The 72,089-nt window shown below is 43.2% G+C and overlaps 2 protein-coding genes across 2 annotated transcripts; both read left to right on the plus strand.

Annotated features, from left to right (window-relative positions):
• The first annotated feature begins 7,528 nt into the window (after positions 1-7,528).
• LOC309392432 (fetuin-B-like) lies at positions 7,529-41,517 on the plus strand. Its single transcript, XM_081953640.1, has 7 exons — positions 7,529-7,766; positions 28,211-28,318; positions 30,209-30,296; positions 33,535-33,689; positions 35,824-35,937; positions 39,882-39,971; positions 41,098-41,517. Exons 1-7 carry the CDS (start codon positions 7,560-7,562, stop codon positions 41,341-41,343), a joined length of 1,008 nt encoding a protein of 335 aa, XP_081809766.1. The 5' UTR covers positions 7,529-7,559; the 3' UTR covers positions 41,344-41,517.
• Positions 41,518-53,680: 12,163 nt separating this feature from the next.
• On the plus strand, positions 53,681-71,532 carry LOC309392431 (fetuin-B-like). The gene is made up of 7 exons (XM_081953639.1): positions 53,681-53,951; positions 56,140-56,247; positions 62,445-62,532; positions 67,956-68,122; positions 68,594-68,707; positions 69,912-70,001; positions 71,132-71,532. Exons 1-7 carry the CDS (start codon positions 53,745-53,747, stop codon positions 71,384-71,386), a joined length of 1,029 nt encoding a protein of 342 aa, XP_081809765.1. The 5' UTR covers positions 53,681-53,744; the 3' UTR covers positions 71,387-71,532.
• The last annotated feature ends 557 nt before the right edge of the window (positions 71,533-72,089 follow it).

The raw sequence follows: 72,089 nt of genomic DNA on the forward strand, positions 1-72,089 counted from the left end.
AATGATTTTGAAAAAAAAAGGCATTTATTTCCATTTTTCAGCAAAACCTCACTGATAGGGAAGTATTGGTTCGCTCGGTGACCTGAATCTGATTCCTCAAGCATTTCGAAAATGTTTGCAAGCCAGCATTAAGAGGGCATTTTTTTAATGATATACAGGCAATAGCAAGCTATTCTTCTCGTCAACAAAACTATATGGATATTCCTATGAGATTGCAAACAGTTGAATTTGATTTCGCCTCCAAAAAGATAAGATTCAGAGCCACCATTTTCTGATTTTAAGAATATTCCCATCTAAAGTATCGTTTTACCTCCCAGACTTTACCCAGCCCCTGTGGGTAAATTTTAAGACTTATTGTCTAAAATTGTATTAATTGCTTAAGATGCTTAGGTGTTTATTATTCAACAAATGCTTTGCGTTTGTACTCTTCTACTAACTTCCTCCCTAAAGCAAACACGGATATTGCAATCTGGGTGTACATAACAATACAGTATTCTCTAGAAGTCGTTCTCTAGAACAGCTGATGGTTACTTAAGGTGTTTGCTTGATTAATTGACCTTTGATACCCAGAACTCTAAGTCAGGTTGACTAAGGGTCACATCGTTCAGGCAATAAGGTCTTCTGTAACTCAGCTATGACTTTTTCCATGGTGGATTGTTGGTCCTTTCAACTTTGTCTCTATCAAAGATAGAATTCTCCTAAAATCCAGGCAACGTCTGTCATCACTAAGTGTCCTCTGCTACAATATTGCATTACAATATTGCATTGAGTATTCAGGCATCTTATACCAAGTGTGTCATTTAAGTCTAGTACATTTTTCTCCAGAACCAACTAAAATGGAATTGAATAGTTTGGATGAAGCCAGCTCTTATCTCATAGTAATGTAAACCAAGTCATTACATTAGGTACATTAGGCACAGGTACAGTATAGGTGGTACCTTGCTCAGTAGTAGTAACTGTGAGAGGGATCTTGGAGTCCTAGTGGACATCCATTTAAATAGGAGCCAGCAGTGTGCAGCAGCTGCCAAAAAAGCAAACATAGTTCTAGGCTGCATCAACAGAGGGATAGAATCAAGATCACGTGAAGTGTTAATACCACTTTATAAGGCATTGGTAAGGCCACACTTGGAATACTGCATTCAGTACTGGTCGCCACGATGTAAAAAAGATGTGGAGACTCTAGAGAGAGTGCAAAGAAGAGCAACCAAGATGATTAGGGGACTGGAGACCAAAACATATGAAGAACGGTTGCAGGAACTGGGTATGTCTAGCTTAAGAGAAAGAAGGACTAGGGGAGACATGATAGCAGTGTTCCAATATCTCAGGGATTGCCACAAAGAAGAGGGAGTCAAACTATTCTCCAAGGCACCTGAGGGTAGAACAAGAAGCAATGGGTGGAAACTAATCAAGGAGAGAAGCAACTTAGAACTGAGGAGAAATTTCCTGACAGTTAGAACAATTAATCAGTGGAACAGAAGTTGCCTCCAGAAGTTGTGAATGCTCCAACACTGGAAGTCTTTAAGAAGATGTTGGATAGCCATCTCTCTGAAACGGTATAGGGTTTCCTGCCTAGGCAGGGGGTTGGACTAGAAGGCCTCCAAGGTCCCTTCCAACTCTACTATTGCATTGTATTGTATTGTATTATGCCACAATAGAGCACAAGAGTTTGGAATAAGGTCTTATATAAGTATTGTCAGGCCTGCAGCCATATTCCTTTTGGATCTTTGGCCTGCCACACTTTCTATTATTCTATTATGCATTTTCTATTGTGGGAAAATGGAAGGGGGGATTGTAAGGAGTGAGATGATATGGAGCCATAACAAAATTCTTTCTAGAAAGCCAAGGTCATCCTTTGTCTTTGAACCTCTGCACCTGACAGGAATTGGATGTGTGGAATTGCCAGCATGGCAGTGGAAGATTGGACCATGTGATGGACTTGTGGGTGTGGGGACAAGATCTTGAACATTCAACTGGGTGGGGAAAACCGGGAAGCTTTCAGATTCAGGTTTTCCCAGATGTGCCAACATGGCTCTTTTAATAAATTGGAACTTTGAGCAATACTTTGCCTTGGATTCTGATTTACTTTTGGATGCTATTTGGAACCCTGACAAGTATAGGAACTGGTCTTTGTTAGCAGAGGTTGGTTGCTCCTAGTTCAGCCTGGTTCAGCCAAACCGGTAGCGGTATTTAGGCCTGAGTCACAAAACCGGCAGGTAACCAGGTGGCCATGCCCCTGAACCGGTTTCCTGGTCGCTGCTGCCATTGTCAGCATGTTGTTTAGTAGTGCGTGCACATGCACAGTTCACTGCAACTTGTTCTGCATATGTGCAAAGAACAATTTACATTGAACTGTGCATGCAGACACAGCGAACTGGTAGTAAAACTGGGAGCAACCCACCTCTGTTTCTTAGCCTAAGTCCGTGATGGCATACCTATGGCATGCGTGCCACAGGCAGCACGCAGAGCCATTTGTCAGGGCACGCAAGGAGTTGCCCTGTCAGCTGGCCAGCACGCATGCAAACTGGAAGTTCGGGAACGGACTTCCGGTTTGCTTGTACGACCCATTTTCGCCCTCCGGACCCTTCAGGAGGCTTCCCTGAAGGCCCCAGATGACGAAAATGGGCCCTGCACACAACCCGGAAGTCACCATTCCCGAACCTCTGGGTTCCCCATAGGTCCATTTTTTTTGCCCTCCGGAGGCTTCAGGGAAGCTCCTGAGTCCTCCGGAGGGTGTGCGGGAGAGGCTGTTTTCACCCTCCCCAGGCTCCTAGAAAGCCTCTGGAGCCTGGAGATGTGAAAAAACCACGTCAAAAGTGGTGAGGGGTGCTGGTAGCGCACGCATGCACGCGCGGGTGTGTGTGGTTGCACACATGGCATTATGGGTGTGGCATACCGGTACACGACCCCCCCCTGTGTTTCCCACACACACACACACACTTTTGGCACGGGAGCCAAAAAAGCTTCGCCATCACTGACCTAGGTTTAGGATTTAATAGGTTGTAGGAACCCAGCCATTTTTTAAAAGCAGATTTTTTAATTGTTTTTTCCCCTCTATAACATCTTACAATCATCATATTAACACTGTTATGTAATCATACCTATATATATCAATCTTATATTGCTTCTGTATTTATATACATTCATCTACAGTTCTATACATTTCTCTATTGTTTCTTGGCTGAATTAACTTTATTCCTGTTATGCAACCATTTATACCAGTTATCCAAATTTCATAGTATTCAGACTCTTCTTTGTCCTTTAATCTTAATGTTAACTTATCCATTTCTGCACAAACTAAAATTTTCTGAATTACTAATTCATCTGGGGGAATATTACTTTGTTTCCAGCATTGGGCAAATGTTATTCTAGCTGTAGTCAACAGGTGTATTAGTATGTATTTAATTTTTTTTCTATATTTCCCCTTGGCTATTCCCAGCAGAAAGAGTTCCAGTTTGTATTCTATTTGTTCATTTGTAATTTGTTGTATCCATTTCCAAATTTTCATCCAATATTTTGGAGTTTCCGGACAGGTCCACCATATATGACAGAAAGTCCCTTTTGGTTTTTTTGCACTTTCAGCAGGTTGGATTCATGTTTGGGTACATTTTGGCAATCTCATTGATAGTAAATGCCAACGATAGAACATTTGGTACATGTTTTCTTTGAATGCTACTGATGATGTGAGTTTATAATTCGTGTTCCAAATTCTTTCCCAATCCACTAGATATATATTATGTCAAAAAGTTTGGCCCACGCTATCATGCAATCTTAACTACTTCTTCCATTGTTGCTTCTACTAAATATTTGTACATTTTTGTTATGAATTTATCTTCCGGGGCTTGTTAAAATTTGTGTTCCAAATTCTTTCCCAATCCACTAGATCAATATTGTAACCAAAGTTTTTGGCCCACGCTATCATGCAACCTTTAACTTTTTCTTCTTCTAATGTTACTTCTAATTAATATTTGTAAAGTTTTGTTATGAATTTATTTTCTGGGCCAATTAAAATTTTATCTATTTGTTGAAATTCTGTGTAGATTCCATATTATTTCACATCTTTTTTGTACCTTGATTGAAGTTGAAGATATGTCCGCCAATCTATATTTATATTTTGCTCCTTTAATTCCTGATTTGTTTTCAGATTCCCCTGAATGTCTAAAATTTCACTATATCTAACCATTTTTGATAGATCTAGTGTATTGGGATGTGTCATGGCTTCCATAGTGGAAAGCCATGTCGGTATTTTCATGTAGTGTTTTTCCCTAATTTTATTCCAGACTTGTATCAGTGCATCTCTAATATTGTGTCTATGAAAATATTTTTGTTTCTTTTTTCCCTCTTCCAATAAGAAGAAATGCCATCCAGATTGCAAATCGTGCCCCTCTAGTGTTAATACTCTTTTATTTTTTTTAAATTTATCCAATCCCTGATCCATGCTACTGCTGCTGCTTTATAATAAAGCTCCCAGTCAGGGAGTCCCATACCACCTCTGCTTCTGCCATCCTGTAACGCTTTCAATTTTATCCTGGCTTTCTTCCCTTGACATATACATTTTAATATAATCTTATTCAGTTCAATAAAAAATGTTCTAATTTTATGGGGATTGTTTGAAATAAGTATAGAAGTCTTGGTAATACATTCATTTTTATTGCTGCTATTTTCCCTAATAATGATAGTTGTAGCTTCCCCCATAATTCTAGTTCTTTTTTTATTTGTTGCACTAAGTTTGTATAATTATTTTCTTTTATACTTGAGCACTTTGCAGTTAGCCATATTCCAAGATATTTAACTTTCTTTGTCACTTGCAATCCTATCACCCTTTCTAATTCTTTATTTTGTTCTTCCTTCAAATTTTTAGTTATCATTTTTGTATTTTCTCTATTGATCTTTAACCCTGCTATATCTCCATATTTTTCTAATTCTCGAATTAAACTACTTCCTGTTTCTAGCAGATCTTCTATAATGAGTACCAAATCATCTGCAAAGACCTGAATTTTATACTCCTCTCTTTTAATTTTAGTTCCTTTTATCTCTGAATTTCGTCTAATTCTTATTAGCAGACTTTCAAGTGTCAGGATAAAGGGCAGAGGTGATAGTAAGCCCGCCTTACTCCTTTCCTTTCATTATTTTGAAGGTCTCTGTACTTTCCCCATTTAATAATATATTTACCCTTTGGGTAGAGTATATCGTTTCTATTAGTCTTTCAAATTGCTCCCCGAATTTCATATTTTTAATTTATTGTATCATGACTTCCCAATTTAAATTATCGGCTGCCTTCTGTGCATCCAGAAAAACAAGTGCCACTTGTTTCTCTGGATGCGCCTCGTAGTACCCTAAGATATTTCCTATTATTCTGGTATTATTCCTAATTTGCCTTGCTGGGAGAAATCCATTTTGGTCTGGATGTATATAGTCATTTAATATATTTTTTCCGTCTCTCCGCTATTATTGTTGTGAATATTTTATAGTTGGCATTTAACAATGAGATTGGCCTATAATTTGGAATCTGTTTTTTATCTGCACCTTCTTTAAATACCAATGTAATGTGTGCTTCTTTCCATGAATCTGGTATTTTTACTTTCATCAGTACCTCATTATACATCTCCAACATCAAGGCTCCTATCAGTTCATTCAATTCATCTAATATTTTATACCATTCTGCTGAAAATCCATCTGGGCCTGGCGCTTTATTATTTTTCTGTTTTTGGATCTCCTGTATCAATTCTAGTCTCATCATTTATTTTGATAACATTTCTTTCATGTCCTGTTATTGACGAGTTTTCTTCTCCATTCAACTATTCCTTTATTTGTTTTTCATCTTTTTTCTCTCTCTTTTCTCAATCTATATGACAACCACCTCCCCAGTTTATTTGCTTGCTCGAAGGCGTTTTGTTTTGTTAGTTTTAGGCCCCTTACCATTTCTTCCTGGTCTAATATATTTAATTTGTGTTTCACTAAGATCCAGTTCTTTCTTATTTTGTCATTCTGTGGTTTATTTTGTAGTTCTATTTCTAAATTTTTAATTTCCTCCTCTAGTATCTTCTGTTGTGCCCATTTCTCTTTGTTTCTTTTTGCTGAATACGCTATAATAATTCCGTGGGAATAAGCTTTCATGGTGTTCCATAGATTCTGTATAGATGTCTGTAGTTTTGTATTTTCCTTAAGGAATAACTCCAATTTATTTCTACATTTTGGAATAAATTCTTTTTCTTTTAGTATTTGCAAATTTAACATGGGGAAATTGGGGAAGAAATACATACAACTGAAATATTACCAAATATGTGGGCAGATCACAACGCCATTAAAATAATATGGAAAGGTTAAAAAAAATTAGACAGATGGAACCCAGTCATTTTACATGACGGACTACTACTGTATATTACTAATATAGCTCTAATAAATCTTTTTGAAAAGAAATGGAAGGAACAGTAATAATTCTACAATGAATCAGCAGGTTAAATCTAAAATTACTTTCTGAACAGACAACTAGATAGCAACAGCATTAGCAATAGCACCAGGGGTAGGATTCAGCTGGTTCAGACTGGTTTGGGTGAACCAGTAGGTCCGACGATCAGCTGAGAGTGAACCGGTTCGCTCCAACACTCGTGTGAGCCCGCCTGCTCTCCCCTGCGCTATACTGAACTATATTTCATTTGTTTGAAGCCCAACTGATAGGAATGGAAGAGAAGATTGCCACACCTCAGCTGGTTTACTCACCAGGGCTGCAGTAGAAGGTAAGTTTTTGGACTGTTTTAAAACGCACTGTTTGTGCAGTAGGTAAAAATATTGCTTCTGCGCATGCTCAGAAGCAAAAAACAAGATGGTGTCACTGTAGACACCACCGATAAAACTGGTCCGGATGTGTGGGCAGCCGAGTTAATACCTATTCAGCCAAACTGGTCCTAACTGGTAGGAACCCACCTCTGATCAGAGCGTGTTAATAATAATATAAGAAATACTAATGATCTGATGGTCATTTCAAAAAATCCTTTCTTAGCGAGCACCTAGAACCCAAGAGGAACATACCTGCCCAATTTCAAGTTTATAGGCTTTACAGTTCTGGAGATTTCATGATGATGCGTGAGTGGTATTTTGCGTTTGTGTGTGTGTGTGTGTGTGCATGTATGCGTATTGGGGCATGACACACACTCATATGTCAGATATTTTATAGTGAACATATGAGCCATTTTCTGACCAGCCACTCCCACAAGGTTATTTTATCAGCAACAACACTCACACTATAAATTATTATACAATAATCACACTCATAACTTTTAAGCATTTAACTTTTCCAAGGAAAGAAGGAAGGGTTCTTTCTATAGTGAAACTGGTTTGAATCCAAGAATAAGACCACAGATGAAAATTCCCCTGCCAAGTTATACATTATAAATAAACAGGATGAAGTTTAAAGGTGTGGTCCACCCTATGTTTATAGTAGAAGAACAAATATTAGCTATTGATTTCAAAGCATATATAGAGAGAGATGGACAAGGCTGTTTCAACACCTGTCTCTTCTCAGTGTAGTTTCTGCCTTCTCTGATTCTGCAATAATTTCCAAAATGTTTCTTTTTATTTCATTCTTAATTGGGATACAGATCGTTTATACGTTGGCTGCCTCGACAGCTCCTTCCTTTGTTTACCCATCATCCAATTCTTTGGTGGTAAAGGCTGCTGCGGAAGTGGCCCTTGATAATATCAATTCAAATCGGAAAGAAGGCTACGTTCTTGGCCTCCAGCGTATTTCTGATGTCCGCGAACTACCCCAGGTAAGACCTCCTTTTTCTGATGAATTTTTCCTTTCCTTCCATTCAACACTGGCTATTCTGCTGTCACATTATGAAAGTTCTTATGTATCTACCCAATTTCCCTGAAAATAAGACCTCCCCAGATAATAAGCCCAATTGGATTTTTGAGGACATGCGCTAAAATGAACCCTCCCCTGAAAATAAGCCCTCTTCGAAAAGATTGCAACACAGCAATAGCCATGAGGTGACCACGCTCACCGCCTCCTGGACCTCAAAAATAATAAGACCGCCCCAAAAATAAGGCCAAGTGCTTATTTTGGGAGTCGAAAGAAAATAGGACCCTGGCTTATTTTCGGGGAAACACAGTAGGCAGGAAAACCCACCCACCCACCCCTGCAAAAATCACTTGATGGCATCCAAGAGATATAGTCTAGATTTGGTACTACGATAAATTGAGAGTAAGTGGGAAGTTACTGTTTGTCCTACATACTAGATGCAGGGCCAACTTCACCATAATACTGAGAGAAGAGCAACAAAGATGAATGGGGGCTAAAACATATGAACAACAGTTGCAGGAATTGGATACGTCTAGTAATCTAATGAAGAGAAGGACTAGGAGTGACAGGATAGCAGTGTTCCAATATCTGAAGGGCTGCCACAGAAAAGAGGAAGTCAAGCTATTCTCCAAAGCACCTGAAGGCAGAACAAGAAGCAATGAATGGAAACTAATCAAGGAGAGAAGCAACCTAGATCTTAGAACAATTAATCAGCAGAATGACTTGCCTCCAGAAGTTGTGGGCGCTCCAATATAGGATGTTTTAAGAAGAGATTGCACAACCATTTGTGTAAAATGGTATAGGGTTTCTTGCTTAAGCAGGGGATTGGACTAGAAGACCTCCAAGGTCCCTTCCAACTCAATTTCTCTGTTATTCTATTCTGTTATTAATGCACATTTTGTGGCAGATCTTGATATCCCTGGTTGCACATCCCTTCCCTTTTTTAAAAAGGGACAAGGCAATGCCTTTCTAAGACTTTCTAATCCTTTGAGATCAGGTTTGGTGATAATGGATACTCACCTATTACTAGGATTAAAATAAATATTTTGCATCATGTGGCAAACTACCTGGAGTAAACCCTGACTCTGTGGACACTTAGCCTTTCTAAATGTCTTTGCATATAAAGTTCCAACATGCTATAGTCTTTTTCTGTCCAACTGTCCAACTGCACAGGGCTTAGGGCTTATATATCATTTAAAAATTCTCAAAGATGTGATTGGTGTTCTAAATTCAGAGAAGGAAATTTAAACAAGGGACAATGAAGAGAAAAAGCTTGAGAGGACCAAGGCATCTACATTATATGACCTGCTCTTTGCACACACCAAAGTAACCAGTTTATTCTTGATGTAGGAGTTGGTATCCATCAGTGACGTGCGGTGAGGTTTATGACTGGTGAGGCACTGACAGAGTGCTGGGTTTCAAATATTTTTAGACTTGTGGACTTCAACTCCCAGAATTCCACAGCCAGGCATTCTCAGTTCCAATTTAAAGCGGCAGCATTTGTTTTTCTCCTTTGCTCCTTCTTTCTTTTTCTTTTTCTTCTCCTTCCCCTCCTTCCTCCCTCTCTCCCTTCCTCCCCCTCTCTCAAACACACACACACACACACACACATACACAGAAGTTGGATTGGACTATCTCTCCTACCCCTTCCCTCTCTCACTCACTCTCAAACAAACCCACACACACACAAAAGTTGGATTGGATATCTTTTCCAGTGGCTTGAAAGCAGCTCCTCTGCCATCCCCTCCATTCCCCTGCTACCTTTCCCAAACACCTCCACCATTGCAAATGCAGCCTGCTGTCTGGGTGGGAAATGCCTGGAACACAATAAAGCCCACCCACCACCTCCTGCTGGCAGGCTGGGGTGAGAGGAGAGGCAGAGAAGCCGGAGGGGAGCCGATCTGAGCCTTCCAAAAGAAAGAGGCTGGGGGGAAGTGTGTGTACTACAGCATGGCTCTTTGCCTGGCTTCCTGCCTCCTCCTGTGGTCTCCTCAGTGCTCACTTGTGCTCTCCCTCCCCAAGTGTAGTTTGATTGCGGGCGGAGCCACGTTGCCTTTTCAAACTTGTAATCAGTGAAGCTGGGCTACATTTTTATATAGTTTTATCCAGCTGTGTGTGTGTGAGAGAGAAATGAATGGGGGCCTGGGGAGGAAGTCACTACACTTGGGGAGGGAGAGCACCAGTGAGGAGACCACAGAAGGAGGCAGGAAGCCAGGCAAAGAGCCATGCTGTAGCACACACACTGGCCCCACAACGTGGCTCTGCCTGCAATCAAACTACTCTTGGGGAGGGAGAACACAAGCGAGCCAGGGTCCTTCCCTCCAGCCTTTGCCCAAAGCCCTGCACAGCACCAGGAGGATAAAGTTTGAATTCCTCCCCCTCCCTCCAACCCACACGTACCCTTTCCAGCTTTTTTTAACAGTTAAGCAGAGTCATCCATGGTGAGGCAGTAACTAGCTCAGCTTTTTCCTTTTACTTTTTTTTTTCATGATGAGAGTGGTGAGGCTGTGCCTCACTTGCCTCACCTGACTGCACGTCACTGGTATCCATTGTGATATTAAAATACTGGGAGATTCACCCTGAGGTCCAGAAGTTCTCTTCCCCTTCATCAAAGATTAAGCGGCAACATTGCAGCATCCCAGCAGAAGTGCAAACCTTTTTGGCATGTGCACAAGATAGCTAAACAGGGCTTTAAAAAAAAAACATTAGTCTTGGATCGTGAAGCCTGCATTACTTGAAAACTAAGATGGATGCCACATCGATTGAATAAATAAATAATTAAAATGACTTGGACCCCCTTGCCCTTTTCAAGGAATCTTCTGGACTTAGGAGTCGGTTCTAGCCAGCGCTACTGCCGGTTCACTCATGCGTGCACAATTCAATGGAAATTGTTGTGCACATGCGCAGAAGTCCCCCCCAAAAAGATGGTGGTGACCAGAGAACTGGTTCGAGGGCATGGGCAGCCTGGGTTGCTGCCGGTTCTGCAACCAAGGCCAGCATACCACTACCTGTTCAGCTGAACCAAGCCAAACCGGTAGAAACTCACCTCTGGCTAGCACAGTTGGCTTCTTGACATCAAGTGAAAATTCAGCTGACCTCCTGTCTTTTCTTTTTTCTAATGGTGATTTGAATGTTAATTTATTCCACCTAATGTGTTTAAGGTGATTGACACCCTGATTCGCCTTTTCAGGAGGGTTTTTTTTTTTTTTTGTCTCTCCATAGAAAAATGGTGATTCACTTTTCTACCTCACCTTGGATGTGTTAGAAACCGACTGCCACATCCTGAGTGGGAAAAAGTGGAAAGAATGCAAGTTTACAAAGAAACAGGGAAGAGTAAGTAATCAATCTATTTACTTAAAGAACTACCGATGGGGTTTGGAAGGAAGTTGAATCTGGGTTTCAAACTGGTTTACAAAAGAGGCAGAAGGAGTCACTCTACTCACTTGCCCTGTTGTAATAAATCTCTCTCTTCAGAATAGCCCTCACCACTTCTCCCATCTTGCCACTGGCTCCTTGGCATGTCTGTGTTGATGATAATTCCCTGCACTGAAGTGCCATTTCAAATCAATGGCATGGTACAAATGAAATATAGCATTGGAAGCAGTGGTGGGATTCAATTTTTTTTTACTACCGGGCGTGGCTTGGTGGGCATGGCTTGGTGGGCGTGGCAGGGGAAGGATACTGAAATCCCCATTTCCTCCCCACCCCACTAACCTGCTTTCCAGCTCTGTTCTCCTGTTCAGGGCAACAGAAGAAGATCAGCTGGGAGGCTGGAAGGCAGCGGGGGCGAGGCCAGCCTGTTTGCCGCTTCTCCGAACTACTCAAAATTCCCACTAGTGGTTCTCCAGAACCTGTCAAAACTGCCTGAATACCACCTCTGATTGGAAGGGAGGGTGATGAATGGATCCACTCACTGCAGGAGCTCAAGGGAAAGCCTTCCTGATCAAGGGCTCTCAGAGCACCTGGTGGTAAACCTATTCAGGGACAGAGATATCTCGTAATTACTCTTGGCTGTCCCACTGGGAAGGTCCTTTGAATATTCAATGTGAATCTCACTCCTGCAACGTAAACTGGTTCTTCCATGTCCGCATCCTGGAAGAAGAGGAAGCAGTTCTTGGCCATCTTCTAAGTGACCCCATTTTTGGTATTGAAGGTGGTCCTTCACCCTCCCTTTCCCCAGTTCTTTGTCAATTTTCAAGGGCTTTGGTCTTACCTGATACGCCTTTTCTCATTGAAGTGGAGATAGCATCCAGGAATGGGTTGACCTCGTCTGCTTAGCTGATTGGACTCAGCTAAGCCGACGAGGTCAACCCATTCCTGGATGCTATCAACACCACAATGGAGAACATTCACATCTCCTTCAAGGCAGCAGAGGGATTCAAATAATTTAACAATTGGTTCTCTGCCCTAATGATGTCTTCCAACAACTACTTCACCAAACTGCTCAGAAAGTTAACAACTGGTTCTCCCAAACTGGCTGAATCCCACCATTGCTTCAAGGTCTTAATTTGAGATGACTCCACCATTCAGGAAATAATTGGGTGGTGTTAACACTAACTATTTTATCTTGTTCCAGTTCTATGGCCAATGCAAAGCAGTAATTCAGTACAACGGGAAGTCGAAGAGTTCGTTCTTGTACAGATATGGCTGCTCTTTCCGCACTTGTATGTATCTTGCATGTTTGCTGCATGTAGATTTACAGGAAATATCGATCCGAGCACATATCTCCCAATCACCGTTTTACTGGTTTCCCTACAGAAATCAAATAGATGCAAAAGTCCCACAATTGTATTTTAAAGCCTTGTCCCATTCTTCAGGGTATCTTAAGACTACATCTGTAGTTTCATTTTGCTCTGTTTCTCAACCACAGGTGCTGTTTGATCCAATTCCCTTTTCTACTGTATATATTTTTGTTGCAAGTTTATTCATTTTTACACAGGTTTTTCTGAGTGCATTTTTCTTATATGTATAAATATATTGATCTTCGTTTGACAGGATAACATTAAGATCACCAAGAGTTTGATACGACTGAATGGTTAAAACCACTACTATATTGATCAATTACACAATCTTAATGCCTGCATTTCTGAGCAAACCTTTGCATTGCTATAAAATGAATTCACTATAAAATTTAAAAAACAGAATTCAGATTCTGCCCCACCCCCACCCCCCCAGACCCAAATGACATATTTTGTTCATGATGCACTTGTGACTATCAGCATAGAGGGGAGGGTTCAACCCCTGCTGACCTCTAAAACCCAGCAAGGGCCGTTATTAAAATGTATATTAACTCTGATGCATCATTTTTCACTGAAAATTAGTTTGCTTTATAATGTCATATTATAACCTCCTAAAGCTGACTTTTCATGATAAATTTTTCAGTACCAATGTTTGGAAGAAGTATAAACTTTGAGAAATGAGGAAAAATTGCTAAGCAAGTACTACATGCTCTTGTTGCTTGGTTAGGTTAAAGAACAGTTACTACAGGTAGTCCTCGATTTACAACAGTTCATTTAGTGACCGTTCAAAGTTACAAGAGCACTGAAAAAAGTGACTTATGATTGTTTTTCACTGCTGTGACTTTTGCAGTCTCCCCATGATCATGTGACCAAAATTCAGATGCTTGGCAACTGGTTCATACTTATGACTGTTGCTATGTCTCAAGGTCATATTATTCCCTTTTTCAACCTTCTGACAAGCAAAGTCAATCGGGAAGACAGACTCACTTAACAACCCTGTGACTAATTAACTAACTAACCAGGTGTTCTGACCGAGGCTTCCCAAGAGCATGAAACAAACTCCTTGTCCCGCCAAAACCCCCTTTTATTAATTTACTGTGAATTCTGCTCATTCACATCCAGCAAAGTCTTTTGAGGGAGGATTTATAGTCACAGACCTTATCTGGCTTGGAGAGCTGCCAGGCCGATGTCTGCAAAACTTGGCAAGGAGTCTCGGAGAGTCACAAATCAATGAAGAGAACTAATAGTCTCCTGCAAACTCCACTCCCCTTTCGCTCCTCTTTTATTTCCTGGTGGAACGCCCCCCTAGCCACGGCTGCCACATGATCATCCAGCGACAGCTGGGAATCTAGGAGGACTCCCAAATTGCGTGCCCTATCCACCGGGGGCAGTTGTTCCCCCCCGATGGCCAGAGATGGAACACATTGGCTAAAGCGGGGCGCCGGTAGCCACAGCCACTCCGTCTTGGAAGGGTTGAGCTTGAGTCTGTTGTCACCCATCCAGACCCGCACGGCTTCCAGACACCGGGACATCACTTCGACGGCTTCGTTGGGGTGGTTCGGGGTAGAGATGTATAGCTGAGTGTCATCTGCATACAGATGGCACTCAACCCCGAATCCTCAAATGATCTCGCCCAGCGGTTTCATGTATGTGTTGAACAGGAGAGGTGAGAGGACCGACCCCTGTGGCACTCCGCACGTGAGCGGCCTCAGGGGCGACCTCTGCTCCCCCGCCAACACACGTTGCGTCCGACCGGAGAGGAAGGAGGAGAACCACCGCAAAACGGTGCCCCTCACCCCCATCCCCTCCAGTCGACGCAATAGGATACCATGGTCGATGGTATCGAAAGCCGCTGAGAGATCTAACAGGACTAGGATGGAGGAACAACCCCCATCCTTTGCCCTCCAGAGATCATCCACCAACACGACCAAAGCCATCTCAGTGCTGTGGCCGGGTCGAAAACCGGACTGGCGCGGGTCTAGATAAGTAAGGTTAAGATGTGGTTTGATTAAGGAGGCAGATGAAGTTCTGCTGAATAGGTTTTTTGTGAGTTACTATTATTTCAGTAATTATTTTTATTATATTACAATTTTAGATTCTGTCTAAAGCCCCTGCGGGGGGGGCAGCTTATAACTCTTAAAATACAGTAATGAAATGAAATTGAACACCATCCCCCCCACCCAATTAAATAGGTAGAGAAAGACATTCATAGATAATTGTAATATTATAAGGGAAAGACTTTGGGAGATGGCTCAAAGAGATGCTTCTTAAAGAATAGATAGCCAGCAGCTGCATAATGGGTGGAGAAAGAGATTTAGATGGGACCTTCACTAGTTTCTTGAGCTATAAAGGGGATGTGAGATTTGGGAGATCTGTATTTTCAGATTAGCACATTTATCTTAATGCAGCTTTAGAGCAAAGTAGAATTAGCTCATCTGGACGTGGTTCCTGTCCATCCACCTGGTAAGACTGACAATGGATAGAATAGAATAGAATAGAATAGAATAGAATAGAATAGAATAGAATAGAATAGAATAGAATAGAATAGAATAGAATAGAATAGAATAGAATAGAATAGAATAGAATACTTTTTTTACTTTACTTTTATTTAGACTTTTATACCTCCCCCTCTCCCCAAAGGGACTTGGGGCGGTGTACAGACAGATAAAACACATCAATAGATAGAACATACAAACATAAATACAAACATAAAAGAGGAGGCAATAAGAAACTGTACAAAAAGCAAAGCAGTTAAAAACAATATTTAAATAACCCTAAAAATACCCAAGTAAAATATCTGCCAGGAGGTAGAATAAACTATGAATGGGCCAGGCCGGCTAAACGGAACAGGTGAGTCTTCAGTTTTTGTCAGAAGGAGCGGAAGTCGGTGGTGGTTCTGATATCGGGGGGGAGGTCATTCCAGAAGGTTGGGCCCATCACAGAGAAGGCTCTACTCCTAGGCGCCGCCCGTTGGCATTGCTTCGTGGACGGCACCCGGAGGAGTCCTTCCCTGTGAGAGCGAATCGCTTGCAGGGAAGTATGTGGTAGGATGCGATCCCGCAAGTACCTAGGTCCTGAGCCATGGAGCGCTTTAAAGATGGTAATTAACACCTTGAAACGCACCCGAAAGACCACAGGCAGCCAGTGCAGCTCGCGCAGGAGCGGTGTTACGTGGGAGTACCTAGTACTCCCCATAATAGCCCGCGCGGCTGCGTTCTGGACTAGCTGCAGTCCTCGAGCACGTCCCAAGGGAAGCCCCATGTAGAGGGCATTGCAGTAGTCCAGCCGAGACGTCACCAGTGCATGAGTGACCGTGCGTAGGGCATCCCGGTCCAGTAGGGGGCGCAATTGGCGCACCAGGCGAGCCTGGTGGAACGCCCCCCTTGCCACGGCTGCCACATGGTCATCCATTGACAGCCGGGCATCTAGGAGGATGCCCAAATTACGCGCCCGTTCCACAGGAGGCAATTGCTCGCCCCCTATGGTCAGTGATGGAATCAACTGACTGAACCGGGGTGCTGGTAGCCTCAGCCACTCAGTCTTGGAGGGGTTGAGCTTGAGTCTGTTGTCCCCCATCCAGACCCCGACGGCTTCCAAACACCGGGTCATCACCTCGACAGCCTCGTTGGGGTGGTCTGGGGTGGAAATGTACAGCTGCGTATCATCAGCGTACAGATGATACTCCACCCCAAAACCACGGATGATCTCCCCCAGTGGCTTCACATATGCGTTGAACAGAAGGGGCGAGAGGACCGACCCCTGAGGCACCCCACAAGTGAGTGGCCTCAGGGTCGACCTCTGCCCCCCTGCCAACACACATTGCGTCCGGTCGGAGAGGTAGGAGCCGAACCACCGCAGAACGGTGCCTCCAACTCCCATCCTCCCCAGCCGGCGCAATAGGATACCATGGTCGATGGTATCAAAAGCCGCCGAGAGATCTAATAGGACCAGGATAGAGGAACAACCCCTATCTCTGGCCCTCCAGAGATCATCGACCAACGTGACCAAGGCCGTCTCCGTGCTATGTCCAGGCCGGAAGCCGGACTGGCGTAGGTCTAGATATTCGGATTCCTCAAGGTGTCGTGGAAACTGCTGCGCCACCACATTCTCTACAACCTTCGCTAAAAAGGGAAGGTTGGAGACTGGACGATAATTAGCTAGCTCCGATGGGTCAAGGGAAGGCTTCTTGAGTAAGGGCCTCACCACCGCCTCTTTCAAGGCGGCAGGTAAGGACCCCTCGCTCAAAGAGGCGTTCACCAAGCCCAGTAGCCAGCCTCGTGTCACTTCCCAGGATGCCAGTACCAACCAGGAGGGACACGGGTCCATTAAACATGTTGTCGGTCGCAGCCGTCCACGCAACCTATCCAAATCCTCGGGGGCAACAGAATCAAACTCCTCCCAGAATGGTCTCACAAGACTCACTGTTGACGGCTCCTCTGGTCCACTGAAGGGGGCCCATCCGCTCCGGATCTGAGCGATTTTGTCCTGCAGATATTCCCCAAACTCCTCTGCTTTGCCCTGTAAAGGGGCTTCCCGCGTCCTCTGTGATAAGAGAGAGCGGGTCACCTGAAACAGGGCGGCAGGGCGGTTATCGGCAGACGCAATAAGAGTGGCACAATGTCTGTGTTTGGCCACTCTTAATGCCACAAGGTAAGTCCGTGAATAGGCTCTTACCTGTGTTCGGTCAGATTCGGAGCGTGAGGACCTCCACCTGCCCTCTAGGCGTCTCCTATGGCGCTTCATCACCCTCAGGTCCTCGGTAAACCAAGGAGCCTGGGTGGGTCGTCGCCGCAGGAGAGGCCGCAAAGGCGCAACTCGGTCCAGGGCCCCAGCGGCCGCCCTATTCCAGGCGGCCACTAGGTTCTCGGAGCGAGAGCGGGTCAGGGCTACAGGGAATGGCCCAAGCTCCGTCTGGAACCTATCCGGTTCCATCAGGCGCCTGGGGCAGTACCAACTTGGACAGTTTGGTTCCGCCTCCTCACGGTGGGGGGTAGTGCCAGGGAAGTCCAGCCGGAGACATGAGTGATCTGACCATGACAGGGGAGTGATGGTTACATCCCCTCTTCCCAGATCACTCGTCCACTGTTCAGATACGAAAACAAGGTCCAGAGTGTGGCCACCTTCGTGTGTGGGGCCCTGAATTAATTGGGTCAGGTCCATGGCTGTCATGGAAGCCATGAACTCCCGAGCTACCTCGGATGCTTCCCCCATCGACGGCAAGTTGAAATCCCCCATAACCAAGCTTGGGGGTCTCAACTGCCGTCTCTGAGATCAGCTCGAGGAGCTCGGGCAGGGCTGCTGACGCATAGCGAGGAGCCAAGTATACGATCAGCAAGCCCCACTGCCTCCCTGGGCCCCATTTCACACCAAGGGACTCACATCCGGGTATCTGAGGTACAGTGAACTCCCTCGGCTCTAGACATTCCCGTATAACTACCGCCACCCCACCACCCTTACCCAGGGCCCGAGGCTGATGGAATGCACGGAAACCCGGTGGGCACATTTCCACAAGGGGTAAACCACCCTCGTGGCCCAACCAGGTCTCCGTTATCCCTGCAAGGTAGATAATAGAATAGAATAGAATAGAATAGAATTCTTTATTGGCCAAGTGTGATTGGACACACAATGGATTTGTCTTTGATGCATACGCTTTCAGTGTACCTAAAGAAAAAATAAAATATATTCATCAAGAATCATAAGATTCAACACTTAGTAATAGTCGTAGAATACTAATAAGCAATCAACAAATACTAGGAAACAATAAAACAATATAAATTGTAAAGATACAAACAACATGGTTTTAGCCATAAGTGGGAGGAGATAGGTATTAGGAAGGATGAGAAGAAGAATAGTAATACAGTAAATAGTTCGATAGTGTTGTGGGAATTACTTGTTTAGCAGAGTGTTGGCATTCAGGGAAAAATTGTCCTTGTGTCTAACTGTTCTCGTGTGCAGAGTCCTATAGCGTCATTTTGAGGGTAGAAGTTGAAACAATTTATGTCCAGGATGTGAGGGGTATGTAAATATTTTCACAGCCCTCTTTTTGGCTCTTGCAGTATACAGGTCTTCGATGGAAGGCAGGTTGGTAGCAATTGTTTTTTTTTTCTGCAGTCCTAATTATCCTCTGAAGTCTGTGTCTGTCTTGTTGGGTTGCAGAGCCAAATCAGACAGTTATAGAGGAGCAGATGACAGACTCAATAATTCCTCTGTAGAACAGAATCAGCAGCTCCTTGAGTGGTTTGAGCTTTCTGAGTTGGTGCAGAAAGTTGGAACAAACATGTTTGTTGTGTTCTTTTGATGCTGCTTTTTATGTTAGGTGTCCATTTTAAAACTCGAGATATGATAGAACCTAGAAAATTGAAGGACTCTACTGTTGTAGATTAAGATCCTACTGTGAGGAAGTACAGTTGGAAAGGTCCACTTATTGCATCCAGAGAGCAGAAGTTATGAACACCAGCTGCCTTGAACATTTCATGAAATACATAAGCATAATCTATAATCCAGTTATGGTCAACCGGCTAAGCAACTTTTCTGTATCTTTTGCCTTATTAGACACGCGAGTCTCCTAACTCAGTCATGCAAATCGTGGAAAGCATTCCTCCCTTCCCCGAAGGGTTTTCAGGATCGTCTAAATGCCCAGGAGACGTTGTAGCAGATGTCTACGGCCTTCAACTACCCTCCCCACCAAAGGCTTAAAACCTCTTGAACAAAGAGTGATGTATAACACTGAAAGCTTAATTCAGAGGAAACCTCCCCCTCCTTCCCTCTCTCCATCCTTCTCTCTTTCCTTCCTTTCCTCCCTCATCAGAAATTACAGCAACTACTTTCCTGCTCAAGCAAATATTAAAAATATTCAATAAAAGAAACTATCTTTGCAGTGGTTATTTTAGAAATCACAGGTTTTTCTTTTTCCATTTTCACTTTTGAGGCAGAGGTATGGCCCAGGCACAGTATCCTGTAGCAATGACAGGCTTTTTTCCTGTTGTAAGGAGCAGAAAAATTAAGATCACCAGTACTTTTGAACATTTCCAAATAAATAAATAAATAAATAAGAACATACAAGGTGGTTATGGACACGTGATTTTCCCTGGATGTTTCAAACTTAGAGCTTGGAAAAATGCTCTTTCAAATTGACTAGTAGAAGTTGATATATAGAAATCCAAACATTTCTATACTCCTTGTATGATACATATTGCTATTTTCTTGCTCCACATTGCGCCATCTCCTTATTTGTGTGTGTCCCCCCAAATACAGCAAGAGTGCACAACGTTACAAAATTGTAAGTGGTTATTTAGACCAGAATTTGCATAATGGCTGGGGAATTCTAACATTGAGGTCTACACATAGTGGCATTACCAAGGTGGTAAAAATACTTAGGCCACAAGTCTAACTCATGTGTTGGTGTGGAAATCCCATTTAATGCATCCCAGAAAAAGAGTCTTCTAGATTCTACCTGAATACATGCAATGAAGGAGACCCTAACTATGCCACAAACACTCTCCATTAAGTATTACGTTGCAGATTTGAACTTTGGTTATTCAGAAAGGTTGGCATTTTCCCAATTTGCTTGTCATCAATAAATGTTTAGCGACCGGCCACCACCTCCAAGGGCGGCCATTTTGTAGCAAATGTCACCCACAGAATCAGCCATTTTCTGACTAAATATTTACAGACCCCTCACATCCTGGACATAAATTGTTTCAACTCCTACCCTCAAAATGACGCTGTAGGGCACTGAACATCAGAACAACTAAGACACAAGAACAGTATTTTCCCGAATGTCATCACTCTGCTAAACAAATAATTCACTCAACACTGTCAAACTATTTAATAAATCTGCATTATTATTACTATTAATCTTCTCATCGTTCCTATCACCCATCTCCTCCCACTTATGACTGTATGACTGTAACTGTTGCTTGTATCCTTACAATTTATATTGATTGTTTCCTAGTATAATTTGATTGCCTACTTGTACCCTATGACCAGGGATGTGTGGTCAGGGGAAGCAGGGGAGGCAGAGCCTCACCGCTCTCATCATGAAAAAAAAAGGGAAAAGGCGCTGAGGAGCCTTCTGTACACGTGGTCCGGGAATGGGACCACGTGTGCAGGAGGCTCCTCTAGCCTCAGCCTCCCTCCTGCACACGTGGTCCCATTCCCCGCCTTCCTGAGTCAACATGAAGGGGATCGCGGAGCACGAGCCACAGTCCCCTTCATGTTGACTCAGGAAGGCGGGGAATGGGACCACGTGTGCAGGAGGCTGAGCCTCCTGCACACGTGGTCCCATTCCCCTCCTTCCTGAGTCAACATGAAGGGGACTGCGGCTCGCGCTGATGATGTCACCAGCCTCACCAGCCATAAACATCACCACATGTCACTGCCTATGACTATAATTAATGTTGTACCATATGTTTCATGACAAATGTATCTTTTCTTTTATGTACACTGAGAGCACATGTACCAAAGACTAGCCACACTCTAAACCTTACTCTAGGCAACAAGGCCAGCGTATCAGACAATTTCTAACTTACCACATCAGTTTCTATGCTGTCAGTGCTGGCCACCAACTATCATGATAGCAAGCTGAATGACTGGCACAGCATTGAGTCCATGTCTGTGATAATACTCTGAATTAATGCAAATACCAGATAATTATTTGATTTCATTGTGTGATCATGTTGTAAACGCTTGTTCTTTTAAAAATGTGCCAGCTATTTTTTTTTTGTTTATATGCCACTTTTGGGAAACAAATAATTAACTTGGTGAGTTCCTTAGAGTACTTGAGCGGTTTTATTTCAAAGTATGCTTAATTTAGAATTATAAAGAGGAACTTAACTATTTGTATGAGGGACCTAGAATTTATTCTTTTCCACCAGTTTGTGAGGGGGAAAAACAATAGAGATGCAAAAACAAGAAACAGAAGCATTTGAAACAAAAGAACTAAAGATAAGATGAACTAAAGATAATTAAAATTATTGTGCATCCTTCCAGCCAATGTTCTTTCTATTTTATTGCTAAACTATTCAAATCAAACAATAATAATTTTAGCATGTAAAATAACTTGGGAGTCCATGATGTTCTCTGTGTTTGGTGAGGTTGTTTTTTCCCTCAGGAATTTCATTATCCAATTAGGTAACTTCAATGCTAATAGTCAACCCAACCAGGCTGAGTCAAGCAAATAATATATTATTTAGTGGCAGATTTTGATATGTCTGGTCATTTCCACCACCCTTTTTCACACGAGACAGTTTAGTATTTATCCAAGACATTTTAAGTTAATCATTTCAGATCAGGTTTCATGATCATAGATACTCACCCTTGCTAGGATTAAAATAAATATTTTGATGCATGTAACAAAACATCTGGAATAAACTGTGTTCCTGTGGACACGGGTTCTCTCTAAATTTGTTAGCGTACCAAATTCCAATATACTACAACTTTGAGTCTTTTGCTGCCCAACTCTCCAGCAGAACTGGGCCGGTGTCATATAAAGATTGTCAAAGAAGCAGGTGATTGCTGTTCCAAATACAGAGGGGGTAATATAAGCAAGGAAGAAAAAAGTTGAAAGTGATTAACGATCAACCTGTCCTATGCTCCTCTAAGTAACCAGTTTCTATAGATGCATTGAAGATGTAATGATCCATTTCAACATTAAAATACCGGGAGATTCATCTAGTGGTCTACAGGTTGTCTTCCCCAGAGAGTAAACGGAAGCATTGCATCACCCCACCAGAATTGCAAACTTTTTTGACATATGCACAATATAGTCAAGCAGATAAAAAAAGATATCACAAGACCACCAACAATGCTTGCATTACTTCAAAATCAAGATGGGTGGCATATATATTGTGTATACACGATACACAAACATATTCAGTAATCAAATTGAATATCACATTGTAAAAAGACCAGAATCAAACCCATGTGGGAAACAGGATGTCCCTGGGAATCTGTCTGGCAGATTAAAATTAAAATCAGATCTCTACAGGCTTTGAGAATCTGTCTCTACACTTTTTTGGGTAGTAATGTAGAAATCAACTGAATATGTTTGTGTCTTCTTCTTGATAACAACATTTTGATAATGTCCTACCACTTCTCCAGTTCTCCTAGTGCTACGAATCATGCGGACACTCTGGAGAGCTTCAGGTTATTAAAGAGTGATACAACACCCAAGATTATGGGGAACATTTTCTGCAGACAATGTGACCTACTCTAAATGTTTATGACTTTCTACAGGTGGTAGAAAGGGACACGGTGGCTCAGTGGCTAAGACGCTGAGCTTGTCAATCAGAAAGGTCGGCAGTTTGGTGGTTCAAATCCCTAGCGCTGCACAACGGAGTGAGCTCCTGTTACTTGTCCCAGCTTCTGCCAACCTAGCAGTTTGAAAGCATGCAAAAATGAAAGTAGAAAAAAATAAGAACCACCTTTGGTGGGAAGGTAACAGCATTCTGTGGGCCTTTGGCATTTAGTCATGTCGGCCACATGACCATGGAGATCTCTTTAGACAGCGCTGGCTCTTCAGCTTTGAAATGAAAATTAGCACTGCCCCTTAGAGTCGGGAACGACTAGCACATGTATGCGAGGGGAAGCTTTACCTTTACCTTTACAGGTGGTTGATAGTATTTCCAACTCTGTAGAATTCACCATCCAGGAGACTTCTTGTCATAAAAGTACACCTGTATCTGACATCAGTACCCTCTCCTCCCATCTGAAACTGCAGTAAATATTCACACACCTCGCAAAAATCTAATGAGGCCCTCAATGAAATTGAGTTTGACACCCCTGCTATACACCAATATAGAATAGAATAGACTTCTTTATTGGCCAGGTGTGATTGGACACACAAGGAATTTGTCTTTGGTGCATATGCTCTCAGTGTACGTAAAAAGACAAGATACATTCGTCAAGAATCATACAACACAACATTATTATTAACACTATCATGAAGTGTTGTATGGCATACAACACTTAATGATAGAGTTAAGAATAATAATGATTATAGTTATAGTAATGATAATAATATCATTACTCTTGGCAATGCTGGAGTTTCACCTTATTTTACCTTTTGATTCAGCTATGAGTCCCTCAGTCTGGATCCTCTTTCCCTCCTGTTTAGTCCATTAAATTTTCTATTTATTTTTCCATAACCAGGGGTCAAACAACTGGCTCAGGAACTTAGAAGCCATACCTATAGAGAAACAAATAATCCTTTGAATTTTTGGAATTTACTCTCTAATATCAGAAGATCTGTGCATTGCACAGGGCATGAAATTGCTAGCAGCACTCTGTTTATCGTGGCATGGACCCAGCCATTTCCTGATAGTCCCTGATGATTTCAACAGTGGAAGAGTAGAGGGGTGTGTGAAGGAGGAGGTGGCCCTCGATCAATAAACATTGCAAAGTAGGCTACCTTTTGCCCTGTTTCGTGTTTTTGATTCTCAGGTTCAACATCCGGCAAAAACCACATCTGTGGTTGGCTTCATCACTGATTGCAGCATGGTTACAGCTTTTAGTGATTGTATGTCACGATACTCTGATTTAACCAGAGGTGGGTTGCTCCAGGTTCAGCCTAGATCAGCTGAACCGGTAGTAGCAGCGGGAGGCACCCGAACCGGTAGTTTAAAAAAATTGGCAACCCACCATTGGATTTAACCCAGATTCTTATTCGACTATATCGTGTGATCTTTTTGGAACTCAGTGTTTGCATCATTTGGGAGCTGCTTTGGTTTTTTTTTTAAATGTAACTTTCAACATAAAAATCATTTTCAAAGCATTACTGGTTCATTTAGTGAGCTCATAAACATACGAAGGTCCTGTCCGGCAGCAGCCCTTTTATAGGCCAAAAAGATTTAAATGAGTTCCCGCTTGGTGGAAACTACATGCATTCAAGGTACTTAACATATTCAAAGTACTTAACAATAGCTGAGATAGTTTATTTTGAAACGTGCTTAATTGTAATGTACAAAAAAAAATATCTATAAGCCACTGAACACTGAGGAACCTAGAATCTCTCCTTTTCCACCAATCTGGAAAAAGAAACATACAAAAGAGAAGTAAGAGCACTAAAATTATCCTGCCTCCTGGTCGTCCGCTCTTCTTTCTCTTTTATTGCTGAATTGTTCAGACTGAATAGTAATAATTTTAGCATGTGACTGGGAATCCTTGATGCTCTGAGCATGATTGCTCTCTTGCAGACATTTCCCTACCCAACTAGGTAACTTTGGTGCTATGCACAAAAGATGTTACGTACTAGTTGGGTTATCTCAAAAGTGCTTTTTCAAAAGGCCTCAGTTGCCATCAAGTATGACCTGGATGACTGAGAATCTCCACAGACATGTAGTTGGGTTATAAAACATCTGCAAGTAAACAGCTATACCCTGAGAACACCAAGGACTCCACTGTTCAACACTGAGGTACATATATTCTTTTCTCTTGAAACAAACTTGACGTGGCCAGTCTCTCTTATATAACCTCCCAAAATTCAGTCTCCCTATTCCTGCTGCTTGCAGTTCTGGACTCCACCGCACAAGGACTTCTTCTCAGTTCTGCTGTGGTCTCCAGTCTTCCCTTTATTTTCAAAATGGCGTGTGAGACTCAGCTGAATTCATTCCATATTTTGAAGTCCCAGGTATCTTTTTAAAACAAAAGTGTCCCTTTCCCTCAAAACCCCTTCCTCTTATTGCAGCTTTTCAGGACATCATAGGGTTCCCCAGAGGGATGTTGAGCAGCTCCTGACTGCCTAATTTCAGAAAACAATTCAGAAAACGAAACCATCAATGTAAGGTGTCCTGCGTTGCCATATGTGAGTAAGCTGGCAATATAAATTTTATTAAATTAATTAATTTAATTAATACATTGAAGATGTTTTGTCCTACATCTCCTTCCTTCCTTCCTGTTTTCCTTCCTTCCTCTCTTCCTCCCTCTCTCCCTCCCCTCCCTTCCCTTCCCTCCCCCTCCTCCCCCTCCTCTCCCCTCCCCCCTTAATTCCTTCCTAATATGAACGTTGTCTTAAATTTTATATCTGCTCTTTGAAGGTTTGTTGTGTTATTGGAAGGGTTTTATTAAACTAATGTTTTTTCCTCATAAACCACTGAAATGAAAGATCTTATAGAAATAAAAGAAAATATGTTCAGAAGTCTTCTTCCCTTTAGGGATGGTTCTCTAAAGGATATGTCAAGAAAAAAAAGGCAAATTTGGGACTTTTTATTTAAAGACATTAACAATGGTGAAGATCTTGTGATAAAAAGGAAGACCTATAAGTCTTTGGTAAAACTTCCAGACAATAAAAAGATTTTATTTCATGAAGATAAGCTGGAAGGAGTGACTTAAACTTAATGAGTCAACTGAATTTTCCTATGCTTGATACGTGTAACTGAAGAAAAGTTAGCCCAAAATTTGAAAATGTAACTTTTTTTACATATATATAATGCTTAAGTAATTTTTAAAGTAGGAAAAAGATATTGTAAATGTATTTGAGAGGACCTGTATGAAGAGAAAGTTAAAGAAAATCATGTACCAGGTTAAAGAAAAACTGTATATTAAAATGGATATTTGTAAAAGAAAAAAATATTATTCTATAAGAGCAGTTTGGAGGGAGGGATCTAAATGTAATATTGAAGTTTAAAGCTTTTATGTTAAGAAGTCAAAGGAAAAGACATATTACAAAGTTTTGATTTAAAGAGAGAAAAGAAAAAAGAGGGTTTTTTCTTTTTTAAAAAAAAGTTTAGTACTTTGAAGAGGGAGGGATGGAGGGAGGGAGGGAGGGAGGGAGGAAGGAAGGAAGGAAGGAAGGAAGGAAGGAAGGAAGGAAGGAAGGAAGGAAGGAAGGAAGGAAAGCATAGCAAAACTGGCTTAAATTCAAGGATATGTGTGGCTCTGTGGCTATGTTGGACAAGGCTCAATTAGTGATTAATGATCACAACTAGGTTGCATATATCCATATAACATGGGAATGGGAAAAACTAATTTGCAGTTTAGTGATGGTCAACTCTACTGGGTCCTAGGTCTCTCAAGGGAGGGAGGGAGGAGAGAAGGAAAGAAGAAAGAAAAGCATAGTAAAACTGGCTTAAATTCAAGGATATGACCATTGGTAAGAATTAACCTGCCAAAGTATACACATCTAATCATAGCCTCAGAGCTTAAAGGTGAGGGACGCCATACAGTAGAAGAACAAATATTAGCTATTGTTTTCAAAGTATATATAGATAGACAAAGCTCTACCAGAACCTGCCTCTCTCAGCTTAGCTCTAGTTGCTGTCTTCTTTGATTCTGCAAAATGGCCCTTTTAATTTCATTCTTAATTGGGATACAGCTGTTTTATGCAGTGGTTTCCATTCCTCTTCCTCTCTTCCTTTCCCCATCATGCAACTCTTTGGGGGTAAGGACTGCTGCAGAAGTGGCCCTCAATAAACTCAATGAAAATCGGAAAGAAGGCTACATTCTTGGTCTCCAGCGCATTTTTGATGTCCTAGAAACTACTGAGGTAAGATCTCTTCCTTCTCTTGATTTTTTCTTTTTTTCTTTCCACTGAACACCAGGCATTCTGGTTTCCAATCATGGTAGCACTAGTGTTTTTGAGCAGGAAAATAATCTACAAAATCATTTGATGGCACCCAAGTGATATAGCCTAGATTTGGTAGACCTAATTAAAAAGCCATACCTCAAAGTAGGGCCAGCTCTACTATTAGACTGAGTCAAGCAACTAATATATATTTCCTGGCAGATCTTGTTATCACTGGTGACTCCCACCCGCTTTTTAAAAATGGGACAGGGTACTATCAGTCCAAGACATTCTAGGTTAATCATTTGAGATCAGGTTTTGTGATAATATATTCACTATTGCTAGGATTAAAAATAAATGTTTTGCTGCACAGATGAATGGATGAATGGAAGATGCAGTGATCCATTGCAATATTAAAATACTGAGAGATTCATCTAGTCATGTAGTGTCCCATCAGAGCTGCAAACCTTTTTGGCACGTGCGCAATATTGTCAAGCAGATAAAAAAACATATGAGTCTTGCATCACAAGATCACCACAACTATGCTTCCATTACTTTGAAAGTAAGATGGGGGACATCAGTGATGGATTCCAGATCACGTTGCAACCGGTACAGTGCAACGGGCCCCGGCATCCACCACATGAATGCGCACAGCACACGTGCAAACACAAGCAGCATGAGCATGTGTCCTTACCTCCTGCAACACTCTGCGATGCCTCCGTGATGCTCCAGCTGCTTGGCGGAGCATCGCGCAGGCGCCGTAGGCTCCATGCGTAGAAGCACCAAAGAGCTCAAATACAAGTAAGGAGGGCAGGTGGGTGGGTGGGCCCTCCAGAGCACTGTACCGGAACGGTACCCAGTGCTCCCGGTAGGAACCAGTATGCCCGTACTGGGGCGTACTGCCTGCCACCCACCACTGGGGGGCATGTATATATATAGTAAGTAAATAATTGAAATGCACTGGACATCCTTGTCCCTTTTAAGGAAGCTGCTGGATTTATCTGTGAGCGCAATTGGTTTCTTCATATCAAGTGAAAATTAGATTATCTCCTGTTGTTGTTGTTGTTTTTTTGAATGTTGATTTGAAGATTAATTTATTTTCATCTAACGTGTTCAAGTTGATTAACGACCTATCTTGCCCTTTTAAGAGTTTTCCTTTGTCCATAATAGGGTGATGAGTCTGCTTTCGATCTTATTTTGGATGTGCTAGAAACCAAATGCCATGTGCGGAGCAGGAAACCATGGAGAGAATGCGAATTTAGAAAGCCACATGAGACAGTAAGTAATTGATCTAATTTAAAGGACTCCCAATAAGGTTCAGAAAGAAATCAGATCTGGGTTTTCAACTGGTTTGCACAGGTGGCCGAGGGAGTAACTCCACTCACTTGCCATGTGGTAACAAACCTTCTCTTCACAATAGCCTTCACCACTTCTCCCATGTTGACATTTCTTCCTTGGCATCTTTGTGTCCATGATAGTTCCCACTTAACCAACTTAAACTGGTTGTTCCATGTCTGCACAATTGAAGGAGAGGAACCACGTCTTGGCCTTCTTCTACAGAAAATGTCCCCCTTTTAGGTACCAAAGTGATCCTTGCCCCCTCCCCTCCAGTCCTTTGTCAAACAAAACATTCACATCACCTTCAATTTCTTAATTTAGGACTTATGAGCATTCTTCTTAGCCTTTTCTGCTGCTTTTCCACCTCTCTGAAGCCTCCTAACAGTGACGTGCAGTCAGGGGAAGCAGGGGAGGCAGAAAATTTTTTAAAAATTTTTAAAAAATACTCCGGGAAGCCACGAAAGTGGCTGGGAGAGGCGCGCGGCTTGGTTTAGCCTCCCTGGACATCTCAGCAGCAGCCCCAAGTATGCCGATCTCGCCATTTTTTGCATCGGGTGAGCCTGGGATCCTTGCAAGGGGAATGGGACAATGTGTGCAGGCGGCTCCTCAGCGCACAGCCTCAGATTAGCACAGCCGCGATCCCCTTCCCCTGCACACGTGGTCCCATTCTCCTCCTTCGTAAACCAACATGAAGGGGACTGCGACTGCGCTTATTGAGGCTGTGTGCTGAGGAGCCGCCTGCACACGTTTTCCCATTCTCCTTGCAAGGAGCCCGGGCTCGCCCGATGCAAAAAATGCCTAGGTAACGTCAGTGCTAGAAGGGGGGGGGGAAGGAGGAGAAAGGAGAAGTTTCTCTTCTCAGAAAAGTCTTTTCAGTGGAGCTGCGGCAGCCTGCCTGCCTCTTTCTGACATTTCTGAGAAGAGAAACTTCTTTCTCCTCCTTCTCCCTGCCCATTCCCTTCTAGCACTGATGATTTTACCTAGGCACTTTTTGCATCTGGTGAGACCACGATCCTTGCAAGGGGAATGGGACCACGCGTGCAGGTGGCTCCTCAGTTCCAGCCTCAATCAGCGCAGCCGCGGTCCCCTTCATGTTGATTTAGGAAGGAGGAGAATGGGACCACGTGTGCAGGGGAAGGGAATCATGGCTGCGCTAATCTGAGGCTGTGCGCTGCTGAGGAGCCGCCTGCACACATTTTCCCATTCCCCTTGCAAGGATCCTGGGCTCGCCCGATGCAAAAAATGCCTAGGTAACAACGTCAGTGCTAGAAGGGGGGGAAGGAAGAGAAAGGAGAAGTTTCTCTTCTCAGAAATGTCTTTTCAGTGGAGCTGCGGCAGCCTGTCTGTCCCTTTCTGACATTTCTGAGAAAAGAAACTTCTCCGTTTGGGCTGCGCCCGTGCGATCGGAGCAACCATGCGGTTTAATGATGTCACCAGCCTCACCAGTCATAAACATCACCGCACGTCACTGCCTCCTAAAAGTATACTAACTTTCTGAGCGAATACCTTTGGCCTTTGGCCTTTCAAGTTTGGTCTAAAGCAGGAAGTAGATCAGGTGGAACCGAGATCACGTCTGCTGGATCGATCATCTGTGCTGCACAAATGAGCACTTCCTAGTAACTCCTAATATATTCTGCAGTACAAAAAAACAGACAGTGGTGTTATACAAAATCACAAGAAGAAATGTAGGAGCTGTAGAGACGTGGAAAACATGGAAGGAAAGTAAACCTGTGCCTAAGAGGTGGGAAAGATTCAGCTTTTGATTATATGTCATGGAATCATTGGTAAAAGAAATGGGTAGCACTAACACACTATTTCATTTTGTTCCAGGTCTTTGGCCATTGCGAAATAATAATGAAATTCAACAGGAAAACAAATGATTCAGTCTTATACAGTGATAACTGCGTTTTACGCCCTCGTAAGTATTTTCCATGTTTGCTGCATTGAGGTTTACTCAATATATCTATCTGAGCACATATACAGTATCATACAATTGCAGTTTTACAGATCTTCTCAAAGTCATGTAAAATTTTGATAGATACAGAAGCACCAACATTAAACTTTAAAGCCTTGTCCCATTCTTCAAAGTATCTTAGACTACACCTGTAGTCTAAGTTTGCTCTATTTCTCAACCACGAATGCAGTTTGTCCCAATTTCATTTTCTGTATATTTTGGTTGCTCATTTGTACATTTTTCACAAACTTTTTTTTCTGTGTTCATTTTCTGCCAGCATTTTGATTAGTACAGAATATTATTTTCTACTCCCTACCTCTGAATTTCTCAGCAAATTTTTATTTGCAGCTATAAAATTAAAAAATACAGAGTTCAGATTTTTTTCCTGCCACTCAGACCCAAATGATACCAATTCATGATGCATTTTGTGATTGTCAGCATAGAAGAGGTGCAGCCGCTGCTGATATCTCAAGGGCTATTGTTGAAATGTACATTATGACAAGTTATTTCTCACTGAAGGTTATTTTGGTCTCTTGTGTCATATTGTAGCTTCCTAAACTGACCTTCCATGATAAATTTATGAGTACAAATGTTTGGAAGAAGAATAAACCTTGAGAAACAAGGAAAAATTGCTAAGCAACTATATTATATGCTCTTATTGCTTAGTTAGGTTAAAGAACCGTTACTAGTTTGTGCCTCAGTCTGTTCCCTAAAATACCCCACTTGATTCGTTCGCAGTTCAGTAACGAGAACGACGACAGGCAATTGGTGAATGGTTCAAGCTTTAGCAACGTTGCTGACTGTGCCAAGTTAGAGAGTGGGTTGTGTGAGCTGGAAGTTGTTGCAAATGTGGTTTGAACTTTGGATGAAGAGGCATCTCCTTCATCAGGCCTTAATGAATAAAAGTTACTTCAGTCTTGACCAGTGGTGGGTTCCGACCGGTCCGGACTGGTTCCGACCGGTTCGAGAGAACTTGTAGTAGTTTGGCAGCCTGGATTGCTGGAACCGGCAGTGACCCAGGCCTTCCATGCCTCCGAACCAATTCTCCTATGGATCCACCATCTTGATTTTTGATTCTGCGCATGCGCAGAAGAATTTTAATTGCACATTTTTAAAACTTTTTTAACGTTTTGCGCTTGGCCAGACCTATTTATGTGCAAATGCACACGTGCGCAGAGCAAAATGTTTGCACGCACCAAATTGGCAGTAATGCCGGCAGCAACCCATCCCTGGTCTTGACATATTCATTCATCGGATGTTACTACATCGTAGACTCCGATTCTACCATGAAAGAAAAAGTAATCCAGATTAAGAGCTAGTTTGATGTAGTGAATCAGGCTAGAAACTGGGAGCCCATGATTTCTAGTCCCCTTTGGGGCACGAACCCAGCAGTGACCATGGGCAAGTCATTTTTTCTCGAAACCTAGGAAGGAGGCCATGGCTAACTACTTCTGAAAAATCTTGCCAAATAAATTGCATGGAGTTGTCCAGGCTGTCTCCAAAAACCAGGCATGAATGAATGAAAGAAAAAAGATCCAACTTGAGATCATGCCAGACTAATCTTATTGCATTCTTTGATAATGTGACAAAATTAGTGGACCAGAGGAATGCCGTCGATATAGTTTACTTGGACTTCAGTAAGGCTTTTGATAAGGTAGACCATAACCTACTACTAGATAAAGTTGAAGAATGTGAGTTAGACAGCATCACCACCAGATGGATTCGTAACTGGCTGACCAACCGCACTCAATGTGTAGTCCTCAATGGAACTACATCTACATGGAGGGAGGGATGCAGTGGAGTACCCCAAGGCTCTGTTTTAGGCCCAGTACTCTTCAACATCTTCATCAATGATTTGGATGAGGGAATAAATGGGGAACTCATCAAATTTGCAGATGACACCAAGCTGGCAGGAATAGCCAACACTCCAGAAGACAGGCTTAAGATACAGAAGGATCTTGACAAACTTGAACATTGGGCACTATCTAATAAAATGAAATTCAATGGTGAAAAGAGTAAGGTTCTACATTTAGGCAACAAAAATGGAATGCACAGGTACAGTATAGGTGATACCTTCCTCAGTAGTAGTAACTGTGAAAGGGATCTTGGAGTCCTAGTGGACAACCATTTAAATAGGAGCCAGACGTGTGCAGCAGCTGCCAAAAAGCCAACACAGTTCTAGGCTGAATCAACAGAGGGATAGAATCAAGATCACATGAAGTGTTGATACCACTTTATAATGCCTTGGTAAAGCCACACTTGGAATACTGCATTCAGTTTTGGTCACCATGATGTAAAAAAGATGTTGAGACTCTAGAAAGAATGCAGAGAAGAGCAACAAAGATGATTAGGGGACTGGAGACTAAAACATATGAAGAATGGTTGCAGGAACTGGGTATGTCTAGCTTAAGAGAAAGAAGGACTAGGGGAGACATGATAGCAGTGTTCCAATATCTCAGGGGTTGCCACAAAGAAGAGGGAGTCAAACTATTCTCCAAGGCATCTGAGGGCAGAACAAGAAGCAATGGGTAGAAACTAATCAAGGAGAGAAGCAACTTAGAACCGAGGGGAAACTTCCTGACAGTTAGAACAATTAATCAGTGGAACAGAAATTGTCTCCAGAAGTTGTGAATGCCCCAACACTGGAAGTCTTTAAGAAGATGTTGGATAGCCATTTGTCTGAAATGGTATAGGGTTTCCTGCCTAGGCAGGGGGTTGGACTAGAAGACCTCCAAGGTCCCTTCCAACTCTACTATTGTATTGTATTGTATTGTATTGTATTGTATTGTATTGTATTGTATTGTATTGTATTGTATTGTATTGTATTGTATTGTATATTATTTGGGGATTCTAGTGTGATGCTGGTTGGTACAATGAGCCAGAGGAGGTTTTGGGTAATGAATCATCTACAAGCAAAACTATCAAAGCTCAGAGAGCACCAAGGACTCCTGAGCTATAGATATTCTCTTCTACTGCTTTCTGCCTTCAGATTTGTTCCCACTCACAATGACAGACTTCACAGGTTCCCTGCTGTTGACTGCATTGTCAGGTGGCTAAACTACTATGACCCTGAGGAGATACAGGTTTGAGAGGGAAGCTCAATTTTCAAGCTGATCGAAGCTTCTTGATTTAAATGTACAAGCTCGTATTCAAACTCCTTGTCTCACCTTTTCAAATGATATTCTCTCCCCTCCCCCCCAAGATTCTCGTCCTCCTTGCCCTGGCTGTCCAGTTCGCCAAGATCCTTCTGAAGATGATATTCAGCAAGCAGCAAAGGACACCCTGGCCAAATTCAATGCGGAAACAAATCACATTCATTATTTTGCCATCATTGAGGTCACCAAAGCAAGTTCACAGGTAAAGCTGAGATGAAATATTTTTGAGCAAGAAAGTTGATGCTGTTCCACCTTAGGCCCAGTACTCTTCAATGCCTTCATAAATGACTCAGATGAGGGACCCAAAGGGGGGCTCATCAAATTTGCAGGTGACCCAGAAGACAAGCTCAGGATCCAAAAAGATCATGAGGGACTTGAGCAATGGGCCCTATCCAACAAAATGAAATTTAATTGGGAGGGAGAGGGGAAGCAAGGTTTTTACACCCGGGCAAGGAAAACCAAAGGTATAAATACAGATCAGGTGAAGCCTGGCTCAAAAACCGTAACTGAGAGAGGGACCTTGGAGTCCTATTGAATGATCACTTAAACAGCCAAAAAAGCTAATACAATCCTTGTTTACATAAACAAAGGCATAGAATCAAAATCACATGAAGTATTAGTATCACTTTATAAAGCCTTAATAAGACCATCTAGTTACTGCATACCGCTTCCAGTTTTGGTCACCACATTAGAAAAAAGATGTTAAGACTTTGGAAAAAGTGCAAAGAAGAGCAATTAAGAAGATTAAAGAATTTGAGATTAAAACATATGACTAAATCATATAAAAACATGCAGAATTTGGGTTTGGCTGGTTTAGACAAAAGAAGGAGTAGTGGGAACATAGGATAGGATAGGATAGGATAGGATAGGATAGGATAGGATAGGATAGGATAGGATAGGATAGGATAGGATAGGATAGGATAGGATAGGATAGGATAGGATAGGATAGGATAGAATTCTTTATTGGCCAAGTGTGATTGGACACACAAGGAATTTGTCTTTGGTGCAGATGCTCTCAGTGTACATAAAAAGACAAGATTCATTCATCAAGAATCATAAGGTACAACACTTAAGGATAGTCACAGGGTACAAATAAGCAATCAGAAAACAATCAATATCAATATAAATCATAAGGATACAAGCAACAAAGTTACAGTCCTGCAGTTATAAGTGGGAGGAAATGGGTGATGGATGGGGGATGGGTGATATGGTAGCAGTATTCCAGTATTTGAGGGGCTGCCACAAAGAGGAAAGGGTCAACACATTTTCCAAAGCACCAGAGGGCAGGACAAGAAACAACGGATGGAAACTAATCAAGGAGAGGAGCAACCCGGAATTAGGGAGAAACTTCCTAAACATGGAACAGCTTGCCATCAGAGGTTGTGGATGCTTCATCACTGGAGGTTTTTAAGAAGAGACTGGACAATCACTTGTCTGAAATGCTATAAGGACTCCTGCTTGAGCAGGGGGTTGGACTAGAGGACATCCAAGGTTCCTTCCAGTTCTATTTTGATCTATGCTGTATCCTTGATTTGTATAGAAACTGCTGTAAAACCCAGGGTTTAGGTGAAATGTAGACATTGAAAATAATAACAGGAATAATTCCAGAAAAGGCTAGTTCAGTGATGGCAAACCTATGGCACGCATGCCACAGATGGCACTTGGAGCCATTTGTCAGGGCACGCACTGGCCACCTGAGTTCACCCTTTTTTAAAGCCATTTTTCACCCTCCCCATGCTCCTATAAAGCCTCTGGAGCCTGGGGAGGGGAAAAAGCATGCAAAAATGGGCGGGAGTTGCACTTGTAGTGCGCGCATGCGCACTGGGGGGGTTGAATATTGCATTTTGCGCTCCCCCACTTATGGCACGTGACCCAAAAAAAGGTTCGCCATTGCTGGGCTAGTTGATTTCTACATTATTGCCAAAGAAAGTGTAGAGACAGATTCTCAAACTCCGCAGAAATCGAATTAAAGAAGACTTTAATTTTTATCAGCCAGAGGGTTTCCAACATAGGATTGATTTTGACCTTTCTATGATGTTATATTCAATTTGATTACTGAATATGTTTGTGTCCTCTTCTTGAGAACATCAGACAATGCCCTACCAGTACTCCAATTCTCCTGGTGCTAAGAATCATGGGGACTCTCTGGAGGGCTTCTAGCGGGGTGGTATTCAGCAGATTCTGACCAGTTCTGGAGAACCAGTAGCGGAAATTTTGGGTAGTTCGGAGAACTGGTAAATACCACCTCTGACTGGCCCCACCCCATCTATTCTCTGCCTCCCGAGTCCCAGCTGATCAGGAGGAAATGGGGATTTTACGGTATCCTTCCTCTACAGGTGGTTTCTGGTATTTCTAAGACTGTGGAATTCATCATCCAGGAGACTTCTTGTCATAAAGGTACACCTGTGTCTGACATCACTCAATGCCCTCTCCTCCCATCTGAAACTGCAGTAAGTATTCACAGTCTTGAAAAAAAAAAACTAAATTGATATCTGTCTCAAAGTGTCTCTTCTGAAGAACATTTTCTACTGCTCGTATTTTGTCCCTTATTCATCAGTGTCTGCTAGATTCAGTGGTTGTATTAAGACAACATTTAGACTGGCCTAAAATGGGATGAGATAACCTGTGAGAATCCAGCAATTATTATCTTCGTTTCTTCCATAAATCAAACCATCGCATTATGCCATGCAATAGTTATTAATTTGGCCATTGCACTGTGGAATGCTGAATTCATTCATTGATTGATTCATTCATTCACTCAGTTATTTATTTGTTAAATTTATTGGCCACCTATTTTACCACAGGGTAACTTTGGGTGGCTCACAATATTAAAAGGACGAAAAGTAAAAACAAACAAACATGTAGACAGAACAAATAAAATATTATGAAGATATAAATACCTTAACTAAAAGATGGGCAGGGAGGGAGTAGATGAACAGGGGGGGGGAGATGCGATCTCTCAACCACCTCCAATGCGAAGCCCCAATGCTGTGTATATTAATTATACAAACAATGCATCCCTAATATATGAAGTGCATAATATGCAAATTGAAACACCTATAGATGTGTTATGCTAAATTTATAAGTGATAAGGATATCATTTATAGTACTCCACAAGATTACAAATTTCACCATTCTGTGGTGTTCTTAATCACCCACCTTCCTTAGCAGTCAAGATAGCACCATTCTTTCTCTTTCTCCTTTAGCAGGGGTGGGTTCCTGCCAGTTCTAAACTCTTCTATAGAAGAGGTTCCACAAATCTACAGTGCCCTTTAGAACCGGTTCCAGCTCCCTCCCCTCACCCGTCCACACATCATCAAGATGAAGAGCGAGAGGAGGAATTCTGGGAGCTGAAGTCCACAAAGCTTAAAGCTGTCAAGTTTGAACACCCCTGGGGTTTTTTTTCTAAAAGGTTAGGCGTGCAAGGGTCTTATAACTTGACAGCTTTAAGACTTGCACACTTCAATGCCAGAGTTCCTGAGCCAACATTTCGGTTGCTAAGCGCCAAACCACTCCCACCCGGTCACATGGCTGACAAGCCACTCCCACCCAGTCACATGGCCTGCAAGCCACTCCCACCCAGTCACATGGCCAGCAAGCCACTCCCACAAAGCAGGCCACACCTACAGAAGAGGTTCTAAAAATTTTTGAAACCCACCACTGTCCTTTAGGGATTTCAAATACCATTCTTTACATAGGACTTAATTTTCTTTCAAGCTACACTTGGTTCTATATTATTCCCACCCACTCCCCACAATACAGGGGTGAGATTCTACCAGTTCAGACTGGTTCGCCCGAACCGGTAGCTCCAACGATCAGCTAGGAGTGATACAGTTGACTCCCACAAGGAAGTGGGCCCGCCCCTCCGCTTTGCCTACCTTTATCTTCTCAGCTGAGTCGTATGGCAGACTGTATTGACACTCAGCTGTTTTCCTTCCCAAGAAGCAATCCAGAAGGCGAGTATTCCCTGAACTGCGCACACACGTGCAGCACACACAACGAACTGGTTGTTAAACTGATAGGATCCCACCCCTGCCCCAATATCAATAAGGTGCTATTATAGGCAAGGGTGGGCTGCTGGGGGTTTTCAAGGGTTAGGAAGAACCTCTAGCTAAGATTCTGTGCAGTTCAGAGGACCCCCAAATCCCACTCCTGCTTGGCCCTACCCACCCACCCCCTCCCTCCCAAGAGTCCCCACGGGGCCCGTTTTGGATGCAGGTAAGTGCAGGATGCGCACGGAGGCTCGGAGAAGGCAAAAGATAGGCCTACCGGAAGTTCAGGAAGGCCAGAAACGGAGCCGTTGCCAGCCTCCAGAGGGCCTCCGAAGCCTGGAGAGGCTGTTTCACCCTTCCGGAGGCTCAAGGAAATCCTCCAGAGCCCATGGAGGGTAAAAATGCCCCCCCCTGCCATGATGCAGGAGGCCGACTAGGCCATGCCCACCCAGAAATCAGGCAGAGAACCCCTTGCTAAAATTTTTGAAGCCCACCCCTGACTATCGGGTGCCATTGCTGTTGTTTGCTGTCTTATTCTTATTTCCTTCTTCATCTGTCAGTCTTTCTCAATTTTTTCCATACACCACTGGCTTCTCCTTCAGCTCTCAAATTCAACTCCCTTCCTCTTTCCACCAACATTCAGCTCCTGTACCTTCCAGTTGCTTTCTCTGTCTCTCTCTCTGCACTCCAGTAGTGGCCTCTACGTTCTTAAAACCTCAGAGGACACAAAATGGTAAGAAAGGAAAACACCCACAAAAACTCATGAGTTTGGACATAAATTCTTCTGTGAACATACAGTAGGCACTGTTTTTTTTTTTTTACCTGTTTCTAGCATTCTGAATGAAGCAAACTATTTTCAATGAGGAACAAGTGGGAGGCAGATGCTAACATTAGATATAATGAATCCATTTAAATGTAAAAAGTGGAAATATTGGGGGCATGGAGTGAGAGGCAAAATTCCACCCTTGTATCTTACTTACTTTTACTTTACTTTATTTAGATTTATAAACCGCTCCCTCTCCCCAAGGGGACTCGAGGCGGTATCACTGGTGCTTTTGGTTTAACTATTATTTCATTGTTGCTAATCTTGATTATAAAGTTTTTAATGTTTTTATACCTATGGTTTTTTTTTCTATTGTATGCCAACAGAGTCATTGGGGACACTGAGATGGGCAGCAAATGAATAAAATAAATAAACAAACAAGCAAGCAAATAATAAAGATCAATACTGAAGCCCTAGAAGAGGCCAATGTCTAAACCTACTTTTAGACCATGCTTTTATCATTCAATCTGAGAACATAGTCTATATATCCATCTTCCAGAAATGGAGAGGTAGCATAAAATCAGAAGTGGGTTGCTACTAGTTTGCACCGGTTCAGGCGAACCGGTAGTGGAAATTGCAACCGGGTCACCAAACCGGTAGGGACAGCAGGCTGGCCATGCCCCCGAACCGGTTCCCTGAAGGCTGTTCCCATTAGAATTCAAGCTTAGTAATTCATTATTTTCCAAGCCAACCCATCAACCATAAGGTTAGTTTTCACTTTCCAGAGAAAATACCATATTTTTCGGAATATAAGACGCACTGGAGTATGAGATGCACCAAGATTTTGAAGAGGCAAATTTTTTAAAAAAAGTTTTTTGCACTCTGCAGACCTTCCAAAAATGGCCCATTTTTTGCAAAAATGGGGGCAGCATAGCCTTTAGGAGGCTTGTAGAGTGTTCCTGGGGGCTGGGTAAGGGCAAAAATGAGCAAAGAATGGGCCCGTTTTTTGTAAAAAAAAAGGGGGGGGAGGGCATGCATAGCCTTTAGGAGGCTTATAGAGTGCCCCTGGGGCCTGTTTTTCACTACTGTTTGCCCTCCCCAGACCCCAGGGGCACTCTGGAAGCCTCCTAAAGGCTATGCACAGTCATTTTTGCAAAGGGGGCGGGGTTTCAGGAGGCCAATGCTGTATTCAGTATATAAGATGCACCCAGATTTTCACCTTCTTTTTTGAGGGGAAAATGGTATGTCTTATACTCTGAAAAATACAGTAATTATAGGAATATAATCACTAAGATAGCAAAATTAATACCTAGAACACCAAACTACATTTCCTATTATGGGAAAATTTGCTTCAAGTAATCCATAGAATAATTGGATGACTCTGAAAAAAAAGAATTCAAAATTCTAAGAAGCATAGCAGAGGAATACAGCTTTCCCCTGGAGGCTCCATCAATTCTAATGGGACCGCAGAAATTCTCATTCTGAGGAGGAGAAATGGCATGCCAACCACAGGGAGCAATGGGGAAGGCCCTTTGACACAGAACATCTGATAAACCACATCTACTGCTATCCCATTGTATGCTCCAAACTCTGAGGAGGTTAATTTTTTTGTTGATGAAACCTTTCTCTTTTGTTTTAGGCGGCAGGCCTATGCAAGGGTTCTGTGATAGACAGAGGGGTAAAACTTCTCAAAGATATCTCTGTAGAATGTGATTTTTTTCCACATCTGGTAAGTTCCTCGGACAGCTATCATCTGCAGAAAATATTTATTTCTGGGTGGTTGAACATAGTTTACTTTTTAAAACACATGGCTGGACTTCACCCAGCAAACCAATAGATTTCTTAGTAAAATAATAATTCAATAAATGACTACCTGGCTTGATTAAGCAGGCAGGTGATGATCTGCTTATAAGGTTTTTGTTAGATGCTATTATTTTAATAATGACGCCTATTATATTTTGATTTAAAATTCTGCCTGAAGCCTCTGGAATGATGTAGTTTGGGTTCCACTATTGGATAACTCTTTGGGTATTTGTTATCCTATATATATATATTTATAGATGATACATAGATAGATAGATAGATAGATAGATAGATAGATAGATAGATAGATAGATAGATAGATAGATAGATAGATAGATAGATAGATAGAGATCCCCGTTCCCAATTAAATAAGCAGAGAAAGAAGTTTATAGATAATTTTAAATGTATCTGCAAAACACCTTGAGAAACAGCAATTTAGGCTTATATTTCATCCCATCTTGCTTGCCATCATCTCTGGGCAGTTTACAGTGAAAACATAATTTGTATATTTTCCCCAGTTACTTGGCTCCTTATTTTACCAGTCTCGGAAGGATGGAAGGCTGAGTCAACCTTGAGCTCCATCAGAGTTGAACTCCAGGCTGTGATCAGAATTTGCCTGCAATTTTGGACCTTAACCATTACACCACCAGGACTCCTTCTTAGGGAAGAAGAGATGCTTCTTAGGGAATGGTCAGATAGCCAGCAGTTACATAATGGATGGAGAAATAGGCTCAAAAGAAACCCTCCCTAGTTTCTTTTGCTGTAAAGGAGTGGGGCAATTTGTACCTTCATGTTTGCATGATTTTCTTCATCTAACCATACAACAAAATAGAATTATCTTTCCTGGACATGTTTCCTGTCCACCTACCTACTAAGACTGACAAAAGCTAAGCTCTACCTGGGAGGAAGTACAGCTGGAATGGTTTCCCCTTGTTGCATCCAGAAAGCAGAATTTATGAACATCAACTGTCTTGAACATTTCACCAAATAACTAAGCATAATTTACAAGCCAGATATGGGCTATTCATTTTCTTTATCTTTTGTCTTATTAGCCATCAGCTAATGTCACAGAAACTCCACCAAAGCAGAAGGAAGCAGTGGTACAGGTGACCAATCGTCCTTCGAGCAGCCATGAAGTTAGCCCCACTTTTCCTTCTCCACAAGAGGAAGCCAAGACAACCATTTCTCCCTACCGCAAAGGCTATTCCAAATCAGCTGAATGCCCAGGAAATGTTGCAAAAGAGATCCCTGGCCTTCAACTGCCTTCACGTTTACAGGAACTGGCTGAAACCTCCTAAACAAAGAGGGATGTGTGATACTGAAAGCTTAATTGAGAGGAAATCCCCCTGCCTCTCTCCTTTCTCCTTCTTTCCTTCCTTCCCCCCTTCCTCCCTCCCTCCTTCCCTTCCTTCCTTCCCAAGTAACTACTTTTCTGCTCGAGGAAATATTAAAAAATGTTGTTTCAAAAATCAGCTTTGTTTTTTTTTCATTTATTCTTTTGAAACAAACACCCAGCCTATGCATCCTGTCAGTCAATTCTCAAGTTGTAAGGAGAAGAAAGGAAGGAAGGAAGGAAGGAAGGAAGGAAGGAAGGAAGGAAGGAAGGAAGGAAGGAAGGAAGGAAGGAAGGAAGGAAACACACAAAATGTAATTTTTACTATGTAAGCTTAATCTTATAGTTTAAAGGGGAAGATTCAATCATTGCTTGATTTATTCAGTTCTTTTTACGGATTAATAAGTGCTAAAAAATGAACGAGGAAAACCAGTTAATAAACTAATTTAGAATACTATATATATTGTTGCTGAACGTTTCATATTTTGTAGTCTACTGTCCATGGGCTTTAACTCTTGGAAATGCATTTTCTCTCCTTCAAGTAGCAACAATGTGTGTTTTTTTCCTTCGCCATTGAAATCCAGAGCAGATTTTCCTTCCCACATTAGGAAGGGCTCACCATGATCAAGAACTTAAAAGATGCAGCAGGCAGTTTGTCCTTTCAGACTTGAAATATTCTATGAATGTAGCCTTACAATAAAGCAGAATTAGTTCATCTTGTCCTGTTTCCTGTCTGGTTCATTCCGAAGGGTTGACACTTTCCCAATTTGTCTTTTCATCTATGGATGTTTAGCGAACAGCCACATTTCCAACGGTGGCCATTTTGTAGCAAATGCACCCATAGAATCAGCCATTTTCTGAACTAATCTGCCTCACAACCCCGGTCATTTTTCAGATAACAATATCTATACTATCATATAATATATAATATTGAAGGTCTCAGGTTGGAATTAGAGAAGTTTTTTAAAGGATTTTCTGAAACAAAAAGTTGCAGCTGCGATGAGTGCAACATGACCGGTAACCCATGTTTGGGCAATACTGCTTAGCAACAGGAAAGTGACGGGAAAGTAATAAGTTATAAGTGTTAGATACTAAATACAGTTATTATGGTTTCCACCAAGGTCCTCTGTTCCGGTGGGAATAGAGGTTTAATCTCATTAGTCGAAGGGTCTGACAGCTCCCTATAAAAGGGCTGCTGTCAGACTCAACCTTCACTGGATTGTACATACTTGTTCTGTTACAATAAAGAGCTATTGTTGCCGTTAGCCTTGTGTGCCTTTCCATTACCTGATCTAACACTGGTGATGAAGGTGGGATTGGAAGGCAACTAGGTGAACCAAAAAGAGCGTAGAAATCCAGCAAGTAAATCCAGCCCAGAGCTCAGCACAGCTTCAAGCAGCCATTTTTGAGCGGCAAACTCATAACTCCCTCAGAACACAAAATGGCCATGCATGCCCCAACGATTCTGTATGACCCAGTCACCAAGCACTGGGACTTGTATATGCTGAGGTTCGACTGCTTCCTTGAAGCCAACAATCTCATGGGACTTTCTGAAGGCCGCAAGAAAAACATGTTCCTCGGTTACTGTGGACAGGAAGTGTTCGAAACTGCCAAAGACCTATCAGAGCCAATGCCGCTACAATCATTTGCTTGGTCAGTGCTCCAACAGATGCTGAGGACTCACTATGCTCCCAAGCCGTCTAAGCATGTCTGCCGGCACGAATTTAATATTCGCAACCAAAAGGAAGGTGAATCAATCAACAAGTATGTTGTGGCGCTCACAATTACTAGGGGAACCGGGTCCCCATTGTGGGCCAGGGCACTTTCTAGGTACAATTCAAGAACTACAGCAGCCAGCTCCCAGTGCCAGTGGTTAGTGGTGACCTACAGAGCCTCCTGGGGCTTGACTGGTTCGAAGCCCTGGGCCTAGAAGTGACCGATATCAACTCTTTGAAAGTCTAGAACGTTGAAGCAATTTTTAAGGAGTTCGAGGACATTTTCGCACCGGTCTGGGTAAGTAAGTGGGGACTCCAATCTCTTTTAATTTGGACCCCAACATAATAATAATAATAATAATAATAATAATAATAATAATAATAATAATAATAATAAATATTTATTTCTTAGCCGCACCCTCTCCCGAAGGACTCGGGGCGGCGTACAATGAAACATATGAAATAAATATGTGGACAAAACAAACATATAACAGAGACATATATCGAGACATACACAAGGAGGAGGTCAGCTGATAAATAAAACAATTAAAATACAGTATTTAAAAACCCCTAGATAATTAAATATAATTAAAATACCCAGTAAAAACCCGTCAGGAGCGATATGGTTAGATCAAAGTTGAGCCAGGCCAGCTGCTTGGAATAGGTGGGTCTTAAGCTTAATACGAAAGGAGCGGAGGTCAGAGGTATTCCTAATATCCGGAGGGAGGTCATTCCACAGGGCTGGGCCCGCCACAGAGAAGGCTCTACTCCTAGGCGCCGCCCCCCGACACTGTCTAGTGGACGGCACCTGGAGGAGGCCCTCTCTGTGCGAGCGGATTGGTCGCAGGGATGTATGGGGCAGAATACGATCCCGCAAGTAACATAGAGCCCATAAGGCTAAAACCCAGGAGAGTACCTTTTGCTCTCTGACCAAAAATTGATCTGGAAATTGACAAGCTTGTACGCCAGGGAATCCTAGAGCCGGTTGATCATGCACGCTGGGAGACCCCTATAGTGACACCTGTCAAATCTGATGGGTCTGTCCGCATCTGCGCAGACTACAATGCACAATCAATAAAGTGTTACAACAAAATGCTTACCCTGTACCCATTGTACAGCATTTATTACATTCTTTAGGCCCTGGCAAAGTATTCGCTAAATTGGACATGGCGCAGGCATACCAGCAATTGCTTGTAGATGGCACTACGGCAGAGGCCCAGACCATTGTGACGCACAGGTGTGCATTCAAATGTCACCGCCTGCAATATGGAGTTAGTATTGCCCCTGGACTGTTCCAAAGCGTCATGGAACGGCTTTTGCAGGGGATTCCAGGAGTCGTCTCCTATTTTGACAACATCTTGGTATCGGCTGCAAATGAGGCGCAACTTTTCAAACGTTTGCGAACTGTTTTGACCAGAATTCGAGACAAAGGCCTCCGTCTCAAAAAAGAAAAATGCCAAATTAACATGCAAAGGGTTGAATTCTTAGGGTACCTAATTGATGGCTCTGGGATTCACCCGACCACTAAAAAAATGCAAGCAATCCAGGACGCCCCTACACCTCGCAATCAAACCAAGCTGCATGTGTTCCTCGGGCTCCTTAATTTCTACAGTGTCTTTCTTAAACAGAAAGCCACCGTTGATGAGCCCTTACATCATCTCCTGGCAAAGAATGCAAAGTGGTCCTGGGGCAGAGCCAAGGCTGCCGCATTTGCCGCAGTAAAAAGACTTCTTTCAGCAGACACATTCCTGGTACAGTACAGCCAGACTCTGCCACTGGTGTTGACTTGCGACATTTCCCCATTTGGTATCGGAGCTGTCCTCAGCCACCGCATGTCCAATGGAACTGAGGCTCCCATAGCCTATTACTCAAGGACCTTGTCCGCTGCCGAGCGAAGCTACAGCCAGCTGGACCGTGAGGCTTTGGCTGCAGTGACCAGTGTAAAAAGGTTCCATGAGTACCTCTATGGCTGTGATTTTGAACTAATTACAGACCACAAACTGCTTCTGGGCTTGCTGGCTGGGGACCAACCTATTCCTGTGTCATTATCACTGCGGATGACCAGATGGACTATTTTCCTAGCAGCCTACACCTATTGTATCATCCACCGACCTGGCTCTACTTTAGGGCACGCCGATGCTTTGAGTCGCTGCCCGCTGCCAGAGCTTCTTGCAGACCCTACTGCCAAGATGCCAGTCCTTCTGATTGACTGCTTAGAGACTGGCCCCATCTCGTCTAGTGATGTTGCCCACCACTCTGCAAAAGACTCCACCATCAAACAAATTTTGAACTGGGTGTGGAGGGGGTGGCCCAAGGGGCCTGTTGGATCTGATTTCAAAATGTACTATTGTAAGAGAGATGAATTGTCTGTTATTAATGGCTGTTTGCTGTGGGGGGACCGGTCGTTGTTCCACCCAAACTGTGAGTTGCAGTATTAGAGGCTTTACACTTAGGGCATCCTGGAATTGTCAGGATGAAGTCTTTGACCAGGAGTTACATGTGGTGGCCTAACATGGACAGGGAGATCGAAGAATGGGTGGATACCTGCACACCGTGCCAGGAGTCCAGCTCCCCCAGAGGCACCCGCTAAGGAGTGGGAGAGACCTCAAGCACCATGGTCTAGGATGCACATTGATTTTGCTGGCCCAGTTCATGGCCAGACATTCCTAGTAGTTGTGGACGCCTACTCGAAATGGCTAGAGCTAGTCCTGATGACCTCCACTATGGCAGAAGTGATCATCAAAGTACTACAGAAACGTTTCTCCACACACAGCCTGCCCGATGTCCTGGTCTCTGACAACGGGCCCCAATTCATGGCCATGCAATTCAAGACCTTCTTAGCAGCTCAGGGAATCAGACATACTCTGGTCGCGCCATTCCATCCAGCCTCCAGTGGTCAGGCGGAGAGAACGGTACGATCTGCAAAAGAGGCCCTATCCAAGATGGGCCCGTGAGATTGACCATGGGTTGACCATTATCTCTTAATTCCGAGATTCTCATGGGGCGCCGGCTAAGGTCCCACTTAGACTGGCTACACCCAAACTATTCTGCTGCTTCTCCCCCAGACTCCACAAGCAAAATTCGGAATTTTAGCGTAGGGGATTCAGTATACGCCCACAACTATGCTGGTGGAACTCTGTGGATTCCTGCCACAGTGATAGGCATCACCGGGCCTCGCTCTTGTCTTGTAGAGCTCGAGGACGGTTGGAATTGGAGAAGGCACATTGACCAACTCCATGGCCGCCTCTCCAATTCCACTTTTAGGCAGCCAGAGGTAACTCCTGCACGAGTTAGCAAAAGCCCTACCCAAAAGGAGCAAGGTCACTCCTTCCACAGGCAGCTCAAGCCTGAGGGTACCGGGAAACTTATCTGGCTGTGTTGCAGGCCCGCAGTGAGCTCCGAGCGAACCGGCTCTAGCCAATATGCCCCATGGTTGTGTGGACCGTGTTGTCCCTCCTGGAAGGCTACACCACGTTTCTAAACACAATGGGGAGCTGTGCATGAACTATGTGTAAACTATAAAAGGAAAGGAAAGTTTTAATTACTGTGTGCCTTGTGTCTCTCTACCTTGCTTTGTCTGAGGCAGGAACTTGAGGGTGCCCAGCTTTGTTTTTGATCATCAGTAAAGCAGAATTTCAGTAGCCTCGTGTCCAGAGTCTCTTTGGAATTTATTTAGAGTCTGAGCTACAAACATGACAAGAGAAATGGTTCAATGGTGGGTTTCTAACTTTTTTCCTACCGATTCGCTTGTGCGCACACGATACCACTGCACATGTGCAGAAGAGCCTGGGCAGGTGGGCGGAGCCTCTGATCGCCCGATCCAGGCTGGACTGGCAGAAACCCACCTCTGAAATGGTTGTCTGAATAAAACCAGCAGGGGGGAAGGCGAAAATCTATAGGGCAGATGATATAAGGTAGCCATCAAAATCTACCATCCTGCAGGCATTGATCTTCCGCCAGAGATCCTAATGGCAATACTCCACAAATGAGAGGTCTCACACAGCACACACAAAAAGCATGGAATAGGGTCTCAACGTTAACATATTAAGCCAGAAAGAAACAAGTCACACTTTTGTCAGTATGTGAATTTAGTTATTCCCTTGGTGGTCTCATGTGTGAATTCACTGGTGTGCAAGTGTTTAGGGCCACTGAACTGAAAGGAATTTAATCTGGTCTCTCCCCATTTGCAGCAGGGATGAGAAACCTTCATTTCTTTTAAAAGCATCAGAATTCAATGTACTGAGATCCACCCCTAAATTTATGCAAGATGTCCCTTACTACCTGTCATTATCCTTACCTTTTGTGATGCTGGAGTTTCACCCTATTTTACCCCTTGATTCAGATAAGAGTCTCTCATTTTGGATCATCTTTCTCACCTATTTTCTCCATTAATCATTCGTTTTCCTTCAGCGGGAATCAAGACAATTGATTCAAAATGCTAGACCTACAACAAAACAAATATCCCTTTGAACTTCTGGAATTTACTTTTTATATCACAGGATCTGTAGTTGCACAAACCATGTCAGCACTCTGTTTATCGTGGCATGCACCCAGCCAAGGCATGAAGTCCCTGAAGTGGTGTTGAGCAGCTCCTAAGGTTACCTTATTTAAAAAAAAAACAATAAAAAGGTGAAGATATCTTTGTCCTATGTCCCCTTCCTTCCTTCCTCTGTCCCATCCAGGATAGTGAAACAAATAATAACAAGCAAACAAATAATAACGATCCCAACTGAAGCTGCAAAAAAAATATCTAAACCTACTTTCAGACCATGCGCTTTTATCATTCAAACTGAGGATCATCTTCTAGAAATGGAGAAGAGACCACAGAAATTCTCATTCTAAGGAGGAGAAACGGCATGCCAAGCACAGGGAGCAATGGAGAAGGCTCTTCGATGCAGAACATTTGATCAACCATTTCCACTGCACATTTGAAATTTTGAGCAGGTTAAACATTTTGGTTTTTGTTGATGAAACCTTTCTCTTTTGCTCTAGGAGGCAGGCTTATGCCGAGGCTCTGTGACAGACAGAGGGGTAAAAATACTGAAAACTGTCCTAATGGTATTGAAAGTACAGAAGATGGGAAGTTCCAAGTTGGAGAAATTAGCAGTTGTTGATATTGGTGGAAGCGGGGTTCTCATGGGGCCAACCAGCACCATGGTTGTGTGGGCCTGTTCTGACCGAGGCTTCCCAAGAGCATGAAGCAAACTTCTGGTCCCAACAAAAACCCCTTTTATGAATTTCCTGTGAATTCTGCTCATTCACATCCAACAAAGTCTTTCAAGGGAGGATTTACAGTCACAGACCTCATCTGGCTTGGAGAGCTGACAGGCCGATCTCTGCAAAACTTGGCAAGGAGTCTCGGAGAATCACAAACCAATTAAGCGAACTAATCGTCTCCTGCAAACTCCACTCCCCTTGTCAGAATTCAATGTATGGATATCCACCCCTGAATTTATGCAAGGTGTTCCTTTCTACCTGCCATTATCATTACCCTTTGCGATGCTGGCATTTCACCCTATTTTACCCCTTGATTCAGATACGAATCCCTCATTTTGGATGATCTTTCTCAGCTATTTTCTCCATTAAGCATTCATTTCCTACTTGCTTTTCTTCACCAGGAATCAAGACAACTGGTTCAAAACCCGAGACCTACTGAGCTGTTTTTATAAATACCTAAAACTTTTGCTCTTCTCCCTGCGGAAAGGCGGAGTCAAAATGGCTCCCCTCCGCTCTCGTTTTCGTACTTACAAATGAAGTCTGCTTTTTGAAACCACCCTGGGGAAAAAAGAAATTATTTCTGGCATCTTTTAATACCTCCCCCGAGGGTGCTCCGGACCTCTTCTGCTTCGTGGACCTTCTGGATTGGATTTATTTGGTTTTCCCCTGCTTGCTGTACCTCTGTGTCTTGCAACAGTGAAGGAGAACTGACTCTTTACTTTCGGATTTGCCTGTTGCCCTGGACCAGCCCGGCTGCACGCCCTGGCGATGCCATTTTCTTTGCATAAGATTTACCATCTCTGAACTTAGACAATAGGACCTAAGAAACCCCTAACGGGCAAGTCACTTTCGGCCCTGGCTTCAGCGGCTTCCAGTCCAAGTACCCAGCAGCCGAAGATTACTTCATTGTTTCAAACAGAAGCTGCTGGAAAGAGTTCAAAAGAACTATCTGTCAACCAAATGTTTCAGGAAATTATGAGAGGTCAAAACGAACTGAAGAAGGAAGTGGCAGACCTCAAAAATGAACTCAGAGGGGTACAATATAACACAGCAGAGAATAAACAGAGAATTGTAGTACTTGAGGAAAGCGCAGCTGGGATGGAAAAAAGGGTTAAGGAGGTCCGAAAGGGAAATTTAGAACTGGAAAATTCTATGGCCAAAATAGAATTGGAAAGAATGTCTTTTTTTTTTCTCAGATTCCAGAACCTACCAGAGTCAGAAAATGAAGATCTTAAAGATATTATGAGCACAATTTTAGCAGAATACCTTAAGAGAAACAAAGAGCAGATCTGGGGGGATATGGACCTGGTCTATAGAATCAATTCAGCATATGCCAGAATTCATAATGTTCCAAGAGAGGTACACGTTAAATTTCTCAGGAGGGCCACAAGAGATGAGGTACTAGGGGCCCAAAGGGAGGGACCTTTAAAATACCAAGACAAAGAAATTACCATTCCAAAACAAATTCCAAAAAAGATCAGAGAAAAAAGGAGGAAGTACGCTTCCTTATCAAAGAAACTATATAATAGAGGAATTTGGTTCAGATGGTTATTGCCAGAAGGAATGTTGATTTTCTGGGAGGGAAGTCGAGTTAGAATTAAGACAGTGGACGAGGCAGAGGCCTTTATTAAAAAACATCTTTCCCTCCCAGAGGACGAAGATAGCAGAGGTGGGGGGAAAAGCAGCAATGTACAAGATATGGAGAAGCGGGGGGCACGGCTCCACCCGGGAGCAGAGAGGAGGAAGCAATATCGAAAAGGCTCAGGTCACAAAAATAAAAACATCTGAAATATTATTGCAATTGTTGATATACTAGAAAGTGACAAAAAAAGAGATGATTGAACATGTTGTTGACATAAAGTAAGAATTCTCTTTATGCTATCCTTTACATGTTATTTTTAAAATTGTAAAAGTGTGAGATTGGGGGGGGGGATTTCTACTGCCAACATGGAAGCTACTAAAATTTTCTATGTACCCTACTACCTTTTTCCCCATAAATGTTTTTAAAACCAATAAAACTTTTTACAAAAACAAAAAACAAAACTGAGACCTACAACAAAACAAATATTCCTTTGGACTTCTGGAATTTACTTTTTATATCACAGGATCTGTAGTTGCACAGACCATGTAGGCACTCTGTTTATTGTGGCATGCACCCAGCCAAGGCATGAAGTCCCTGAAGATCGCAACAGTGCAAGAAGAGAGGAGGATGAGGGAGTAGCACTCAATCTACAGTACTTTTCGGAGTATAAGACGCACCTTTTTCCCTTCAAAAAAGAGGCTGAAAATCTGGGTGCGTCTTATACACTGAATACAGCATTTTTTTGCCTCCCAAAACCCTGCCCCCTTCACCAAAATGGCTGTGCATAGCCTCTAGGAGGCTTTTTTTATTTTTGTTTTTATTAAAGTTTTAATGAGTTTTACAATTGTTTTCTCCCTCCCCTTCCTCTCCCCCCAACCCTACCCCGTCTCCATCCCTCCCTCCCCCTGACCTCCCAGAGCAAAGTTCATTTGACAAACATATGCTAACATAAGCTAACTAATTTTAACATTCAACCATTCTTGTGCTTTAACTCCCCCTTTCTCCAGCTAACTTTGAATAATTTGTAATATTGCTTATGCCTTCATTCATAAGCTAATTGAAGCTTTTTAGTCTGGTATTTCTTTTGAATATAATCAATCCATTTTTTCCAGTCCAGCTTCTATTTCTCATCTGAGTGGTCCTTCAAATACGCTGATATTTTGGCCATCTCGGCTAGGTTTACTACTTTTAATGTCCATTCTTGTATAGTTGGCAACTCTTCCTTCTTCTAATATTGCGCCACCAACAATCTTGCTGCCGTCGTTAGATTCAAAATCAAGTTAGTTTCTATAACAGTAGAATCTGGAACTATACCTAACAAGAACAACTGGGGCAGGAATTTTATCCTCTTTTTCAAAATATTTTGAATGATCCACCATATTTTTATCCAGAATAACTTTTTTACAGGTCCACCAAATATGGTAATACGTGGCATCAGCACTATCACATCTCCAACACTTGGATTGTAAGTTTGGGTACATACACGCTAGTTTTTTTGGATCAAGGTGCCATCTATAAAACATCTTATAAAAATTTTCTCTCAAATTCTGAGCTTGTGTGAATTTTACATTTTTTACCCAGATCTTTTCCCATGTTTCCATCATTATTGGTTCCTCAAAGTTTTGTGCCCACTTTATCATGCAATCTTTGACTAACTCTGTTTCGGAGTCTATTTCTATTAATACATTATACAACCTTTTTATGTGCATTGGACCCTGGTCCCTAATTTGCTTTAGGAGGCTTTTAGAGAGCCCCTGGGGGCAGAGGACGGCAGAAATGATTGAAAAACTGGCTGGCTTTTGCTCAATTTTGCCCCCCCCCCCAGCCCCAGGAGTACTCTATAAGCCTCCTAAAGGCTATGCATGCAATTTTTTTGACAAAAAACAGGCCTGTTTTCACAAAAAATTGACAATTTCTTGCTCATTTAGTGGGGAAACACCCCCCCCCCCCGATCACTCTACAAGCCTCCTAAAGGCCATTCATGCCCTTTTTTGGGGGGGAAACCAGGCCAGTTTTCACGAAAACAGAGTGCAAAAACTTTTTTTTTAATTTGCCTCTTCAAAACCTTGGTGCGTCTTATACACCGAAAAATAGGGTAATCAATAAGCATCCCAAAGAAGGCTACGTTTCTTTACTGTTTCACATCCCCTCCCTGTTCACTTGCCTTTGCAGGCACGCTCAGTAGCAGGCTCCGCCCGCCCACCCAGACGTCATTTTAATTCTCTCCGTATGCACGAAAGGTCCTGTGAATGCGTGGAGGTGGCGCATGTAAGCGAAGTGAGCTCACTTTGCTAACGAACCAGTAGCAAAGCTGATCAGGATTTCACCCCTGATCACAGCCCACCCAAACAAGAAGAATAAATACTAACTCAGTAGGATGGTGAAATACTCGTTACAATTAAAATGAGTAATTAAAATCATATTTTTTTTTTTTTGGTTTTAATGATTGCCAATGAATTTCCTCAAAGTGTTAATTTGAAAGACCTGGTAATGAAAACGATGCTTTTCATGGTGTCGTAGAAGGATAAAGTATCTATGGATGTCTGGTGATTCACCACACTCACACAGTCTCAGGCATTTTAAAGGGAACATATGAACCATTTTCTGATCAGTCACAACCAGTGTGTCATTTTCATGCTAATAATATGCATAGTATCAACAATTATGTGTTTATCCTACCTGCAATATATAAGCATAGTTCAGCTCCTTTAATAATTTGCTAGTATTTATGCTAAGCCTAGGACTTCAGTAGAGCAACCAATAAATTTAAATAAACAACTCTTGATGAAACGTAAGCGAGTCAATTTAGATATAAAGTGGAAGTTAATGTCTATTTTTGTAGAATTTGAGCAAAGCTAGTTCTTTCCCACTTTTTTCTTCAACAAAACCCATTTTATCTGATCCTCTGGGGCTATGTTGGACAAGGCTTAACTAATTTATAATGCCTTGGTGAGGCCACACTTGGAATACTGCATTCAGTTTTGGTCACCACGATGTAGAAAAGATGCGGAGACTCTAGAAAGAGTGCAGAGAAGAACAACAAAGATGATTAGGGGACTGGAGACTAAAACATATGAAGAACGGTTGCAGGAACTGGGTATGTCTAGTTTAATAGAAAGAAGGACTAGGGGAGACATGATAGCAGCCTTCCAATATCGCAGGGTTTGCCACAAAGAAGAGGGAGTCAAACTATTTTCCAAGGCACCTGAGGGTAGAACAAGAAGCAATGGGTGGAAACTGATCAAGGAGAGAAGCAACTTAGAACTGAGGAGAAACTTCCTGACCGTTAGAACAATTAATCAGTGGAACAGCTTGTCTCCAGAAGTTGTGATTGCCCCAACACTGGAAGTCTTTAAGAGGTTGTTGAATAGCCATTTGTCTGAAACGGTATAGGGTTTCCTGCCTAGGCAGGGGGTTGGACTAGAAGACCTCCAAGGTCCCTTCCAGCTCTGCTATTGTATTGTATTGTATTGTATAAATTGTGATTAATGATCACAACTAGGTTGCATATATCCATATAACATGGGAATTGGAAAAACTAATTTGCAGTTTAGTGATGGTCAACTCTACTGGGTCCTAGGTCTCTCAAGGGAGGGAGGGAGGAGAGAAGGAAAGAAGAAAGAAAAGCATAGCAAAACTAGCTTAAATTTAAGGATATGACCATTGGTAAGAATTAACCTGCCAAAGTATACACATCTAATCATTGCCTCAGAGCTTAAAGGTGAGGGACGCCATACAGTAGAAGAACAAATATTAGCTGTTGTTTTCAAAGTATATATAGATAGACAAAGCTCTACCAGAACCTGGCTCTCTCAGCTTAGCTCTAGTTGCTGTCTTCTTTGATTCCGCAAAATGGCCCTTTTAATTTCCTTCTTAATTGGGATACAGCTGCTTTATGCAGTGGTTTCCGTTCCTCTTCCTCTCTTCCTTTCCCCATCATGCAACTCTTTGGGGGTAAGGACTGCTGCAGAAGTGGCCCTCAACAAACTCAATGAAAATCGGAAAGTAGGCTACATTCTTGGTCTCCAGCGCATTTTTGATGCCCTAGAAACTATTGAGGTAAGATCTCTTCCTTCTCTTGATTTTTTCTTTTTTTCTTTCCACTGGTTTCCAATCATGGTAGCACTAATGTTTTTGAGCAGGAAAATAATCTACAAAATCATTTGATGGCACCCAAGTGATGTAGCCTAGATTTGATAGGCCTAATAAAAGACATACTCAAAGTAGGGCCAGCTTTACCATTAGACTGAGTCAAGCAACTAATATATATTTCCTGGCAGATCTTGTTATCACTGGTGACTCCCACCCTCTTTTTAAAAATGGGACAGGGTACTATCAGTCCAAGACATTCTAAATTAATGGTTTGAGATCAGGTTTCGTGATAATGTATTCACCATTGCTAGGATAAAAAATAAATGTTTTGCCGCATGTAACAAACCATCTGGAGTAACCCGTGGTTCTGTGGACACGGGCTCTGTGATGACCCAGGGCATGGCATGAAAGCAACACAGCCAGAGAACAGGTCTATCTCCCCTTTATTGCTCCAACTTTGCCCCCAAACATCCCCACATTTACTACAAGTCCTGGAGCAAAGTTCTCACAAGTACCTTCAGCAACCTTTGGCTGCGAGTAGTCCAGTAAACCAGATTAGCCAAAGAGTAACCAGGGCCAGCAGTCCAGTAAGCCAGGTTAACCAAACAGTAACCAGAGGAAGAAGTTTAGCAAGGCAGGCAAACCTGGCAAGTCCCACAAGAGAGCACAGTAATCTCCAGGCATCAGCTAGTGCACACGAGGCTCCACAGATTCAATGCTTGTTCTCGACAAATGCCTCTCCCTGTGATACCTTCTTACATCTTAGTCCCCAGGTATGCCTTGTGAAAGGGGGCGGGTTTCACCCTAACTCGGCCTGCATTGTTCTTGCCTTCTCTCTTCTCTCCATACTCTAGGATCAGGAGGGGGTGGTCCTTGCTCTTCACCTGAGCTCTGTCCCTCCTGCTCCTCCCTGTCTGCAAGCCTTTCTAATCCTGAAAAGCCTTGCCTGGACTGACACTGCCCTTCCCCAGTTTCCTCCAAGGCCAATGGAGCCACCCACTTGATCTCTGTGGCGAATAGAATAGAACAGAACAGAACAGAACAGAACAGAACAGAACAGAACAGAACAGAACAGAACAGAACAGAACAGAACAGAATAGAATAGAATAGAATAGAATAGAATAGAATAGAATAGAATAACAAAGTTGGAAAGGACCTTGGAGGTCTTCTAGTCCAACTCCCAACTTAGGTAGAAAACCCTACACCACTTCAGACAAATGGTTATCCAACATCTTCTTTAAAACTTCCAGTGTTGGAGCATTCACAATTTCAGAAAGCAAGTTGTTCCACTTATTAATTGTTCTAACTGTCAGGAAATTTCTCCTCAGTTCTAAGTTGCTTCTCTCCTTGATTAGTTTCCACCCATTGCTTCTTGTCCTGCCCTCGGGTGCTTTGGAGAATAGCTTGACTCCCTCTTCTTTGTTGCAGCCCCTGAGATATTGGAACACTGCTATCATGTCTCCCCTAGTCTTTCTTGTTCCAGCTCATCTTCCACCACAGATTCAGACTCCGACGGGGGCACAACAAGTTCCCTTTAACTTTCTTGGCATGCAAAGTTCCAATATGCTACCCTCTTTTGCTGCCTAAATCCCCAACAGAACTGGTCTCTTGTCATTTGAGGTTCTCAAAGAAGTAGGTGATTGTAAATGCAAAGAAGTAAATTAAAACAAGGAAGAAAAGAGTTGAACCAGTTTTCCCAAGATGCATTGAAGATGCAGTGATCCATAGAGCATTAAAATATTGAGCGATTCACCTAGTAACTGCAGGTTCTCTTCCCCCGTTCATCGGAGACTAAGGAGCAGCCTTGCAATATCCCACCAGAGCTGCAAACCTTTTGGGCATGTGCGCAATATCGTCAAGTAGCTGGAAAAGATATTAGTCTTGCATCACAAGACAAACACAACTATGCCTGCATTACTTCAAAAGCAAGATGGGCTGCATATAATTTAAATTAATTGGACATCCTTGCCCAGCTCAAGGAAGTTTCTGGGTTTATCTGAGAATGGAGTAGGTTTCTTGACATCAAGTGAAAATCAGATGATGTCCTGTCTTTTTCTGAATTTTGATTTGAAGGTTAATTCATTTTCATCTAATGTGTTCAAGTGTATTAATAACCTCGCTTGCCTTTTTAACAGTTTTACTTTGTCCATAACAGGGTGATGAGTCTGTTTTCAACCTTGTTTTGGATGTGCTAGAAACCAAATGCCACGTCCGGAGCAGGAAACTGTGGACAGAATGCGAGTTTAGAAGTCCACATGAGACAGTAAGTAGTTGATCTAATTTAAAGAACTCCCGATGGGGTTCAGAAAGAAATCAAATCTGGAGTTTGATTCTAGATTTTCTTTTTTAAAAAATATTTTTTTTAATTTTCAAACAAACACAAAGACACAAAACATATAACATAAAAACCTCTTCAACTGCATACAGTGTGTCGATTGGTTACAAGGTCTTTCTGCATCCTTTCCATAGTCATCACTTGAGCTTTATCAAAATTCACATATTGTCAATCAAATATCTTTGTATACATTATTATTATACTTCATTTGTTTGATTATCACTATTGTTTCTCCATTTTAAACAAGGTATTCTAAATATGTATCCATTTATATTATAACGATTCATTATATCATCTTCAATATATCCAATAATAAAGAATTTTTATATTCTAAATCATTCTATTATTTTAGCATTGATAACATTCTCTAATAATTTTCAATGCCATCTTTTTTCCCATTATTAGTATCATCAATCTAATATACATGCATACAAATTGTTAAACATCCATTAAGCATAGCTATTATTACATCCCTTTTATATGAAATATATTAAATTTGAAGTAAATTTATATTATGGCATTTCATTACGTCATCCTGAAATTATCCAATGATATTACATCTTTATAGTCTATTCTGTATAGAATTATTTATCTTTTATAAAAAGGTTTTTAAACATCATCTCCATCATCCTCACTTACAGTTTGTATAAAATTTCATATTATTCATATTATCAATCTAGTATATATAAATGCTTTATTACAATTATAAATCATTTATTTGACTATAGCTATTATTACTTTGTCTTATACATAGTACTCAAAATTTAACTACATTTAACTAAATTTTATTGTGACATTTCATTTCATCATCCTGTATCCTTCTAGAAATAGTGCAGTCCAATATCGCTTGCCATTTGTAGAATCTGTATTCTAAGTGCTTTCTTGATAAGTCTTATGTGGACTTCTCTTGACAACTTGTTATTCGTTGCATATCTTATAAAGATTCGAAACCCTCTATCTGTTCCTTTCCTCAGCTTGACTTTTGTTATCAATGGTGCTTCTACTGAAATTAACTCTCATTGTTTCTGCCAAATTTTCTCCCCTTTCTTCATCTATATTTTGACATCTGAGATAGAGTTCCAGTTCATCGATCTCTCCTTTCCGTATTTCGCACTTATCATTTCCCTCCACTCTTGATTTGCTGTCAGTGTCAATGATTTTCTTATCACTTTCATATGTCTCTGTGGTTTTTTTGAACTTTGTCCTCAAATTTCATCATTGTTTCATAAGTATTCTCAACTCTTCCCTCCGTACTTTCTGTATTTTGATCTATAATTTCAAGTTTGCTAGGTTTCAAACAAATTCAGTAAAGTTTTTCAGGTCAAAGCTTTCTCTTTCCTTCAAAGAAACACTTATCTAAACAAGACGTTTTCCACTGACCCTTTCAGTAAACAAAGCCAATAGCTTTGTATTATCAGATGTTGCAAGCCTCTAGCCTCTAGATGGCAGTGTTACATCCTTTCCTTCTGTTTTTGCCTCTCTTTCTAAGCTTCGAACTCTGGAAGAGAAGAAAAAAAATGTTTAAAGATTACGATCCTGCCGAGCCTTGTGAGGAAAGAAACTTTTAATCCACAAATTCAAAAAACGGAAAAAGTATAGAGGAAGAAGGGGAAAAAAAGACCAGTCCAGTTTAAAAATAAGAAGCATTTGTAAAAAGTCTATCCATAGAAAACAAATAAAATTAAAGTGAAAAAGATAACACGATAGTTTTAAACCAGGATTAATTTGCCACTTACTTCCTTCTGTCTTCAATTTTATTTTAACTCTAAGTCTTTTGGGTTTTCTCTTCTCTAATAATAAGGATTTTTCTCACCATTTTGACACACTGTCTCTCCTGTTCTGCCTCCATTTCAGGGGACTGCCCCAACCTTCTGCAGCCATTTTGACTGCTTCTCTTGTAGCCGGCAAAAAGAGCTTTCTCCTGGATCGATCAGGGACTTTGTGATGCCCCTGAGATCAGCAGGACATGCTCTTCTCTATCACCATTCCTTCAGAACGGTTTAGATCCAAAAAGGACCGTCCAGCAACAGAGATATCGACAGCAATCCTGGAGCCCCAAGGCTGCATGTTGTGTCGTTGCAACATCAAGACCCACCCCTGAATCTAGGTTTTCAAAGGTGGCTGAGGGAGTAACTCCACCCGCTTGCCAAATGGTAACAAACCTTCTCTTCACAATAGCCTTCACCACTTGTCCCATCTTGCCACTTGTTCCTTGGCATCTCTGTGTTCATTATAATTACCTGCATTGAGGTGCCATATCAAGGCAATGGGATTGTTTCATTCCAACGGTCGTGGGGAGGGACAGGTGCGAGTGTAGACAGAGATCGCATCACCGGTTGGGAGACCATGGTCGTTGGGTTCGGCCGGTCATATGTCCCAACCCCCGCAATCTAGGTGGTCAGGACCTACAGAGCCAGGGCCTGAGGCTGATGCTATGCAATGCCAGGTCCGTTGTCAACAAAGCCCCCCTCATTAACAACCTGGTGTCAGAGGGGGAGCCGGACCTGGCAGGAATTACGGAGACCTGGCTGGGCCACGAGGGAGACCTCCCTCTCATGGAAATGTGCCCGCCAGGTTACCGCGCATTTCATCAGTCACGGGCACTAGGCAGGGGTGGTGGGGTAGCGGTCATTGTGAGGGAAGGTCTTGAGCCGAGACAGACCACTGTGCCACAGATAACTGTTTGTGAGTCCCTGTGTGTGAAGTGGGGCCCAGGGAAGCAGTTGGGCTTGCTAATTGTATACCTGGCTCCTCGCTATGCATCGGCAGCCCTGCCCGAGCTCCTTGGGGTGATCGCCGAGATGGCAGTTGAAACGCCTAGACTGTTGGTCATGGGTGACTTCAACTTGCCATCGGTAGGGGAGGCATCCGAAGTAGCTCGGGAGTTCATGGCTTCCATGACAGCCATGGACCTGACCCAAATAATTCAGGGCCCAACACATGAGGGAGGACACACACTGGATCTTATTTTTGTCTCTGGCCAATGGAGGAGTGATCTGGGAGTAGGGGATTTAGCTATCACTCCCCTGTCATGGTCTGATCACTCACTGCTCCAGCTCGACTTTCCAGCCGCTACTCCCCACCGGGGGAGGCGGAACCAGATTGCCCAAGATGGTTCCACCCCAGGCGCCTGATGGAACCTGACAGGTTCCAGATGGAGCTCGGGCCATTTCCTGTAGCCCTGACCCACACCCAATCGGAGGACCTAGTGGCTGCATGGAATAGTGCGGCCGCGGGGGCCTTGGACCGGGTGGCGCCTTTGCGGCCTCTCTTGCGGCAGCGAACCACCCAGGCCCCTTGGTTCACCGAGGAGCTGAGGGTGATGAAGCGCCATAAGAGACGCCTAGAGAGCAGATGTAGATCATCACGCTCTGAATCTGACCGAACTCAGGTGAGAGCCCATTTACAGACTTACCTTGTGGCGTTAAGAGTGGCCAAGCGTCAGTATTGTGCTACTCTTATTGCGTCCGCAGATAACTGCCCTGCTGCCCTGTTTGGGGTGACCCGCTCCCTCCTCCAACAGAGGCCGCGGGAAGCTCCTCTGCAGGGCAGAGCAGAGGAATTGGGGGAGTATCTGCAGGACAAAATCGCTTAGATTCGAAGTGAGTTGGTCCCTACTAGTGGTCTGGAAGGGACATCGGAGGTGGGTCGTGAGGTCCCATTCTGGGAGGAGTTTGACTCTGTTGCTTCCGAAGATATGGACAGGTTGCATAGGCGACTGCGAGCCACCACATGTTTATTGGACCCGTGTCCCTCCTGGCTTGTACTGGCATCCTGGGAGGTCACACGAGGCTGGCTCCAGGAGTTAGTCAACGCTTCTTTGAGTGAAGGGTTTCTGCCGGCCGCCCTGAAAGAGGCGGTGGTGAGGCCCCTCCTCAAGAAGCCTTCCCTGGACCCAGCTCTGTTAGCCAACTACCGTCCCGTCTCCAAACTTTGCTTTCTGGCAAAGGTTGTAGAGAGTGTGGTGGCACAACAGTTTCCGCGCCACTTGGAGGAAAATGATTATCTGGACCCACGCCAGTCCGGTTTCCGGCCCGGCCACAGCACGGAGAGGGCATTGGTCGCGTTGGTGGATGATCTCTGGAGGGCCAGAGATAGAGGTTATTCCTCTATCCTGGTCCTATTAGACCTCTCGGCGGCTTTCGATACCATCGACCATGGTATCCTATTGCATCGATTGGAGGGGTTGGGGGTGATCGGCACCATTTTGCGGTGGTTCTCCTCCTACCTCTCTGGCCGAGTGCAATTTGTATTGGCAGGGGGGCAGAGGTCGACCTCGAGGCCACTCTCTTGTGGGATGCCACAAGGGTCGGTCCTCTCGCCTCTCCTGTTCAATACATATATGAAGCCGCTGGCCGAGATAATTCGTGGGTTTGGGGTAGATTGCCATCTGTACGCGGATGATACCCAGCTGTACATCTCTACCCCAAACCACCCCAACGATACTATCGAAGTGATGCCCCGGTGTCTGGAAGCCGTACGGATCTGGATGGGAAGTAACAGACTCAAGCTCAACCCGTCCAAGACTGAGTGGCTGTGGCTACCGGTGCCCCGGTTCAACCAGCTTACTCCATCACTGGCCATTGGGGGCGAACGTCTGGCCCCCGTGGATCGGGTACGCAATTTGGGCGTCCTTCTGGATACCCGGCTGTCCATGGATGACCATGTGACAGCCGTGGCCAGGGGGGCATTCCACCAGGTTCGCCTGGTGCGCCAATTGCGTCCCCTATTGGACCGGAGCGCCCTTCGCACAGTCACTCATGCGCTTGTGACATCTCAGCTAGACTACTGTAACGCTCTCTACATGGGGCTCCCCTTGAGATGCACCCGAAGGCTGCAGCTGGTTCAGAATGCAGCCGCACAGGCAGTCTCGGGAGTCTTTGGCTACTCCCACGTAACACCTCTCCTGCGCAGGCTAAACTGGCTGCCTGTGGCTTTTCGGGTGCGTTTCAAGGTGTTGACCATCATGTTTAAGGCGCTCCATGGCACAGGACCTAGTTATTTGCGGGATCGTATCCTGCCCCATACATCCCTTCGGCCGATTCACTCACACAGAGAGGGACTCCTACGGGTGCCGTCCACTAGGCTGTGCCAGCAGGCGACGCCTAGGGGAAGGGCCTTCTCTGTGATGGGCCCGACCCTCTGGAATGACCTTCCCCCCGACATTAGAATGACTACGGATCTCCGCTCCTTCCGCCAGAAACTTAAAACCCACCTATTCCAGCTAGCCAGCTTGGCCTAATTCCATCTTTCCCACCTCAGTTTTATTTCTAAATTTTTAGAATTGGTTTTAGGGTCTGTTTTTAATTTTTATAAATTCGTACAGGGGTTGTTTAATTTGATTTTTAGCTATGTATATGATTGTTTGTGTGTTTTTAAATTTATTCCTGTACACCGCCCCGAGTCCCTCCGGGGAGAGGGCGCGGTCTAGAAATTTAATAAATTATTATTAAATTATTAATTATTGTACACATGAATCAAACCCAACCCCCACATAGTGCAGGAACTCAAGAAATCGTTCATACTTTCTCTTGGCCAGCCAGTTCCACTGTTCCATGGCTCTTACATTTGGGAAAGATTTCCTAATATTCAATCCACTCCTGCAACTTGAATGGGTTCTTCCATGTCTATACAATGAAAGGAAAGGAACCAGTTCTAGGCCTTCTTCTAAATGTCCCCCTTTTGGGTACCAAAGTGATCCTTGCCCCCTCTCCTCCAGTCCTTTGTCAAACAAAACATTCACATCACCTTCCCCCCCCTCTCTCTCTCTCTCTCGCCTCCTAAAAGTATACTAATCTTCTGAGAGAATACTTTTGGCCTTTGACCTTTTAAGTTTGGTCTAAACCAGGAAGTAGATCAGGTGGAATTGAGATCATGTCTGCTGGATCGATCCTCTGTGATTCACAAATGAGCTCTTCCTAGTAACTCCCAATGTATTCTGCAGTGCAATAAAACAGATGGTGGGGTTATACAAAATGTAGGAGCTGTAGAGACGTGGAAAACATTATGGAAGGAAAGTAAACCTGAGCCTAAGAGGTGGGAAAGATCCAGCTTTTGATTATATGTCATGGAATCATTAGTAAAAGAAATGGGTAGCACTAACACACTATTTTATTTTGTTCCAGGTCTTTGGCCATTGTGAAATAATAATGAAATTCAACAGGATAACAAATGATTCAGTCTTATACAGAAATGACTGCAGTTTACGCCCTCGTACGTATTTATCATGTTTGCTGCATGGAGGCTTGCCAAAAATAACTATCCAGAGCACATGTATTTTGCAATTGCAGTTTTACAGATATCCCCAACTAGGGGTGGGTTACTGCCGGTTTTACTACCGGTTCGCAACGCCTGCGCTGCACAGGCTTGCACAGTTCAATGTAAATTGTTCTTCACAGAACAATTTACAGTGGACTGTGCATGCGCAGTCATTAAAAACTAAAATGGCAGTGGTCCAGTGGTGGCGAGGGAACTGGTTTGGGGGTCTGGCAGGCCTGGGTTGCTGTTGGTTCTGCGACCAGGCCTGAATTCCACTATCAGTTCAGCCGAACTGGGCCAAACCGGGAACAACCCACTCTGCAAATTTAAATATTTTACACACAACATTTTTACTACTATAAGATATTATTTTCTACTAACTACGCCTGCATTTCCATGCAGGTTTTGCACTATAAAATTAAAATAAAATAAAAACTCCTAAAGGTACAGGTAAAGGTTCCCCTTGCAAATATGTGCTAGTCATTCCCGACTCTAGGGGTTGGTGCTCATATCCGTTTCAAAGCCGAAGAGCCAGCACTGTCCTAAGACATCTCCGTGGTTATGTGGCCGGTATGACTCAACATCGAATTTTTATTTTTATTTATTTATTTTCTTCGAATTTCTAGACCGCCCCCTCTCCCGAAAAGGACTCGGGGCGGTGTACAGTCCACACAACAAACAATAAGTATCAAATACAAATATAAATACAGATATAAATACACATAAGGAGGAGGTTAAAAATTTAAAAAGAACTGTACGGAAGAATATAAATTTGGTTCTAAAAACCCTAAAATCAGTTAAATTTAAAACGTTACCCTATAAATAACCAGGTAAGAATATGTTTCCAGGAGGTAACAGTTGTCACAATTATAATTATGCCAGGCCAGCTAATCGAAACAGGTGAGTCTTCAATTTTTGTCGGAAGGAGCGGAAGTCTGTGGTGGTTCTGATATCGGGGGGGAGGTCATTCCAGAGGGTTGGGCCCATCACAGAGAAGGCCCTACTCCTTGGCGTCGCCCACTGGCATTGCCTAGTGGACAGCACCTGGAGAAGCCCCTCCCTGTGAGAGCGGATTGGCCGCAGGGATGTATGTGGGAGGATGCGATCCCGCAAGTAACTAGGTCCTGTGCCGTGGAGCGCTTTAAAGATGGTAATCAGGACCTTGAAACGCACCCGAAAAACTACAGGTAGCCAGTGCAGCTCGCGCAGGAGAGGTGTTACAAGGGAGTATCTAGAGCTCCCCATGACAACCCGCGCGGCCGCGTTCTGGACTAGCTGCAGTCTCCGGGCGCATCCCAAGGGAAGCCCCATGTAGAGAGCGTTACAGTAGTCTAGGCGAGACGTCACCAGCGCATGAGTGACTGTGCGTAGGGCATCCCGATCCAGAAGGGGGCGCAATTGGCGCACCAGGCAAACCTGGTGGAACGCCCCCCTTGCCACGGCTGCCACATGGTCATCCATTGACAGCTGGGCATCTAGGAGGACGCCCAAATTGCGCGCCCGTTCCACAGGGGGCAATTGCTCGCCCCCTATGGCCAGCGATGGGGTCAGCTGGCTGAACCGAGGCGCCGGTAGCCACAGCCACTCAGTCTTGGAGGGGTTGAGTTTGAGTCTGTTGTCCCCCATCCAGACCCCGACGGCTTCCAAACACCGGGACATCACTTCAACAGCCTCGTTGGGGTGGCTCGGGGTTGAAATGTACAGCTGAGTGTCGTCAGCGTACAGATGGTATTCAACCCCAAAACCATGGATGATCTCGCCCAGTGGCTTCACATATGTATTGAACAGAAGGGGCGAGAGGACCGACCCCTGCGGCACTCCACAAGAGAGTGGCCTCAGGGTCGATCTCTGCCCCCCCCCCGTCAACACATATTGCATCCGGCCGGAGAGGTAGGAGCCGAACCACCGCAAAACAGTGCCTCCGACTCCCATCCCCTCCAGCCGGCGCAGTAGGATACCATGGTCGATGGTATCAAAAGCCACTGAGAGGTCTAATAGGACCAGGATAGAGGAATAACCTCTATCTCTGGCCCTCCAGAGATCATCGACCAACGCGACCAAGGCTGTCTGTGCTGTGTCCGGGTCGGAAGCCGGACTGGCGTGGGTCTAGATAGTCGGATTCATCAAGGTGACGTGGAAATTGCTGCGCCACCACATTCTCAACAACCTTCGCCAGAAAGGGAAGGTTGGAGACTGGACGATAATTAGCTAGCTCCATTGGGTCAAGCGAAGACCTCTTGAGTAAGGGCCTCACCACCGCCTCTTTCAAGGCAGATGGTAAGGATCCTTCCCCCAACGAGGCATTCACCAGGCCCAGAAGCCAGCCTCATGTCACCTCCCAGGATGCCAGTACCAACCAGGAGGGACACGGGTCCAATGAACATGTGGTGGGTCGCAGCCGTCCACGCAACCTGTCTAAATCCTCGGGGGCAACAGAGTCAAACTCCTCCCAGAGTGGATTCACAAGACTCGCTGTTGACGGCCCGTCCAGACCACTGGAGCGGGCCCATCCGCTTCGGATCTGAGCGACTTTGTTCTGTAGATATTCTCCAAACTCCTCTGCTCTTCCCTGTAAGGGTGCCCCCCGCGTCTCCTGAACCAAGAGGGAGCGGGTCACCCTAAACAGGGCGGCATGGCGGTTATCCGCAGACGCAATAAGAGCGGCGCAATGTCTACGTTTGGCTGCTCTCAATGCCACAAGGTAGGTCCGTAAATAGGCTCTTACCTGTGTTCGGTCAGACTCGGAGCGTGAGGACCTCCACCTGCTCTCTAGACGTCTTCTATGGCGCTTCATCACCCTGAGCTCCTCGGTATACCAAGGTGCCCGGGTGAGTCGCTGCCGTAGGAGAGGTCGCAAAGGCGCAACCCGGTCCAAGGCCCCAGCCGTCGCCCTATTCCAGGCGGCCACTAGGTCCTCCGACCGAGCACGGGTCAGGGCTACAGGTAATGGCCCAAGCTCCGTCTGGAACCTATCTGGTTCCATCAGGCGCTTGGGGCGGTACCAGCTTGGACGAACTGGCTCCAAGGCACACGGAATGGCACACGGAATGCTGTTACCTTCCCACCAAAGGTGGTCCCTATTTTTCTATTTGCATTTTTACATGCTTTTGAACCGCTTCTACTGCTGGCAGAAGCTGGGACCAATAACGGGACCTCACTCTGTTACATGGTGCTAGGGATTCTAACCGCCAAACTGTGATTCGACCCAATCGACAAGCTCAGCGTCTTAGCTACTGAGCCACTGTGTCCCCTAAAAACTCCTACTCAGACCCAAATGACATTTTCCAGCCAATTCATAATGTATTGTGTGATTGTTAGCATAGAAGAAGTGCAGCAAAATAAGTTCTTGAAAGGTATATTACTGTGTTTCCCCGAAAATAAGACAGGGTCTTATTTTCTTTTGACCCCAGAAATAAGCACTTGGCATTATTTTCGGGGAGGTCTTATTATTGTTGAGGTGCAGGAGGTGGTGAGTGTGGACACCTCATGGCTGCTGCTGTGTTGCAACATTTTGGCGGTAGGACTTATTTTCGGGGGGAGGGCTTATTTTAGCACATGCGCTCAAAAGCCTGATTGGGCTTATTATCTGGGGAAGTCTTATTTTTGGGGAAACAGGGTAACTTTGACAAGTTGTTTCTCACTAAAGATTACTTTGCTGTCTTGTATCATACTGTACCTTCCTAAAACTGACCCTTCATCATAAAGTTATGAGTATGAATGTTTGGAAGAAATATAAACCTTGGGAAATAAGGGGAAATTGCTAGGCAACTGCTCATACCTTTGTTTCTTAGTTAGGTTAAATAATAGTTTGTGCCTCAATCTGTTCTGCAAAACAGCCCACTTGATTCATTTGCAACTTAGTACATGTGAATCTTGGCATGCAATTAGTGGATGATGCAAGCTTTGCCAACAAGGCTAACTATGCCAGCTAGAGAGTGACTTGTGTGAACTAGAAGTTGTGGCGAATGTGGTTTGAACTTTAGATGGAGGTATTTCCTTTGTTGGGTGTTAACGGCTGATGGGAAACTTCTTCTGAAAAACCTTGCCAAGAAAATTGCAGGGACTTATCCAGAAAAGAAAATTATCCCGGAAAGAAAATTGCAGAGACTTATACAGGAAAAAAAATTATCCTGAAAAGAACGTTGCAGGGACTTATCCAGAAAGAAAATTATCCCAAAAAGGAAATTGCAGGGACTTATCCAGAAAAGAAAATTATCCCGAAAAGGAAATTGCGGGGACTTATCCAGAAAAGAAAATTATCCCGAAAAGGAAATTGCAGGGAATTATCCAAAAAAGAAAATTATCCTGAAAAGAAAATTGCAGGGACTTATCCAGGAAAGAAAATTATCCTGAAAAGAACATTGCAGGGACTTATCCAGAAAGGAAAATTATCCCAAAAAGAAAATTACAAGGAATGATCCAGAAAAGAAAATTGTCCCAAAAAGAAAATTGCGGGGACTTATTCAGAAAAGAAAAGTATCCCGAAAAGGAAATTGCAGGGAATTATCCAAAAAAGAAAATTATCCTGAAAAGAAAATTGCAGGGACTTATCCAGGAAAGAAAATTATCCTGAAAAGAACATTGCAGGGACTTATCCAGAAAGGAAAATTATCCCAAAAAGAAAATTACAAGGAATGATCCAGAAAAGAAAATTGTCCCAAAAAGAAAATTGCGGGGACTTATTCAGAAAAGAAAATTATCCCGAAAAGGAAGTTGCAGGGACTTATCCAGGTAGCCTCCCGGAATCAGACACAATTAAACAGAAGAAAAAAGATCCAAATTTTTGGGGGCTCCAGTCTGATGTTGGCTGGTACAAGAAAGCATTGGTACAAGAAAGGTCTTGGGTAACGAAACAGCTGCAAGCAAAACCAGCAAGCTGAGAGAGCACCAGAATCTAACCGGGAGCTCTAAGATGTTCTTTTCTATTTGTTCCTGCCTTCAGATTTGTTCCTTCTCACAATGACAGGCTTCACTGCTTCTGTGCTGTTGAGGGCAGGGGTGAAATGCAGCAGGTTCTGACAGGTTCTGGAGAACCGGTAGCGGAAATTTTGAGTAGTTCGGAGAACCGGCAAATGCCACCTCTGGCTGGCCCCAGAGTGGGGTGGGAATGGGGATTTTGCAGTATCCTTCCCCTGCCACGCCCACCAAGCCACGCCCACAGAACGGGTAGTAAAAAAAATTGAATTTCACCATTGGTTGAGGGTTGTTTCAGGTTGTTAAACAACTATCAACCTGATTAGATGCACATTTGAGTGAGATCATTTATTTTCAGGCTGATCCAAGGTTTCTGTATTTTGCTTCATTTAAATGCACAAGCTCCAATTCAAATGTATCATCTCACCATTTTAAACAATGCTTCTTTGATTTTTTTTTTAAAGTTCCTCGTTCTGCTATTTCAAGACTTTGCCCCGACTGTCCACAAGGCGGAAATCCTTCTGAAGAGAGATTTCAGGTGGCAGCAAGAGAAAGCCTGGCCAAATTCAATGATGAAAATAACCACTATCATTATTTTGCCATTCTTGAGGTCACCAAAGCAAGATCACAGGTAAAGCTGAAACGGAGTATTTTTGAGCAAGAAAGTTGATATCGTATCCTTGATTTGTATAGAAAGTGCTGCAAACACCAGGGTTGATGGGAAATGTAGAAATCGAAAGAAATAACAGAAATAATTGCAGAAGAGGGTAGCTGATTTCTACACTGTTGCCAAAGAAAATGTAGAGACAGAGTCTCAAAGTCTGCAGAAATCTGACTTAAAGAAGATTTTAATTTTATATCCCAATGATCCTCCTGGAAACAATTTCCCACATGGGTTTGATTCTGATCTTTCTACAATATTACTTTCAATTTGCTTACTGAATAGTTTAGTGTCCCCTTATTGATAGCATTTGATAATTACCATTTCTCCTGGTACTAAGAATCCTGGGGACATACTGGAGGGCTTCAAGTTATTAAAGTTTATGAGGAACATTCCCTGCAGAGAATGTGACCCATTCTAACAGTTTATGACTTTCTACAGTGGGTTGTTGGCCCTTCCAACTTTGTGGAATACATCATCCAGGAGACTTCCTGTCGCAAAAGTCCACCTGTGCCTGACATCTCTAAATGCCATCTCCTCCCAGATGAAACTGCAGTAAGTATTCACAGTCTTGCATAAAACCTAGCTCGTGTCTTCTGAAGAATCAAAATTTTAACTGCTCATATTGTGTTCTTTATTCATCAATGTTTGCCAGGCTCAATGACTGATTTATGGAACATTTACATTTGCCAGAAATGGGTTCCCCTTGCACATTTGTGCTAGTCAGTGGTGGGATTCAATTTTTTTTACTACCGGTTCTATGGGTGTGGCTTGGTGGGTCGTAGCATGGCTTGGTGAGCATGGCAGGGGAAGGATACTGTAAAATCTCCATTCCCTCCCGATCAGCTGGGACTATGGAAGGCAGAGAATAGATGGGGGCGGGGCCAGTCAGAGGTGATATTTACCGGTTCTCCAAACTACTCAAAATTTTCACTACCGGTTCTCCAGAACTGGTCAGAACCTGCTGAATACCACATCTGCCACTAGTCATTCCAAACTATACGGGGCAGTGTTGATTCCATTTCAAAGCCAAAGAACCAACTGTCCGAAGACGTCTCCGTGGTCATGTGGCCAGCATGACTAAACACCAAAGGCACACAGAACGCTGTTACCTTCCCACCAAAGGTGTCCCTATTTTTCCACTTGCATTTTTTTATGCGCTTTCAAACTGCTAGCCTGGCAGAAGCTGGGGCAAGTAACGGGAGCTCACTCTGTTACATGGCACTAGGGATTAGAACCGCCAAACTACTGACCTTTTGATTGACAAGCTCAGCCTCTTAGCCACTGAGCCACCGTGTCCCTTTATAAATATAAATAGAACATTTCGACTGGACTAAAATGGAATGCGGTAATCTGTGGGAATTCAGCCCTTCTCTCTCTCTTTCATAAATTATATGTATATAATTATAGGAATATAATCATTAAAATACCAAATTAATACCTGGAACACCAAAACGCATTTCCTCCTTTGGAAAATTTGCTTCAAGAAATCCACAGAATGGTTGGATGACTGTGAAAAGAAAGAATTTAAAATTCTAAGAAGCATAGCACAAGAATTCAGCTTTCCCATGGAGGCTCCATCCTCTCTAATGGGACCATAGAAACTGTCATTCTGGGGAGGAGAAAAGGCTTGTCAACCACAGGGAGCAATGGAGAAGGCCCTTTGATGCAGAACTTCTCATCAACCACATCCAATGCAATCCCAATTCTGAGCCAGTTAAACTTTTTTTGTTGATGCAACCTTTCTCTTTTGCTCTAGGATACAGGCGTATGCAAAGGCTCCGTGATCAACAGCAAACTAGAATTTGAAAAAATTGTCACAGTAGAATGTGAGCTTTTCCCGCATCTGGTAAGTTTCTCAGACAGCTATCCTCTACAGAAAATATTTATTCCTGGGTGGCTGAGTTTAGTTTACTTTCTTAAACACATTGACTGTGTTTCATCCAGAAAACCAACAGATTTTTCTGTTAAATAATAATTCGATAAATCACCAGTTAAAACCTGGCTTGATTATGCAGGCAGATGAAGATCTGCTTAATAACATTTGTATGAGTTAATATTATTTTGATAATGATCTTTATTAAATTTTTATCAATTTTAAATTTTGCCTAAAGTCTTTGGAGGGAGGCAGTTTATAACTTTTAAAATACAGAAACGTAATGAAATGATTGGCAACAATCGAATGACATCCCTGTCACAATTAAATATGTACAGCAGAGGTGGGTTGCTACCGGTTCAGACCGATTCGGCCGAACCAGTAGTGGAATTCAGGCCAGGCCTTGGTCACAGAACAGGCAGTGACCCAAGCCTGCCACGCCCTCAAACCAGTTGCCTTGCCACTGCTGGGCCAACGCCATTTTCATTTTTAGTGACTGCGCGTGCGCAGTTCACTGTAAATTGTTTTGCGCATGCGCGAAGAACAATTTACATTGAACACGTATGCATGCATGTGAGCAAAGGGCGTGCGGGTTGCAAACCGATAGTAAAACTGTCAGCAACACACCCCTGAAGTAGAGAAAGGATGAGTCAACCTTGAGCCCAGTCAGGGTTGATCTCTAGGCTGTGGGCAGAATTTGCCTGCAATTCTGCACTTCAACCACTGTTCCACTAGGACTGCTTCTTAAGGAAGAAGAGATATTTCTTCACTGCATAATGGATGGAGAAAGAGGCTCAAAAGAGACCCACCCTAGTTTCTTGGGATATAAAGGAGTGGGGCTATTGTACCTTCAGATTTGCAAGATTCTCATATAAGTATCCATTAAAAAATTAAAATTATCACATCTGGACACGTTTCCTGTCCCTCCACCCAGCAAGACTGACAGTAATTAAGGCCTACCTCTGAGGAAGTGCAACTGGAAAAGTTTCCCCTTGCTGCATCCAGAAAGCAGAATTTATGAACCACAATTGTCTGGAACATTTCACAAAATAACCAAGCATAAAATATGGACAATTCATTTTCTTTATCTTTTGTCTTATTAGCCATCAGCTAATGTCACAGAAACTCCACCAAAGCAGAAGGAAGCAGTGGTACAGGTGGCCAATTGTCCTTTGAACAGCCATGAAGTTAGCCCCACTTTTCCTTCTCCACAAGAGGAAGCCGGGACAACCATTCCGCCCTACCCCAAGGGCGATTCCGAATCAGCTGAATGCCCAGGAAAGGTTGCAGTAAACATCCTTGGCCTTGATCTGCCTTCACGACAACAGTCTGAAACCAAGAGTGATGTACAACATTGAAAGCTTAATTCAGAGGAAACTTCCCACCTCTCTTCCATCCATCCATCCTTCACTCACTCACTCACTTACTTATCACTAGAACAGAAACTATTTTTCTGCTGAAGGAAATATTAAAGGCATTCAATAAAAGAACCCAGGTAGCATGACAGTTTTGGTAGTGGTTATTTCAAAAATCAGATTGCTTCCCACCCCCACATCCCCATTTATTCTTCTGAAACAAACACACAGCCTCGCAGAAGAACCTGTGAGAATGCCAGTTATTTTCCCTCTTGTAAGTGGCTCAGTGGCTAAGATGCTGAGATTGTCGATCAGAAAGGTTAGCTGTTTGACGGTTCGAATCCCTAGCACTGCCTAACGGAGTGAGCTCCCATTACTTGTCGCAGCTTCTGCCAACCTAGGAGTTCGAAAGCACGAAAAAATGCAAGTAGAAAAATAGGAACCGCCTTTGGTGGGAAGGGAACAGCATTCCGTGTGCCTTCGGTGTTCAGTCATGCCGGCCACATGACCACGGAGACGTCTTTGGACAGCACTGGCTTTGAAACGGAGAGTCAGGAATGACTAGCACATATGTGCAAGGGGAACCTTTACCTTACCTAAGGAGCAACACCTGGTTTTTTTCCCCTGGATATTTCAGAGCTTGGAGAAAATGCTCTTTGAAATTGGGTAGTCGAAGTTATTTGATGTATACCAATGCAAACATTTC

Source organism: Natrix helvetica (genome assembly GCF_964273705.1).
Source record: "Natrix helvetica genome assembly, chromosome: 5".
NCBI lineage: Eukaryota > Metazoa > Chordata > Lepidosauria > Squamata > Natricidae > Natrix > Natrix helvetica.

Excerpts from the sequence above, each read along its gene's own strand:
- LOC309392431 (XM_081953639.1), top strand. The coding sequence starts at position 53,745 with ATGGCCCTTTTAATTTCCTTCTTAATTGGGATACAGCTGCTTTATGCA. Across the intron at positions 56,248-62,444 it reads TTAGAAGTCCACATGAGACA|GTCTTTGGCCATTGTGAAAT; the intron begins GTAAGTAGTTGA and ends ATTTTGTTCCAG. Across the intron at positions 62,533-67,955 it reads TGACTGCAGTTTACGCCCTC|TTCCTCGTTCTGCTATTTCA; the intron begins GTACGTATTTAT and ends TTTTTTTTAAAG.
- LOC309392432 (XM_081953640.1), top strand. The coding sequence starts at position 7,560 with ATGTTTCTTTTTATTTCATTCTTAATTGGGATACAGATCGTTTATACG. Across the intron at positions 28,319-30,208 it reads TTAGAAAGCCACATGAGACA|GTCTTTGGCCATTGCGAAAT; the intron begins GTAAGTAATTGA and ends ATTTTGTTCCAG. Across the intron at positions 30,297-33,534 it reads TAACTGCGTTTTACGCCCTC|ATTCTCGTCCTCCTTGCCCT; the intron begins GTAAGTATTTTC and ends CTCCCCCCCAAG.